At 37.7% G+C, this 72,089-nt stretch overlaps 1 protein-coding gene across 3 annotated transcripts; it reads right to left on the bottom strand.

Annotated features, from left to right (window-relative positions):
* Positions 1-31,712: 31,712 nt before the first annotated feature.
* On the bottom strand, positions 31,713-66,539 carry LOC102018114 (T-cell receptor-associated transmembrane adapter 1). 3 transcript variants are annotated; one of them, XM_013515031.1, is made up of 6 exons: positions 66,368-66,539; positions 53,608-53,718; positions 46,416-46,452; positions 40,550-40,611; positions 38,373-38,656; positions 31,713-32,487 (listed from the first exon to the last, which is right to left on the bottom strand). In XM_013515031.1, exons 1-6 carry the CDS (start codon positions 66,372-66,374, stop codon positions 32,230-32,232), a joined length of 759 nt encoding a protein of 252 aa, XP_013370485.1. In that variant the 5' UTR covers positions 66,375-66,539; the 3' UTR covers positions 31,713-32,229. The 3 variants fall into 3 exon arrangements, with proteins under 3 accessions (XP_013370485.1, XP_005386420.1, XP_013370486.1); XM_005386363.1 differs by having other exon boundaries at positions 38,373-38,461; XM_013515032.1 differs by lacking the exon at positions 46,416-46,452.
* Between the last annotated feature and the right edge of the window lie 5,550 nt (positions 66,540-72,089).

Below are 72,089 nucleotides of genomic sequence, written 5' to 3'. Positions count from 1 at the left end.
AAATAAAGCTCTTATTTTCTTCCAAACTAAGTCCCATTTCGGCAGGTAGGCATACCCTGGTTTAGAATAAATTCATGATTCAGCTTATATCAGCTTAGAAGTAGAGGTTACGAATTAACTCCCAGATAGCAGTCAACAGCAGAAACATATCACAAAATATTTTAAATAGGAAGGAAATCCATTCACTTACATGTCTTAAACATCCAGACACCAGGATACAGGGGCTCAAAGGACAATTTTATCAGCTCTCTGGGTCCCTCATCTCATCTTGCCTCTCTATAGCTTGATCCTCGTCAAGGATGTGTGTGAATCTAACCCAGTTGTCCTTCCCAAAGGAAGAGATTCCCTTTCCCTGCTCCATCACAGGACCCAAGTCTACCCCAGGACCCCAGTGTCAAATCTGAATAAAAACTGATTAAGTGGGCTGAGCTTGTATTATTCACTTTGGCATGGACATGGGAGGGTGTGGCCAGCCTTGCTCACACATCCACCTCTTTGATTTGCTGGATACTCTGGGATGCAGGAGGCCGTGGAAAGTGTCACCACCAGCAAGAATAGCTTAAGTCACTAATGTGTGGGCTCTCAGTTCACACCAGTCATAGTAGCCTGAACTATCTGTGCTTTAGAGAACCAAGGGGAATGACAAAGTAAGGCAAAGAGCCTTTTATTAAATGATGTAGAAACAAAGCCTACAGAACTTCTGCAAGTTTGAAACATTGACTGAAGCGTGAAAGTGGTCTACAATACTTTCCTTTTATGAAATCCTTTTAAGAAATCCTTTCCTAGTCATGGTCCCTCCAGGTTTATCAAGGTATAACTAACAAAAATTGTGCACACTGAGGAATGCAGTGTAACGATAAATATTGTGATATGCTAACACAACCAAGTGAATACATCCATCCATCACCTTACACAGTTATGAGCTCTATTCCCTTAGAAATTCTCAAGCATACAGCACAGTATTATTAACTATAGTTACCATACTATAAACAGATCTTCAGGACTTATTCATTCTGTAGCTGAAAGTTTGTACTCCGACCAACAACTCCTCATCCCTGCATCCCACTCTCACGCTGAAACTCCCTCCCTGCAAATGCATTCTGCTCTCTGTTTCTGTGAATCTGACTTTTCCATTTCATGTATAAACATGATCATGCAATATTTGTCATTTACTATCTGGCTTATTTTATTCAGCCTCACGTCCTAGGTTTTCCAGATAACCGCATATGGCAGGGTTTCCTTCATTTTCAAGGATGAAATTCCATTTTATACATCCATTTGTCGATTCATGGTCATTTCTCTAAATACTATTTCCTACAGATACAATCCCTGTAAGACTTGGGCACTCTCCCACTGCTGGCAGAAGAGTGTATTCCTAAAAGAATTTACTAGTAACCTGTCTACCAAACATTAGATGCCCCAATATCCATTCCCCACTTCAATGACCACAACCCTGGCTACATTTGGTCTCCTGCGAAGCTTTAAAAAAATCCCCATGCAAAAACTGAGGCATAGACCAAGAGAATCAAAAGCCTTGTGATTGAAACCCAGACATCAGCATTTATTTAAGTCTCTTCAGATGATTCATTGTGCAGGCAAATTTGGGAACCACTGATCGGGCTGATGCCAGTTGTACCCTGACTCTTCCTAAACAAGACTTGTTTCACCACTGAAGTGCTAACACACAGAGGAATGAGACTTAACTGGGACCCCAGGAAGAGCTGACAAGAAAGTAGGTCTGCCTATGTTTCATTAATTTTAGACAATGAATCTGAAAGAAGCAACTGATAGTCCAGACCTAATCACTTATGCAATCTGTGGCATATTTAAAAAATTTTTAAAGTCAGGTCAAACTCTGAATTTTTGTCTTTATGTTGAAATTTGAAAATTGAGAAAACGTTGGACAGCACCACCAGTCAGTTATCATTGAGTAGCAGCTGGGAATGTGTTTTCCACTTTGTCGCAATTTTTGCCACTCTCTCTGAAGACAGATATAAAGATGCACTAATGCAGATGTATGAGCAGGTACGGGCGCGCCATACCTTCCCCAAGACTTAGCACAACTGTTAAAGGACAAAAGGAGGTGCACACACGTCTCAGTGCTTCTTTTCTCCACCAATGCAAACTGAGAACATTGAAAGGGAATCAGTTCAATGTAATCCAACAAGTACAAACAGTAGCATTTGTAAAGGACATTTCAATTGACAAAGAATTTTTACATTCATCATGTGTGTGGTCCTAATTGAAGCTGGGTGAATAGCACTTTTTTCTGATTCCCACCATATAGATGAAATTAGAGCTTAGATAATCTTAAGAGATCTTGGTTCATTAAGTTCCCAAATCAAGCTTCGAATATACGCTTTTTATTCTAACTCTTACACGATGAATCATAACACACTGCACTTCTCTCCAAAGGAGCAGAATAGCTTGAGAAGAAAGTTGAAAAGTTGTAACAGTAACGAGTGAAAAACCTGAAGGACCTGGTGGGTACTGATCTTGTGTACAAGGCCATCTCAGGCCAGTCTTAGATATATTCAACATCAATCGCAATTTCCTGGCCTCCGTAAAGCAGATCTCAGACTCAGGATTAATTTGACTGAGTGCTAAGTGAGATATAATTTCACTAATATATACTGTACATATCCAGAACTTGTGAAAAAAAAATCCTTGTTAAATTGGAATTTGTTGTGAAATTTATATGATCCAAAATTATTTCCTAAGCATATAGTAAAATGGAATTTGCTGATGATTTACAGAGGAAATTGGCAAAATGTTGGATTATTTCATTCTTAATTTAACTTTAGAAATCAGTTCTAGCTCAAAGTACATAGCTATCTTAGTTGACTCTTCTAATGCCTATTTTTTTCTTACTGAAAATAAATAACTCAGCACTAGACTTGGATATGTACTGTACGTGAGTGGTTAACTTCTTTCAATGATTACAACCATCCTTCCAATGTTTATGCAACAGGCTTTTTATGGTTATATCACGGTCTCTTTACTTAGTGTATATTTTTCTGTTCTGCTGAATAAATGTTTTTCACATTGAACTAAATGAAACATATTTGTGAATTTTTAGGTACAGATTTTGACAGGACCACCTTTAGAGATTTTGAGAAATTCTGGAATGCTCAAAATATAAAATATTTCAAGTCAGGCATGGTGGTGCATGCCTGTAATCCCAGCATGCAGGAGGCTGAGGCAGGAGGATCGTTGTGAGTTTGAGGCAAGCCTGGGCTGCAAAGTGAGCTCAAGTGAGCCCAGCCTGAACTGCATAGGGAGACCCTGTCTCAGAAAAACAAACAAAAAAAGTTTCTAAGACAATGTACCAATATATTTTGGAAAGTAAACAAATTAATGTGTTAACTTCAAAAATATTTTCAATAATAAAGGACTATACAAAATATTTACTAATACAATTTCATAATCACTAACTTAGGTTAATATATAAGGTAGGTTTCCTCTCTAATTCAACCTGGTTCCTTTTAATTGACCCATGGCAATAATGTTTTGCTGCATAAAATCACTTTAATAATTATAGTTATCATAAGAACTAAGTTTAAAAGTATTAACTAAAGTTAAATTTGACAAAATAATTGTTGAAATTCCAGGACTTAACTTTGTTGTAGTTGAAAACATCATGAAATCAGAGGTTAAATATCAAGTGAAAAATTCCTAAAAATCAGAAAAAAGACAAGCAAACAAATGCAAAGAGGTACAAAGTTTGAAGCACAATAAAAATATATATGCAAAGAAGTTTAGCCTTTCTAGGGATCAGAAAAAAGTATAAAATACGGAGGTAATTATTTATTGCCATATTAGGCAAGACTCCAGGCTGGATGAGGAAACCCCCTGTTATCTTTCCACCCTCCCATAAACCTTGTTTCCACCCTGCTGGCCACAGGACGCTCCTGACCATCCAGGTATCACAACTGTGTTCCGAAGGGAAGGAGGAAGGACCGGATATACATGACAACTGAGTCGGTGGCATTTAAAGAGCCTCACATAAAGACCTCTGTTCCCACACCTTGGCCAGAATTGTGCCTTCTCTTTACCCCGTCACAAGGAAGCCTGGAAAATGTAGCATTTTGTTTGAGCAATAGCTACCCTAAATAAATCAAAAGGAAGGGAGGAAAGTGCAACAGATACTAGACATAAATAGCAATCTTTCCAACAATACTTAAATAAATGGAATATATAAGGATTATGCTAGATCCAACTGAATCGCACTAGCTAGATCTCCAAGATGTACTGGTGAATAAAAAAGCGGTAGCATGAAACCTATTGTGTGTCGCCGTTTTGACATTCACACACAGACACACAGACATAAAGAAATCAGTCAACCAGCACGTAGAGAAAGCCGGGAAGGACACGCACAATAACCTTAAGAATGACTAATTGTGAGCATAGGGAATTGGAGTTTCTAGTGTTATTTATAATTCAATAGGAGGTGATAGAAAGTTCTCTTAAAGAAGACTACTGTTCCAGTCACTGAGAAGGTCGTCGGCAGACAGCCTCCAATGCCACCCCTCTGCGATTGCTTCAGCTGCGGAGAGCTGCCCAGCCAAGGCCACACTCCTGCAGGTAGGAGGGGGTGGCCCACAGGCAAGAATAGATCAAGGGAAGAGTGGAGGGCCCAGCTAGTGTAGGCTGGTCATTGAGACCCTAATGCTCGAAAGGCCATTTTATCCCAGAGCTACCCAGTGGGGTCAGCAGAGGTTGTCCAACCTGCACTCTCACTGATTCTCCCTCTGCCTACTTTGTTTCCTTTCCTTCCACAGCTGTTGCTCACAGCCCTCTATAATAAACATTCCACACACTAAATTCTGTTTCAGAACCTGCTTCTCCCAGAACCCAGCCTGTAACAGTGCTGTGTTGTAAAGTGCTATGTTTACTCCTAAAAAGTGAAGTGTTTTGCAACATCACACACTAAAAACAACAGGGCTTACGGAAAGAAAAATAGGATTAGGGTAAACTATTCAAAAGCTGTGCAATAGTGTAAAAACTGCATCAATAAATCAAAAGACATCATAATGAAACTACTAGCCAAATAAATCTCCAGCTATAACCAGTAATCTTCAGAGCTTTAAGCTCTGACTCCTGTTTCCTTGATCAAGGTGCGCATGCTCCAGACATCTGCTTCCAGGGAAGACTAGCCTCCTCCTCACTGATAGGAAGGGATAAACTTCCTCATTATTCTCTTTTTTTAACCAGGGGAAAATTTCTTTCATGGCTTTTTTACTGGCACTCACAGAGTCATCAGATGGCTTAAAGGATGGAAACTGAGGCAGATCAGCCACTCTTAAGCTAAAAGAAAGCGCTCTTGTGGGATTTCCTTTTTTCTGCTACTGTCTTTATATATTTTGCAACGTTGTTTTTAATATGAGAAAGTGCACTCTGATCACTTCAAACTTCTAATAAGATGTAAAATTTCACGTAGGAACCAAGGCACCTTCAGCTCTGACATCAATCCCTGACTCACTACAAATACAAGATTGTTTTTTAAAGGAAATTCTATTTGCATACTAGCTCTACTAACATTTAAAAAATATATTTACATAGAAGAGGAATACTAGAGAAAGGGAAACCAAGTATAAGGGTTGTGGTGGACTGACAACTGATGTCAACTTGTAACACCCAGCTGAGCTGAACCACGGTGGAATTGGGTGTGGGAGGCCCACCTGAGGATTGTTGCCAGCAGCAAAAGAGGCAGAACTGGAGAGGAAGAAGTTTAGATGCTGTAGGGAGCTACTGGTTTTCCTGGAGGAGCTTGTCACACTGGCTTTCTTGATATGGACTTGGCTGTTCTCATCCTCAGAGGAGCTTGGGACCTCGTTGTTCCTGAGAATGGCTGTGGTACTTTTCGGGGGAGCTCTGGTTCTTACTTTGAGCATTTCTCCCTGGCTCCAGTGCAGATCCCTCAGACTGCTAGGGCAGATCCTTCATCCCTCTGGTATAGACTTTCTAGCTTCCACCACTGACCTCTGGGCCTTCCCAGCGCAGATCTGTGAAACAGGCCTGCATGAGACATTTTCTTGGGCTCTTGGCCTCCAGTTAGACTCACGGGAGGCATTGTTATGGGCTCTAGGTTTTCAGCTGGACTCATGCAGGACATTATTGTGGGATTCAGATCCTCAGCTGGATTCCTTGATCTTTAGTGTGTGGACAGATTTCCTGCACTCTTTTTGTTTATGACTCTTTGGGTGACTATTATAAAATGTATAAATTATGTGTCCTGTATGGTTTCCCTTGTAAGCCCAGGACTACAACAAGGATGATTTTTGATCCAAACTTGGGATAACAGTCAGTATAATTCCTTCAAGTTCCCAGGCCTCTTTGGACAGTAATGCCTCTTGCTGAAATTGCTCATCTCTTTCTATTTAATGTTACTTGTAGGTTTACTGATCAGCCATCACCTGAATTAGTCTTACCTATTGCAGTGGTTTAATGTATCTCACCTAAATTTCAGGTATTGCCAGTACCATAATTTTAAGAGGCGGGGGGGCCTTTAAGAAACGGTTAGGCCATGAAGGCTACTACCTCAACAATGAGATGAAACCCTTTATAAAACAAGATTTTCAGAAACTTCTACTAATTTTCTCTTATGCCTCTTATATGAGGATTAAGCAAAAATGCCTTCATCAGACCAAATGTCTTCATCAGACCTAATGCCTTCATCAGACCTAATGCCTGTGCAGTGAACTGAGACATCCCAGCCCCCAGAACTGTAAAATATTAAAGTCCTGTTCTTAATAAAGTCTATGGTTTTCTGTGATAGCTCAAAAACAGACCAAGACACACACTGTCCTGATATTTGCCATTCACTTGGAGAATAACTTTGTACCAGGCAGAGTGATGATTCTATTCTATTGGGCTTCTCCAAATTGTGTTCTGGCATCTCACATTGGAAAACATGATTACAGGTAATAGTGATGTCCAGATAGAATTAAATAATGATTGTAAGATCGGCAAGGTCAATGAATCCCACTTTCCGTGATGCCCTAATAACCACTAGCCTGCACTCCTGGACTACCAACCTCACCAAATAGCTTCCTATTTTAATTTATACAGGATGTTCTCATGCTTCCTGCACTAGTACTTTAAGTGAGGTTCCTTTTTTTTTTGGTTTTTCTCCGGTACCAGGAACCAAACTCACGACCTTGCGCTTGCCAGGCAGGCGCTTTGCCGCTGAGCTAAATCCCCAGCCCCTGCACTAGTACTTTAACTACAGGAAAAATTATTTAAAACAGAATGACATAAGGGACCAGCCAGATGTGGATAAAGAGACATGTGTGCCTACTTTGGGGATGTGTTGTAGTTGAAACGGTTCTGACAGCCAAGCGCAGAGGAAGGGGACAGCTTGCCACTTTTCTCTGACTTAAAGTGACTACAGTCAGTTTCTAAGAGGATCATGGTTAGGCTGTTCTACTCTGGTGAGCAGTTTATTAGGTTTGCAATGCCTGTGAGAATTGGGCTATGACTTTGGTGGAAACTTTGTGTAAGATGAAGAACATCCTTGTCTAGTGTTGACAGCTAGATGCCATTTACCGGGAGGATTCTTAAGCGGATTGGTCTTCATGTGTTCGTGGTTTCTTACTTCTACCTATTTAGACTTTAAATTATTTTGCTGTCAGATAATGTTACTTCTTCTATGGGGAATAAATTTCTGTTTTAGATGGTGAACAAAGTTCTCTTTAGCATTACCAGTCATATATTCACAGGTGTCTGCAAAAAGTCAGTTTACATGAGAAGCCACCACTGTGGGATGCTGAGAATTCTAGAAAGCAGATGTATAAACTCTCAGCTCACATAGTCTGGCAAGTAGGGAAGGAAACATTATTTTTCCATAACTGAAGTTAAATTCTATTTTGATGTATGATGGTTAATCTTTTCTAAATTTTATTTTAAAGAGAATTAAAAAACTAAGGAAAACAATAGAGAATTTCAAAACAAGATGATAGGAGATTAACAATGGTTATTGTATTGCATATTGTTGTCTTCAAAGTAGTTTTCAGATTACCAGACATAGGCATGCAAAATTGATCTAACAATTAAGCATTAACTATTCCTTTCAATGAACCAATAGAAATTAGTAGTACAATTACCTTAGCTGTCTTGTGCGTGTGTGTGTATTCCCCTTCTTTCTTTCTTTTCTTCTTGCCTCCATCCCAGTTGTTCTTTCTTTTTGAGCAGTTTCTTTCCCTTTCACAATAAATATTGTACCTTTGGATTTTATGTATTCTTTCAGTTTCTAAATCTTGGAAACAACCCAAATGCCCATCCACTGAGGAATGGATAAAAAAGATGTATTTTTATATAATGAAGTATTACTTGCCTATACAGAAAGATAAACTCGAGGCTTTTATAGGTAAATGGATGCAACTAGAGACCATACTCCTAAGTGAAGTAAATCAGACCCACATGTGTAAACATCGTATTGTCCCCCTAGTGTATGATGGTTAATCTTGATTGTCAGCTTGATCGGTTTGAGAGCCCTGTGAGATTAGGAAAGCACACTTCTGAGTACGTCTCTGTGGATCGTGGAGACGTTATTTTGAGGACTGTATCTGGTGCTGGCCTCTTCCACTCTGGCTCTTTGCATCTCTCTGCCTCTATAATTCCACACCTTACACCACACTGTTTTCACCTTGGAGCAGCTAACCAGAAGCAAAACCTCTGAAACCATGATCCAAAACAAACCTCTCTTTCTTTAGGGTGTTGAGTATTTTGTCCATGCAACAAAACGTTTACCAGTACCCGAGTTTACTGCTCTGCTGACCAGTGCAAATGTCATTCCATTCAGGGACTCTCCCATCTTCTGCTTCTCACTTTTCTAGGGCACTTATCAAGTACCAGAGTGTGGGCTGTCGAATCTGGTATTGGTTGCTATATATTCAGATGACTTCTGCTGTGATCAGGGGTAATTATCAAAATACACTTCTGAAATGTCTAAAAATAAAATGGCATAGGGAAGGACAATCAGAATGAACGTTTGTAATAACAAATCAGCTCAAGCAGACACCAGATACTGAAGTACGGTCCTCAACAGTTCATTCACCCAAACTTCAACTGCACCTTTTATTCCCCACTGAGAAACCTCTCCAAATTTTTATGCCACAGCCAAGTAATTCTCTGATGTTTTAATTACATTATGCTACTCATATCTCACCGGTGGCTATGGCATCTCTTCTATCCAGCTGCTCCTTAGAACATAGGTAATGTCACGGGCCTTACATCTTCCTTGATTGTACTCAGGAAGCTGGGGTTGGAATGCGTGTCCTAGTTAAAGGCTCTTCAGCTCCCCATTCTTGTCAAGATTTAAGTAGGGTTTACACCAGGTTAAAGGAAAGAGTTAGAAACCAAACCAATAGAGTACAGATCACTTTTCAGAATCATACCCCAGTTTACATTCAACCGTCTCCTCCTTCCCCAGTTTAAGGACTCATCTACTAGGAGATATTACAGGCTGACATTTCCTATATATTCTCACAGCTGTTGTTTAAGGGCAAAGTTTTTTTTTGTAGCCTGACTCCTTAGTCCTTTAGACCTTGGCTTTTCACAGCTGAGAAAAATTTTCTATTATTTTGTTGTTTCATACTTAGCAGAGCAACCATTGCGGCTACTAAAGAGAATATTCAAAGCGTAGTGGAGAATGCCACATTGTACTTCAGTATTTACTAAGCATATGTGTACAGGCACTTAACCCATCTTCAAACCCATGCGCAAGCATCTCAAGGCCAAGATGTATCTTCCACCTAGAAAGTCCTCCCAGTCTTGGAATCACTGTGTGAGGAACTTCTCGTTACAGTGGTCTGAACTCTTACCTTGTATAACTTTCACAGGTACAGACTCATTTCCCGAGAATATTAAACTGAAGTGAAAACACTCCGTATCCCTTCCCTCCAGGATCCCTCAGATACCTCTTTTGTTTCCCACCTAACCACCTGAAGACAGAACTCCACACCAGTACATAGAATGAAGAGTTGCCTCTTTGGAAACACAGCATTTTCTGTAGCTTTCCTCCTGTCTAAAATATGGCCAACTAACTGTTAATCAATGTCATGGTTTAGATCTGTAATATCCCTCAAAGTCTCATGTGTTCATGAGTATTTTGGAATTTGATTGGGTCATGGGGCACTGTAGTTATCAATGGATCAATCCCTGATTGATATATTATTAAGAGATGGAGACTGGTAGGAAGAGTGTGTCATTTGTTTTGTTGTTGTTGTTGTTGTTGTTGTTGTTGTTTTTTTTGGTTTTTCTCCGGTACCGGGAACCGAACTCACGACCTTGCGCTTGCCAGGCAGGCGCTTTTGCTGCTGAGCTAAATCCCCAGCCCCGAAGAGTGTGTCATTTGGAATATGCCTTTAGAGGGTACATCTCCCTCTGCTTTCTGGCTTTCATGAGATGAGCAACTGTCCCCCACCATGTCCTCCCATTAAGTTATTTTGTCTTGGATCCAACTGACCATGGACTGAGTCTCCTGAAACATGAGCTAAATTAAAATTTTCTCCTCTAAATTGTGGGTATTGGTTTCTTTTGTCCCAGTGAGAGTGAAGGTTATTATTATAGTCAGTAAGGCTCATCTTCCAGTGAAGGGATTTGGGCCCAATGGCATATGTGTGAGGGAGATAGTGTAGGGGTCAGCCCAATTCAGAACTCTGCGTAAGATCTTAGTACAAAGTTCTACAGGCTCCACGCAGCCTGGCTTCGCCCAGGTCTCCAGTCTCAGCTCACATTACACTTTCCTGCGCTTTCCCTGAATACACTGCCCATCTTAAATAGCTCTTTGTTATGCTTCCTCTTGACACAGGGCATTGGCTCTGCTGTATCCAGTCAAAAAAATGATTTTTCTTCTCTTTGTACAAAATTGCGTTCCTTCAAATTTTGCTTCAAATGGTATGTCCTTGGGGAATTTTCCCCAATTTCCTTCACAAGATCTCTTCCCTTCTTTCCAGATTCACTGATTTGCATTTCTTTGTGTGATCACTTATTTCTCCCATCCTATCCCTAGGACATACAGACAGCTAGCAATTGATGGACGATGAACATATAGATACCGCATGTATGATTGACAAGGTCATGCCTATATGTAAAGCAAGACCCAAGCTCTCTCACTCAGCATGCCCTTGTCCACTCTCTCCTACCTTTATTTCTGCGTGTTTCTCTTTGCTCCTTAATTACAATGCCTTCCTCCAGCAAGCACTAGAATCAAATAGCTGGATAAATGCATGTAGCTTCCTTTTTTCTTCCTTCGGGCCAATTACGGGCTGTGCTGGTGATTATTCTGTAGAGTCACCCAGAACTTGTTTAATGAGCAACATAAAGCTGTAGGGAAATAATGTTTTCCAGGATTGGGGCCAAAGATTACAAAGCTGGGCTTCAAAACAAAACAACTATAAAAAAAGTCACAAAACTCAGGTGATGATTTTTTTCCCAAATGTCATGTTTTCTGCTTTGTGGTATTTACATTATGTTTTGTCAATGTACTAGCATGCCAGTTAATGAAAAAATGGCAATTTTTTGTCCTATGAAATAATATAGTATTTAAGGTGACTAGATATTCTCAGAAGTTTATAATCATGGACTCCTCTCTTTATTATGTTCTCTCACTCATATGTAGTTTATCTTCATGTTAAATATCATTATAGATCCTTTGTCATACATCTTTCCTTCATATGTAGCTTCCTAGTTAACATAAAACATTACTGAAATGTATTTTTATTTTTCATGGAAATCAGATATTTAATTTAAACACCTTAGGCAGACTTAAACAGATTCTTGATTAAACCTTTATAAATGGTGATGTTTTCCCAGTGTAATTTCTTTTCAACAACATATTTGGAGGAGCTATTTTCAAGGAATAGTATTTGCTCTGGCCAGTTGTCTCTTCAGAAATATGTTGTCAGACTTTCTTTTGGCACAATTAATTTGATCACTACAAAACTAATGAAACAAAACAATCATAACATGCAAAACTGTAAAAGGATGGCAACTTGGAATGAGCAATTTACTGCCTAATCTGTCCCAACTTCATTTTCAGTGGCTACAATTTAAGCTGGCAAAACCAAGGGGTACAATACATCTACAGAAAGATGCTTAAAGCTAAAAAAATTGTAGTTTATTTAAAACTAAGCAAAAAACTCAAGACCTTTCTTTTATGATGTAGACATTTTTGTTTATAGCATAATCCACATGTAAGAACCCTTGTACGAGTATGGATATGAAAAACTCTCTTGTAAATAATTCTGTTACCTCAAAATGAATTGAAAAACATATAATCAACATCGAACTCATGAATCATTTTCATCTTTTTTCCAATACTGTTTATTTGGAGGGAAAATCTTTTTTGGTGGTTTCTATTTTGCTCAACAAAATGTATAAAACTTATGTGAAATGAAATGGCAGTTGGCCGGGCGTGGTGGCACACACCTGTAATCCCAGCACTCGGGAGGCTGAGGCAGGAGGATCTTTGCGAGTTCAAGGCCAGCCTGGGCTACAAAGTGAGCTCAAGTCCAGCCTGAACTGCATGGGAAGACCCTGTCTCACAACAAACAAAACAAAACAAAATGCAATGGCAGTTGGTTCAGTGATTTTGTTGAGTGATGATTTAAGAAGGATATTTTTGCAAACTAAACAGCTGGTCAATGTAGGATTTCAGATAGATTAAAGTAATCTCTAAAGGCCAACTGTGATCCAGTTATAAATTTTGAGAGTGTAAATCTTGAAATCTTTTTTATTGGCTCCTAATTTCATATGGGGTCGGTTAGGACGAGTGGTCTCGATTAAGACCAGAAATACAAGGGCATAGGGAGAGTGAAAAACAGCAGAGAATCTAGAGATAAGCAAAATGATTGCATAGAAACTAAACTGCTATTGTTTGCTCACAAAATCTTTTGCAAAAATATGAAATTTGCGTACTGCCATCAGATGTTCATCATGATTAACATACTGTAGATAGTTCAAGGACCTGTCTCTGAAATAATTAATATCTACACAAATAAAGATGAAGAGTCTTCTACAGCACCCTCCATTCTAATTAAAGTTGGGAAAAAATGTTTTTCCATAAGACAAAGTTGCCCATTAAATACATCATTTGATTCCAGTTTTGAAAGTTGTTCAACATTTTCAAATACGTTCTTTTAGGCAGAAATATATTGAACAAGCTAGTGTTGTCCTCATAGCGAGTATATCTTGTAAACTGAAGAGCGACTTAAAATACTAAGGTCATATCAGGTGAGAAACACAGGTCATATGACTTGTTGGGATCATAAAACATTAAAATACAGGTACTACATATAGATCAGCTATTTTCTTTATACTTGTCAGCCTGATCTTTTTTTGTCTGAAGAAGTCATAAGGAAGACCAAACTAATGCACTTGTTCCTCAAGGAAAAAGAAGTCTCCAGTCAGATCCAAATTATATAAATTTGCGTACCAAGTTATTTCCCACAATTCCATTCTTTCCAACTGAATTGATTCCAAGTAGGCTTCTTTCTCCCTTTGCTTTAACCTTTAGCCATTCTTAACATGAACAGATGGCAATAGAACCCCTGCTTTCCAATTGAACCCCCTACCCTTCAAAACTGAAATGGAGAGGGAAAGAGGGGACCACCATCCTATGCCCATAGAGCTCCCACTTACTGAATACCCTAGATTGAAAGATAAACCTATGAGGTTCTATCCTACTGCAACAGCGGAACTAATGAAGTGTGCGGGGACAGAAAGAATGATTCGTGAATTTAGTACTGAACTCATAAAGTGTCAATCACAGATGTCTATGCATCAGACTCTAAGACAGTAAAGAAACAAATAAGAGCAGAAGTAGAGCATGCCCTTTCGGAGTTTACAAGCCAGTAGGAGTTATTAGTCAGATAAACTATGAGCATAAAAGTGCAACTCTGGACCAGCGCTGTGAGAAAAAAGCAAGGCCAATCCGCTCCAGGTTGTGAGCAACTGTTTTTTGAGGGCTGATTCAGTAGGCGGTGAATAGCATTATCCCACTCCTCTCACGACACACAGAGACCGTGGAAAGCCTGTTTTTAGGCAGGTTTTGTGGTTAAACTGATGCAAAACCACAGGCAGGATAATTATGTGTAGATTTGGTACTATCTGGAAGAAAAATTTTGGAATGAAAAAATAATTTTATTTTCAATTACTAATGTTAACAACACAACCTCCTTTTTTTTTTCTTTTGGTCTTTCTTTTTCAGACAGGGTCTCACTCTACAATTCAGGGTGGCCTTGAGCTCACTTTGTAGCCATGGTTGGCCTCAAATTTACAACAATCCTCCTGCCTCAGCCTCCCAAGTGCTGGGATTACAGGCGTGCACCAGCACATCCAGCAACAACACAATTTCTAATGTTCATGCAACTCCTCAAAGTTTGAAATCGGACAGGATACCACAACTTTCCTTTTCCATGCTGTCTTTCATGTGGTACTTGTTTTTACTTAAGCTTTTTCTGAGCTACTTACCTAGCCACATATATTTGTATGAAAACTACAGAAATCCAGTGTCCAACTTTCCTCATAGTAACATCTATCAAAGCCCCCATTAAATATCATAATAGATGCTGTGTTGATATTGAGATCGGTATAGTCAAGCTCCAGAGTATTTCCAAAATTGCGTCTCACGCTTCTTAATCCCTGGTATGGACTAAACTGTCCTCCATTTCTATAATTTTAACATTTAAAGAATGTTATATAAATAGAATCCTGCCATATGTAAACTTTTGGAATTAGCCGATAAAACTAAGTATAATTCTCTACAGATTCCATTCAGATTATTAGACCTAGATAGCAAAGATTTTCTCCTGGTATTTTTCACATTATTTTATAGTTTTATATTTCTCATTTAACTTTATGGTGTAGTTTGAATTAATTATCATCAAAGTTATTAACAGGTCATTTTTTTAACCTTTGGATGTTTTATTGCTCCAGAATCTGTAGAAAGCCATGATTTTCTTAAATTACTTTTCCAACTTTGTCAAAAATCAATTGAGCATATTTTTATGAGTCTGTCTGGTACAGATGTTCATCTTTCTGCCAGTATACAATCTTGATTATTTTGCCTGTACAATAAGTATTAAAATTAAGTAAATTCACTTTTGCCTTTTCCCAAAATTGTTTTAGCTCTACTTAGTTACTTTGCCTTTCAATATAAAATGTAGAATATTCTTGCCTTTAAAATAAAATCTTGCAGGGATTTTGGTACTCCTCGTTGATATAGATGTAAGAACCTCATAAATATATCACAAATAGAATTCAGCAATATATTAAAAGAATTATACATCACTACCAAGTGTGGTTTATCCTGGGAATTCAAGTCTGGCCTAATATTTGCAAATCATTATAGTTTACCATATTAAAAGCCCTATAAAGAAAAATCACACAATCATATCAATCCATGCAAAGAAAATAACTGATGAAATTCAATAAATATCAAAGATATGAATGTCTTTGAGTTTATCCTATTCGTGGTGTGAGCAGCTTCTTAAATATACAAGTTTGTGCCCTTTGCCAAATTTGAAGAGTTTCTAACTATTGTTTCTTTAAATACTTTTCAGCTCTATTCTCTTCCTCATCCTGTCTCCCTTGAAAACACCAGCCATGTGTTAGTGCCTCTGTTAGAATCCCACAGATCCCCAACTCTGCTCTTTTTCTTTCCAATTTTCTTTCTTTTTACACACTGGATAAACTTTGTGCTGTTGAATCTTCTGGGTCACTCATCTTCTTGTCTTCTGCATACTGCGTTGGGCCGCTCCGCTGAGATTTAGGTTGCTGTACTTTTTAGCTCTAATTTTACTGTTTTTAGCTCTAAAATTTCCCCTTGATTCTTCTTTACATGTTTTACTTGTTTGCTGAAGCTTTCTATTTTTTCATGTGTTTTAAGCGTATTCATAATTATTCATCTAAGTACTTTTATCATGTCATTAATGGGTCTCTATTAGTTAGTGCAGACATTTACTGATTGTCCTTTCTTCATTCACTTGAAATCATCCTGGTTCTTGTTATGATGATGAGTTTTCATTCAGACCTGGACATTTTTATATTACGAGACTCTGCAGTTAGTTTACTTTCTATTTTAACTGGCTTCCCCTCTCTAAGCTCTGAAAAAGGTAAGGAGCACTTGTCACTGCTAAGGTGGAGGTAGAAGTCTAGGTTCTCTGTTCACCTTCAAGGACTCTATGAATGGTGGGAAGTCCTCGTTACTGTTCGGTTGCATGGGAGTTTCTGCCCCATAAGGAGCCTCCACCAATACTAGCATGAGGATGATCTCATTATTACGGGATGGTGCTGAGCATCCTAGGCCGCCTCTGATCCCTCACCAGAAGGTGTGGGGAAGGAGTGACGCATGCGATGGGTGGAAGTTCAGGTTCACCCTGTGATCTCCCCTGGCTGCCCTGGGGTGGCTGGTGGGAGCTTGTGACTTGCTGAAACAGTGGTGAGATGAAAGTCTCGCCTCACTTCTTGGCCTTGGTGGATAACCTTGGTGGGGATTTGGGGAGGCCTCATGATAGCTTAGTGAGTGTGGACATTTAGGGTCTCTCATTGACCTTGTTTACACAGGTGAAGGTACAACAATGGTTTTCTCTATATTATTTGAATAGATTATTTTGAATAGATTATTATTTGAATAAATCTTCTGTCTTGCTAGTCTTTCCCTTTCCTAGTCCTTTGGTTGAAGTAGTAGGGGGTTTTTGTATTGTTTTGTTTTTATCTGTACATATTAGCATTTTCAGATTGCCAATTTCTTCAGTTCCAAATATGGGACATTTAACAAAAACTGCAGAAGCATGGAACTCACTTCTTTTTGGGTCTAGAATCTCTAGTTCCCTCGCTGATCTTCCACCCACCTTTCAAGTCTTCTTCTGTACCATACCCAGGATTTTAAATGTATGTAGCAAAAAGAATAAAGGGGATAATTTTACTCAATGTCTTTGGCAGCAGAAGTCAATCAACAAGTTTTTTGATTAATGCATTTTTATTCAATGTATGCCATTTTCTTTAGTTCAGTAAATAAATGACTAAATATTTCAGAAACACGGACATACTCAAGACATACATCTAGACTCAAACACTTTTTATTTTTGTCACTGCTGCTTGGGATGAAACCATCACCCACCTCTTTTCTGAATTCATGTGATAATCTTTGGGTTGCTCCCTTCCGTGGAACTCCGTCTATGTTGAAAACCCTTCCAGGATGGCTATGAACTTCCGAATAAAAATGAAAAAGCCTGTACAGTGGCTTCCAAGGTCCTATGCATTCTCCACATACCAATCTCTCCAACCTCATTTTCTGCTATTGTCCTCCTCACTCCTGCTGACATAGCTGTCCTGTTTCTCTCACATCAGGGGCATCCCTGCTGCAGGACCTTTGCATGTGCTCTCTCCTTTCTCTAGGTATCCACCTGGATAACTCCTTTACATCCTGCAGGTACTTGCTCAAATGTCACCTCCTCAGGCCTTCCTAATGCCCACATTTAACACTAAACCATCTGTTACTCCCTATGCGCTCCACAGAACTTCCCCTTCTGGTATATCACATAATTTAATGATTTATTTTGCTTATTTTCCACCTTTCTCCATTAAAATATAAACTCATGCTTTATTTGGGCATAGTATGTTCTCTGCTATTTTATTGCCATTTGACAATCTCAAGAACAGTAAGTATTTACTGGACTTACAGTAAGGGCATCAACGTGTGTCCACTGAATGAATAAATGACCTAAACACCCAGGGTTCATTGAAGTAGAATGATGATGCCCTTACTGTAAGTCCAGTAAATACTTACTGTTCATTGAAGTAGACATATGGCATGACGCAGTAATACTTCTAGTAATGCCAAGTCTGGTGGCATAAGGTGAACTGTACTACGTGTTCCTTCCGGAGCATTTATACATGGATTTCTGTTTTCAAGTTACACCAGTACATTTGTCAAAAGGTCTCCTCCTGTTTCTTTCTGCTTTTCCATTCTGCACTCACTAACAACTATATGATTTTTGCAATCATCTTCAGACTTCTAAAAAGTGGAATCTATTGAGTCCAGTGAATGATCATCAGGCCTCGTCTTTACAAAATTCCCATAATGGCACAACTCGCTTGGAGGCTAAGGTAGGAGAATTACAAGCTCAAGCCCAGCCTGGGTAACTTAGTATCTTCAGAAAAGAAAATAGTTTGTAGGGTTTGGGGATATAGCTCAGTGGCATAGGCGCTTGCCTGGCAAGCCTGAGGTTGTGAGTTCGATTCTTGCTACTAAAAAATAAAATAAAGAAAATAATTTTTAAAATGTCTTGGGATATAGTTCAGTGCAAAGGCCCTGAATTTCATCCCCAGTACTACTAGAAAAACTCCTTGACACGTGACCTTGTAGGTGGGCAGTCATGGACCCTTGTGCGTGGTTTAAGTGTGACATGGTCATCTCTGCTGGACAAAATTTCCTAGGATGGTTTTCTCTACAGCAGCAAGCAGACAAGGTAGCTTGTCAAAGGGGGATAGACTATGCTGTAATATGCTAAACAACTCTGGAGATCTGGAAAAAGTTCTATGGATTTAAAAATTGTGATGGTTGATGGACTGTGTCAATTTCAGTAAGAAATGCCCGACTAGATTGGCTCAGCATCGTTCGGGGTGTGGAAGACCCCCCCTCTGGAGGAGTGTCTCCAGAATGCTACGAGGGGAAATGAAGAAGGAAGGCTGGCTTCCGTTTCCTTGGGAGGAGCTCCAGCCTTCGCCTTCATCTTGGACGCTGTCTCCCGGCTTCGCGCACAGACTTCTGCTTCCAGGGCCACCTTTCAGTCTTCTGACACAGATGCCTCAGGCCCCTTATATGAACTTGCACAGGGCACTGCACGGAGCTCCAGGCCTTCGACTGGATCCCTCGGGTCCCCAGCGCTCAGGCAGACCTTTTGCACTCTTCCCCTCCATACCGTACTCTGTGGGCAGCCCTTGTAAGCCAACCTGTAAGTTCTTGAATGTTTGTACAACTCGTATCTCTTTCTCTAGTAAACACTGACCGACTGATACAAAAACAAAATCTTGAAATCCTTCCTTTAACTGCTCCAGCTGTATATAAGTTATTTATTTAACACACAACTTAGCAAACAGAATCATGTCTCAACACTTATCAACAGGACCCATGACCTCACAGACATTTTGGCCTGGAAGAGACTTTGCTCCCTAAGAAGTTAAGAATCTACACAATAGGTATCTAATAGTTTGATTTCACTCAGCTTCTACTTTTAAAATCAGACTGAATTTCATTATAGAAAAAGCAGAAGAACTTTCCTCTAGGGTTTAATATGTTGTCAGAAAAGTGACAAAGCCCTTTGCTCTGAACCATATCCTGCAGGGAGCCTATGAGACCCCCTTGAGAGTTCCTTGGAGTGGGGGATTCTGTGTCTCAGATATTGTGGCTTCACTACAGTGCTTTTCTGAGATCCCGTGGAAGTTTACAAAAACAAAGGGAAAAATGTCAGACCAACTACTGCCCAGCTTGACAGGTAAGGGACATAGTTCACAACTGGTGTGGATTGGAGATTTTTGGTAAAAATTCTGTTTTGGCCCTATTCATAGAAAAATGTTCCTAATATGCCATTTATAGTCATGCTCATTATTTAATCTCTCACCTTTCATGTAACATGACAAATACATCCTAAACTTCAGTGACAAGAAACTTTCAAAGCACAACAAAAATGCTGCGAGAAATACCATTAAGCATATTTTCCTCCCTAGAAAATTTCTGCTGCTTCCAACAGCTGTTTGTAATTATGTTATACCGTGGGCTTCCCCCCAGACCTACAGATGAATGAAAAGATCCATCATAAGTAAACCATGATAAAATGACTAAAGCCCAAAGAAACAGGGAATGATTTAATTTGGGTATTTTTAATTTTGAACAAGTGGGATCGATTTCAAATATCACCAGAACATTTTGCTTTCTGCAGATTTGTTTTCCTTTCCTTATGGACATGAAATGATTTTTCAGGAGGCCTCTGCTCACTTTTCATTGCACACCTCCCAAAGTGGAGCGAAAGTGCTTGCCTTCGGTTGGTGCTATTAAGCAAAAGGCACATGCAAATAGTTAAATTTTCACTGTTCTTCTACTTCACGGAACATTCCTTTCTAATTGACTAAGCTTTTAATTCCCATGATTAGAGTACAACATTACCTAAATTGAAAGGAAGTAGATTAAACAGTGGCATATCTGAACTAGATGAATTATCTGCTGATGAGACTAGAATGACAAGCAATTACCATGCTTTTTTATCTTTATTTGCCCAATTATCTTTACTTGTTTAATTATCTTAGATAGAAAATGAGGCCAATAAAATTTTCAAGACAGAAATTTGCATCAGTTTAGAGCAGCTAATGATCAACATCAGCCAAGTAAAATAACCAAGAAGCAATGTCTACACCTAAAAAGTCAGTTTTATAATATCATTTGGCTGATATGAATTGTACTGACTGTCAGAGGCATAGAAACCATGGTGGATCTGGGGCAATCATCAATCAAAAGGCTTGAAGGGGCTCATGCCCTGTACTTGTACTTTCCGCATTCACTCCGACTATAACAACACCTTGGGGCTATAAATTTCTGAGAAATGAAACACCACATCACCCAGCCGGCAACACTGTGGAAGAATCCAGTTCTGTCAACTGCTCTGATGAAGGACCCAAGATGCTCTGGACACAGTGCGGCAGTGCCCCGCAGGTAAGCCTGGAGGGAATCCAGACCCTCTTGGAGTCAATGCTGCAACTCTTTTTTCCACTGTAAACCTAGTGTCTAGAACTGTGCCTTTCACACTGCAGGCAGACAAGTTTTGGTGAAAGTGAATACCTGCAGAAATTAACTTTTTTTCATTGCACATTGTTTATTTTATTTTTATTTTTTTGGTACCGGGAATCGAACTCAAGACCTTGCATTTTCCAGGCAGGCACTTGTGCCACTGAGCTATGTCCCCTGCCCTCAATGTACATTGTAACACTCAGTTTTCCCTTCTGCCATCTTCCATAAAAGAAACGTTTGTTTTACATAAATGCTCCAGTATAAAACTGGAGTTTGGAAAGTCAGGCAGTGTTAAGCACATGCTATGATTTATCTCTGTAAGGGAGAGCCTGTTCACATCGGCAGGTGCTCCAAAGTAGACTGGATGGTTTAAATGCTGGTCTTTGCATGTAGCAGGTACCAGCTACGTGATTTTTGTGCTCAATACTAGCCTCTTTCACTTATGAACTGTTTATAATACTCCAGAACAAACAAGTTCACACTGCTTCATTTGTGCCAGTCAGATTAATTCTGGCATCGTGTCCTAAATTTGCATGAGATTCGATTAGGAGTGTGTTTTAGGAGGCCCTTCCAACTCCTTGGAGGTAGTCGTTTATGTTGACCAGGAGGTGAGTCCTGTCACCGTATCTGCCATCTTTTGCTGATGATCTGGGCCTCACTGGAGTCCTCTCCCAGGTTCTGCGGCAGAGGTCTTGGACGATGCTCCCAAGATACCTGTGCTAAAGGCCTTGATGGAAATTTCATAGCCAACATGCAAGGGGAGCTACCGAGTATGCTGGGGGGCACCTATCTCCTCTGTTAGACACCCACTGACACCCACTATCTGCCCAAGGTTGAAAATTCAGGTGTCTTTCCCATCCCAGCCTTTCACTTTTCTTTCAAGATTTACTTCTTCAGCTCTCAGCACTAATTTCCTTTTTCTTTGCCATGTACATCCAACTCCCCAGACAAACAATTGAAGACAAGGAAGTGCTCTGAGATAGAGTTAGGGGGGACTTGAAATATTTATTTTCAACTTTGAGCCCCTAATGCTATAAGCAAGCCCTGGAGAAGAAGGAACGCAGGCTCAGGAGAGAAGCGTTTGGCTGCATTTTGGGATAAGGGAGTAGAAATACCTCCAGTCCTACTACAGTAGCAACAGCCAAACACTTGTATTTTAATAAATCATACAGGCATATAAATTTTTGCTGCTGTTGAGACCTCAGCTGGAAAGCATTCCGGTTTAGGGTTTCAGCAGTGGAGTCCCACTGGCCGTAGAGAAGATTCTCATGGCAGCGTGGCCATTCTGGTGAATTCTCCATAACTCAAAGCGTAACCCTTCTCTCAGAGCCACAGCCTGGACATGACTCATACTACTGATAAATTCTAATTTAGAAGGCAAAGTGTTCACCAATTAATTTTAAATCAGAAATAAAAGTGCCACCTGGGCCTTATTTAGGTAGACCGCTAAATTCACTCCCTGTAGACAGTTTTCATAAGAGATCAGAAGAGGACATCACTCGATGACCATGAAGTTAGATCAAAGTGAGTCCAGTGGATTTCTTAGCCTTACACATTTAGAAACAGGGAGGGGCAACCTAGAACGTGGACCTATGTCAGGAAATTACTTGCCCCTCCCATGAACCTTCTCCCTTAGTCTTTAGAGCCGATCTAACTCCTTTTTGTCTTTTACAGTTATAGTCTTCATCCATCTGGAATTGATTTTCCTGTACCATGGGAGGGAGGCATTGACTTTGTTTTGTTCTTTTCCTTGTGGCTAAGCAATTATGCCAATACCACTTACTTAACTATCTATAATGTCTCTATTGACCTGCAGCTCTGCCCCATTAATCATGCTGCCCCCGGTCTCTCCTGGGCTGCCTCTACACTCCGCCAGTACAGTGGTATCCTCAGACATCTAAGGTGCGAAGGGTCCATCTCCCCAACTTTGTCCTTTTCCTTCAAGCCATTTTGGCTGCTCTCGGCTCTCTGTGCTTCCACATAAGCTTAAGAATCCATCTCTCAGCATCCATGAAAGAGTCTTTTGGGATTGAGATTGGAACTATTTTGGGCCTGTAAATGAATGTGGGACGAAATAATGCCATCAGAATACTGGGTTTTGGTATCCACAAGCCTGACATTTCTCACCTCTTATTTAAGTCAACTCGACTGTCTTTTATGGGGTTTGCACATCTTTGCTCAACTATCATGGCACCATTTATTTATGTCATTAGTGGTACCTATTTTAAATTGTACTGTGACTTGCAAAAGTGCAATTTCCTTTACACATGCATTTTCACATTTGGTATCCTTATAGAGTCTTTAATCTTAATACTTCTGTAATTTCTTTGGGATTTCTGAGTAGACTATAATATTTTCTGAGTAGTTCTACCTTTCTTTCCCCAAATTTTTAATAGGTCTGACTGAAGACATACAGAATCATGTTGCATAGAAGCAGTGGTCATACACATCTTCCTCTTGCTGTTGATTTCCTGTTCATGTCTGTAACATTTCACCTTCATGTATAATGTGTGCAGTAGGTTTGCTTTTGTTTGTTGTGATTTTGTAGTTTGGGGGAGTAATTTTTTGCTTTTTAGAAAGCTTTTTTTGAGATTCAGTTTCCTTAAATGTTTTTGTTTTATTTGTTTTTGATGAATAAATGTTGACTTTTCTTAATTGCATTTTTCATCTCTTCAGATCTTTAGTGTGGTCAAGCGTTGGATATCTCTGAAATGCAAATTTTAGACTAATCTTGCTCACATCTTTTTTTTGACATTTTGAAAGTCTGTATTGTTGAGTGGATTGGCTGTATGCTCCATGCTTTCTTATGTCATCATGTATAGTTGTCTTTGTTATCAAGGTTATCATATCTTCATAAAATGAGTAGGGAGAGCTTTTCTTCTCAGGTTGAAGAACTTACTGGACTCTCTATACCCATCTGTCCCTCTGACTTTTGCATGTACTGATTTTTCTTTTTTTTTTTTTTTTTCTCCAGTACCGGGAATAGAACTCATGACCTTGCGCTTGCCAGGCAGGCGCTGTGCCACTGAGCTAAATCCCCAGCCCTGATTTTTCTTTACACAAATACAAACTAATCATATTATATTATTATTTCCCCACCCTTCCCAATCTTGCATAACACCAGCCTTTTACTATACCATATTTTGCACTGTTTTTAAATTTTTTTTTATTTTAAAGAGAAAAGAACAAAAACAAAATAACAAAGACTAAAGCAAAACAACACAAAAACTATAAAAACAATACAGAATTTCTAAACAAGATGACAGGAAATCAGCAATGGTTGTTGTATTACTTCTTGTTATCTTGAAAGTAGTTGCTCAGATTATCAGATACAGGTATGTTAACACACGTCCTAGAAACCTTTTCTTATCAGTCTGTAGTATGATCTCATTCTTCTTTGTAGTTGTATAATATTCCACACAATAGCTATTAACCAGATTCCAGCTGTTTTCACACTTCTACTGTTACAAATAAAGCTGCAGTATACACTGTCAAAGCATTTTGTAAGTGCACTAATGCATATATAGAATGAATTCTTAGAAGCGAGAGCACTATATCAAAGAGCAAACGAATTTGTTAGTTTTGTAAATATGCCAAGTGGCTTTCCATGTGTGTCCTCTCATACCCTTTTTACCAGCAAGGCCTGTCTCTGTGGGCAAGATTTTTATACTATGGAGTCTGTCTCTTCCATGGTTTTCAGTTTGCTGTTTCTTCTTGATTTACTTTTGGCAATTTTCTAGGACAAGATATTTTTCCAGGAGTTTATCCATTTCATCTAAATATTCATCTGTTTTTGCATGAAGCTGTTAATAATTTTCTTTCTTAATCTTTGGTGTATTTGCAGGCCTGGCTTTGAGTCTCATTTTTGATGTTATTTGTGGATAGTGTCTCTTCCTGATTCATCTGCCTAAATGAGATTTCTCAACCTCGACATCTCGGGTCATGTGATTATTTGTTGTGGTGGGTTTCTGTGCTCTGTAGAATGGTTAGCAGCATTCCTTCCCTCTACACACCAGAAGACACTGGTGCTCCTACCACAGATTGTGTCTCTAGCCACAAGAACCTCCAGATGTTGCCATGTATCCCTTGGGGAAGCGAGATGAAGGATGTGTGCACAATGGAGGTGATGGGAGACTGCCCCAGTTTCCAACTGCTGAACTGGAAGTTTGGCAGTAGGATCAGTCTTCTTGAAAAATTAACTTTACATTGTTAATTTTGTTTTTCTGTTTAATTAGTTATTAATTTTCTATTTTTTTTGGGGGGGGGTTTCTGGTACCAGGAATCGAACTCACAGTGTCACACTTGCCAGGCAGGTGCTGTGTCGCTGAGCTAAATCCCCAGCCCCAACTTTTCTATTTTTATATGTTGGATTTTTGGTGCTTATTTCCTAATCATTAGTGATTGGCATTCATTGCATCTGTTCAAGTCTACCCATTTTCCAAGTATCATTTAACCATCATAGAGAAGTAAATGGCATTATAACTTGGCTTTAACTTTCATTTTTAATTTTAACTATTTCTTATTTATTCATGGGCTAGTTAGAAATGTAGTTTCATGGCTCCAAAATTAATGGGTTTTTATTCACTTTTTTTTTTGTCTTTTTGAGACAGGGTCTCACTATGCAGTTCAGGATGGGCTTGAGCTAGCTTTATAGCCCAGGCTGGTCTTGAACTTGCAAAGATCCTCCTGCCTCAGCCTTGCGAGTGCTGGGATTATAGGCATGTGCTACCACACCTGGATTTACTCACCTTTTTTTTTTTATATTTTTAAATTTTTTTTGTTTTTCTCCGGTACCGGGAACCGAACTCACGACCTTGTGCTTGCCAGGCAGGCGCTTTGCCACTGAGCTAAATCCCCAGCCCTTACTCACTGTTTAAAAATTGACCTCTAACTTATTTGTTAGGACTGTGTCCACATGGTTCTGACTGCTTTGAATATTGAATCTAATTTATGATTTAGATCATGGTTAATGATATTCAGAAATGTTCCATGTATTCTTGAAAATAGTATCCACTTATTTAATAGTTTATTATCCGTTCTTTTCAAATGTCTTTGTATCGTGCCATACGAGGCTCTTTGTGGTTACACGATCTGGTCTGTGAGCCTGAGGATCCCCAGCCCACTTTTATCTATTCCTCTGCTGAAGGGAATTAAAATCTGAACTGACCTCTAACCCTTTAACAATATAATATTTTGCCAGAGTATGGCAGGTTATAAGCTTTGTATTGAATCAAACTGAGTCATTAATCATACTTTCTGAACATTCCAAATGCTTATTAATGCCCGTTAACCTATTAATGATGGGTCTTGGACCCTTCATTCAGCAAGAGGAAAGTGCACAAGATGAAGAAGATGGACAAATAATTTCCCCAAATATTTTCCGTTTGATTGCTGTCTTACACAGTCTTAGCACTGGTTTCATTGCTAAACTAGTAAAAGAAGAATTGAACGGTTCTGGGTGAACGGTTCAGAGGTAAAAATGCTCAGCAGAGGGAGAGAAGCTGTTTCTTCCTGTGGCTCTGATTATAATATTCCTAAACTGATTCCTTGATCGCTTTCCCTCATCTTGAGAAGAGTCAACTCTCCATAACGCATGTGGCTGGATGAGGTCAGGAAGTAGAATCATAAAAAAATCAGGGTGCTCTTCCCCATAGAAAGCAAGAAGGGCCTTCGACTGGCGTGATTATGACACTGGAAGAGTAAGGACTGCAGAGGGAGGGGCACAGATATGTCTGCGGCAACCATGTCTTAGAGGGTCATTTTGAAAAAATCAGCCCCTCACACTTTACGTAATGCTTACTTTCACATTTTATTGCCTTCTCTGTTTCTTATAATAGAGCTATAAGGTAAATTAAAATGATATTATTCTTGATGAATTAACTACCAATTATAGACCCTTGATCTCTTTGTTAAACCAAAACACAAAAAAGTTGTAGCTTTAACTTTTTTTTTCCGTGCCAATGAGAGAAAAGTGCCAAGGAATCTTTTCTGGAATGACCTACCAATTTAAGTATTTATATTCTTTAAAAACACTGAGGTGTCGATTACAGTAATAGTACCAGGTAAAGCAATATAACCAGCCAGAATTGCAGATTTCCCTAGGTTATTTTTGCAAAGCATAGCAGCAATGTTTATAGTCTTCAAAGTCTTAGGAAAATCTTTTTTTCCAATGATGCTTCTAGGCACGAATTTATATTCACAGGGAACAGAGCAAGCTGGTAACAGTTATGAATATTCATACAGCTCCCCTTGTCACACAGGATAGAAGACTGATATTCTTGTGAATGTTCTCAGCCTAATACCTTTTCAAATCAGACTGTTTGAATTTGTTTCATGATGCAGAAAGCTCTATCTTATAACTTCGGAAGAGAGGACCGCTCTGTGTCTTTTTTAGACTCCTTTTCCTAATTGTGAGATGTTTCATTTTCTTTAAGGCCATGCTTGGAAGCTCCTTTGCTTAGCATAAAAAGTGAAAAGCAGGCCCAATACTTCATTTTTATTTGCAGAAATGGCATAGGGCATGAACAAGACTTTACTCATTAATACTGAAAGAAGGAGCATAGAGCATTAATCACCCACATTCTGATTTTGCAAATGAGGGGTGTGTTATTGTCACACAAGGGACAAGATGGACACAAACATGTAAAAAAAAAAAAAAAGGCATCAACAAGCACAGGAAAAGTATTTCTCTTGAGGGGATTCAAAGTTTAGATGCTGGGGTATGGGAACCCATAGAGCTCCTGGCAAAGCAGCAATATTCCCTGCTTTCCTAAGGCCCTACAAGATGCTGTGGCTTTTCCCCCCGTCTCCGCAGCTGACCTATACACAGAATTGCCCTCTGCAGCCCATACAGTTATGCATCTTTGCTGGAATCTTATCTTCCAGGGTCTGCTAACATTGGGTGAATTAGGTAGAAATGATTTTGAGTTGATAGTTAAATATCCAGCAAGTGATATTGTCTTCCACAATTTGATGGTAAAATTTAGGGAGTGAATGAAGTCTAAGGAACCAAGAGATTAATCCTTGAACTTTTAGAAACAGATTAATATTTACTTAAAATTTCTGCAAATGTCTTACTGATATTTTCTTCTAAAAGATCTTTAAAAAGTATAATTTTTTATTCTTTGGATTTCTTCTGAACATGTGAATATATTGTTAATTGCTTACAAATTTGATTTTCACTGTTATGTGTAATACTGGAAGGAAGATAATTTTATACATTTGTGATAATTTTAATATTTATTTTACAGAAAGTAGTTTTTGTCTCTAAGAAAATTCTAAATGTTATGGAGCAGTTTCAGTGCATGTAAAAAAATACCAACCGATCTCACTTCTGCCAGCCTCTAGTTTTTGTGTGGCATCAGATTAGTTAGTTATTAACATTGTTCGTTTCTTCATCAACAGGATTAGGATTATAGGATCCATCTTTTAAGGTGACATGTGATTAAGTGAGATATGCAAATAAGCACTTACTGCTGTGTCTATGCTTAGCTAGCTCTTAATAAATATTCATTGTCATTAATATCTGGTTATTTTAATTAATTATGTATTCTTAAACCCCATTCTCTCCCTTCTTGTGCTTTTTCTTAGGTTCTGTTCTGTGTAATTGTGGCTTGCTTTCCAAGAATTCTATCTTATGGAATCCTCTGGTACCCTCTTGATTTTTTCCTCAATGATCACTGCCCAGTCGATTGCATATAGATGGGCTCCAAAAATCAGTTTATAACCTTGATTCAGGTACCTACCCCTGATCTAGGCATCCCTGACTTTCTAGGTAGTGGAAGCTTTGTGTAGGTGGGGTGGTGTCCTCAGAAGAGGTTAAAACAGTGACAAACAGTGTGCTTCTGTTTAATTTATATTTTCTCCCTTATTTAAATTTTTATTTCCTCTTTTTTCTATCCTAATATAAATATTCTGATCTGTTAATCAAAGAAAGGCAAAATTTACTTTATCAGCAATAAGCCACTTAATAAATGATAGGGTATATGATTCATTTTTCCCATTCTTGAGATCGAAGTTGAACTGTTAGAGACTTTAAGACCTTCTCAGGCAAGCTCAAGATTTTGAAATTCACCTGTTTTCTAGGCGTAACTTTTCTCTTTAATTTTCTGTCTACATTTTTTGTCAATTGAAATGGGAAGGTTATAGTGATGCTTTTGCTGGAGCATAAGCCCTGAGAACTGCCACAGGAAAAGTACACCTATCTCTTTAATCACTACAGCAAGGTCAGTAATTCATAGCTTATTAGCATTCCAAAGTTCTAGATTATTGATTTACAGTAAGTTGAAGTAAAATATACTGCAGAGTTACACTAAGATGCTGTAAGTGTCTTGGACATCTGATTAAGGTGAAATGATGTTTTGGACCTAACTATCCCTTTGGATATACACTCCTATCTGAAACAACTAAAACTCACATGAAATGTGTGCAACAGTGGAGCTCAAGACACTGAATATCAAGGGACAAAGGACAGTGGTCCCTAAAAGGTGAGAAATAGATAAGATGAACACTACTCCTGCCGTATTGCATGTCTGGAGAATATTTCCTGGCCTTGTACAGGTAGAGGTAGCCCAGGTATTATCTACTGGTCTCCTGACCTGAGGAAATGGAGTCACAGGTCAAGAGAGGCAAAGAAGAAAGAATAGTAAACAAGAGAATGCTTGCATGATAGAGGAAACTATGGAGGTACACAGAGGGCAGCCCTTAGGTATTCGGTTGAACGCCAGTCAGTGCATGCAACAAAACTACCCAAACTTGGGGAACGATCCTGCTGGAAAAGGCAGAGAAATAGTGCTGCAGCTCACACAATGGTGAGAGAATAGTGTCCATTTTCAACAGCCAGAATGGAAAATCTTGTAATTCACTGTTGGGGTTAAGTACTAAAAAGGGTCTTGCCTCAATAGTAGGCTAAAAAAATCAAATTCTGTTCAAATAACTGCACATTGTTAAAAGTCATAAGTTTTATAGGACTACACAAATACCAACCACCTAAAAAGCAAAATTCACAATATCTTTGCCCAGTCAAAAATTAGTAGAATTAAAGCAGCAGAAAAATAAAACCCACAATGGGGAAATCAATCAATTCAAAATCAGAATGACAGAAATGATACAATTCATTATAAAAGCATTCACACTCTTGCTATAACTATATGTTCAAGAAGTTAAAAGGAAAGATTAAGCATATTTTATACAGACAGGAAAAAGAGTGTAAAAGACTCAAATTGAATTTATAGGCAGAAAAAATAGATTTTCTGACATTTAAAATAATCTCATCTGAGGCTATGGTAGATTAGTCATTTTAGGAAAGAAAACTTGGTAAATTTGAAGACACAGCCCTGTCTAGTCAAAATGAAATACAGAAAAAAGACTGAAATAACATACATTAGAGAACTGTGGGATAATTTGTAAGTCACTGAATAAAAAAGAGATAGGGTACAGAAATCATATTGTTAACTTTTTCTAGGTTAGATGAAACTGTAAGCACAAATCAAAAACAATCATGAAATTCATAATTTAAGGCATGTGAAACACACACACACACGCACGCACGCACACACACACACACACGCACACACACACAAAGAACATTACAATAAAATTTAAACCGGTAGTAAGGAAAATTATAAAACAATCACAGAAAAATAATACATAACACACAGAGGGGCACAGATTAGTTTGACAATGTATGTTTCATCAGAAACCATAGAAGCAGAGCACTATCTGTATATTATTCAAAGGAACATTATTGCTGCAAGTGAAACGTTATTGGCTCAACCCTAAACTATTTTTACCAATGAAAATATCTTTCACAAATGAAAACAATTTTTTTCAAATGCACAGAAGCTGAGGAAATTCATCACCACTTGGCATGAGTTACAATAAATATGTTAAAGAAGTTTTTAACCACAAAGATAATGATACTAGACAGAAACTTCCATCTAAATAAAGGACTGTAGAATCAAAAAACTTCTACCTACATGGATGAATATGAGGACACATTTTAGTATTATTTTAATCTAGATATTTGATCACTTAGAGGAAACAATAAGCATACATAAAATATAAAATCCATAGCACTTGACCAGGAAAGAAGAAATACAAGCACAGTATTTAAAGGTTCTCATACCAAAGTGACATGTCATTTGAATAGACATTGTGATCACATTAAAGATGTATCTTATAAACCCTGATCAATTCTTCTTCCTCAATGGAAAAAAATAATAGACTTATTAAAAAATAACTTTTTGGAAGATAATTTTGAAGCATCTTTTTAGGCTTTAAATTGCATGCATATTTTGGTCTAATTCTTGATCTTTCAGAAGTTTATCGAATAGAGACAGCTATGAGCACCTTTTAATACAGCATGTCATTTTTTTAGTCATTCAGCCTAAAGAGAAATGAGAAAAATAGATAAGACACATGGAGAACATTCCCATTACAGTATATTTATAAGAAAGAAAAATAAAACAAGTTGTAAATAAGCTTAATATTTTTCAAAATTATTTAAATAAATTCTGATTTAGTCATTGATGGGTTGCCATCCAGATGCTAAAGTTATGACATATAAGTGTATCTTGATATAGTTTGATAAGTGGAAATAATTCCACAGCATATTATACAATGAAAAGAATTTAAATTACATGTAAAAAATAATCTTTTCTCTCTTAAAAAAGAAACAGTGTGACATAAGTCAGTCCAGTAAAATGACTACAAGTATTTATAGATAGTTGCTTGTAGTGATTATACCTGGCTGGTGGAATTTCTAAGTTCTTTTTGGTTGCAAGGAGAATGGCTTAATTTTAGAGTGATTTTTAAATTACTTAAGTAGTTTGCATTTGAATGAAATATTTAAGAAGATTATGCCTCTTCTCTTAGTAATGTATTTTAATATGTCTAGGAGATCACTTTGCAGCCCAGATGGGTCTCTAACTCACAACAGATCTCCTGCCTCAGCCTCCCAAGTGCTGGGATTTCAGGTGTGCACCACCATGTCTGGCTTCTTCTACATCTTTCAATCAGAAATTTCTTATGATAATGATGAATCTCAGATTGATAAGTGAGGAAAATTTTTTTTAAAAATCATTTGTTGTTTTTCTTTCAATGTATTATAGAATATATTTAAGCATTAAAGTATTTTTAAATTTATCTTTCTACTAGGTATTATTGTCACTTTTTACTGTGTTAAAAAGCTTAACTTGCAAATTGGATTTTATTTTGGATTTACTACTTTGGTAATTTTCAGATAAATTCATTAAACTGATTTTCATGACATTACATTTAGTGTGTATGGATACTGCCTCTGAAGAAGAGGTCAGACACCATCCCATCAACATATGGTCAGATCATCTTCCTGCCAGGTCATTCTATGTCATGTGGAGACGTTGCCTTTTTAACAATCATCTCAAATAACAGCATTACTGCAGAGCTAGATCATAGTCTTGCTAGTTCAGAGGTTCTCTCTTAGCACGAATTAACCCAAAGAGTCTGATGGGATCATCATGGATGTTTTCCTCTATTGCCTGGCTTTCTGGTGAGAAACTCTCTACCAAATTGGTTTTAGCTGTGTTTGTATCCATCACATGCAACAGTTCATCTCTATCCTTGTCTGATGAGTGAGTATTCTGCTTCCTTGGTTTTCTGCGCTTCCCCTTGAAGCTATGATCAAGTGAGGCATAGCACATCTGCGCTTCAGCTGCAACCTGAAAAGAGAAGTTTGTTTACTTTTCATTGTTACCTTGTTCTGTAACTTTTGTGATTTTGAGAAATTTCCATAACTTATGAAAAATAAATAAATTGTTTTCTGGTTTCAGCTACCTTATTTTGCCAAATTTGTCAGTAGAATGATGAAGTGAAAATCAATAATCAATTTAAGCCCCTGGCACCTTACTACCCCAGGACTCAACTCACAGTGCTCAGCATCAGAGGCTGCTGCAGCTTTCATCTAAGGACCCCCAAGGACTGCTCAGGCTGGGAGAGACATTGGCATAATTCATGCAGTGCTGGTTTCTCAGGCATGCAGAATGAAAGAGTTATGGGGTCATGGATGCTTCTCCTCAGATTTCAGAAGACAGTGTGCTCCTGAGACAGCAATCCAAGAAGCTGTAACTGGTGATGCTGAAAGTGTAGTGAAGCCTCTAGAAAGTTGGAGAAACCAGGAATGTGGAATATCTGCTGAGGAATGTCACAGGCAATGAGCACAGTGACCCCAACACTGAGGTCATGAGGTGAGCAATCAGCAACACCATAGAGGTGGGGTTGCCCATGCCCTTGGAATACATATCACAGATTGCCCTTGGTATTAGACATGGAGCTACAGGATTCAGAGTGTTCCCTGCTAGGTTTTAGTCTTGCTCTCGCTTCATTACCTTCTATCCCCCTTTGTTCTTTTTTGAATGGGGAATGTTTACCTGTGCCATTGCATGTTGTCAGCATCTAACTTTCTATTTGATTTTTATAGGAGCTCACAGCTAAGAATATGCTTGAGTCTCAGAGGAGACCTTGGACTTGGACTTTCAGCAATGCTGGAACTGTTAAGACTTTGGCAACTCTTAGACTAAAAAACATTTTTGCATGAAGAGATAAATATGAGTCCTGAGGAGATCAGGGTTGGAAGATTATAGTTTAGATGTAAAAAATGTCCACCAAAAGCCTCATTTGTTCAGAAATAGGGATTTTGGAAGGGGATTGCATAATGGGGATGTTATACTCACCAGTGGATTAAGCCACTGATAAATCCAGAGCAGAGTGAACTGTCACAAAGTGGGGCCAAGTTGGAAGAAACAGGCTATTGGGAGTGTGACCTGGAGGAATATATCTCCTGCCTGACTCCTCCCTTCCCACTCCAGCTCCTGGACACAATAAGAGAAGCAGCTTTCCACCTGCCCTTCCTCAATGCCCTTCCTGCCTGGGAGCCAGCCCGCTATGGACTAAGATCTCTAACATCTATGAGCCAAAAGAAACTTCTCCATTAAATTGTGGGTATTGCGTATTGTGTCTCAGTGATGAAAAAATGACAAGGATAATTGGACATACCTTTAATCCCAGCACTCTGTGAGGCTAAGGCAAAAAGATCATAAATCTGAGTCCAACTTGGGCAACTTACCAACCTAGTGAAACCTAGTCTCAAAATTAAAAAATAAAAAAGACCTTAGGGTGTAGCTCAGTCAGAAGGCCCTGGGTTCAGTCTCTTTTACTGCACAATAAATTGATAGATAAATGATAGATAGACAGATAAATAGATAGATAATAGGCAGACAGATAGATAGGTCAATAGATCAGTAGTAGCTAGATAGATAATATTTTAGACTGACTCCAACCTCCCCCATCTCTAACTTTATTTTAGGTGGTTTTCTGTCATACATTGCTCTAACCAAGTAAAATGCTTCAATATGTTTAAGTGGGAACAAGCACAATAGGAAGGAGTTTAACAAGTCACAAGATCTACTTTGCACATTCTTATTAGTTGATCATTTACTGGTGCTCACAAAAGTTCTCCTTTTCCTCCATACGTTTTTATGCATAAAGTATAAAGATAACTGGATTCACTTATCTGACTGGCATCTGGCAAATAATTACTTTTTATCTTTCTTTCTTGCATATCTGTGCCTATGTCTTTTTTTTTTTTTTTTTAGAGATAGGATATTGCTATTTAGTCTCTGGCTGGTTTTGAACTCTCTGTATCACCCAAGCTGCCTCAGACTCTGATACTCCTGCCTCAGACTCCTGAGTGTAGGGATTAGAGGTGTGTAATGCAAGGATCCTGTTAGAGCTCATTTTAGATTGACCTTGGAAGTATCCATCTATCTCCAAGAGGGTCTGATGGTCCCCTCTAGCCTACAGATGGGTCAGTACTAGGATAGGAGATTAATATAACTTGGGGAGAGAAATAGGCTAAAGCCAAGACCTTAAATTGGGTCTTCCAAAGCCTAGGGTTGAATTCCAGCACTATCATATACTGCTCAACGGACATTAGGCAACTTTTAAAAATAATGTTGAGCTTCAGTTTTCTTACTATCAAAATTAAAATAGTAAAATCTATTTCACAGTACTGTTGCAATTAGTAAATAGAAGTAATGTATATGGAATCTGTTAACTACCATCTAAAACTAACATGGTAATGTGGTTATTAAAATTTGCAGGCTAAAAGTTAAATACAGCCACTTAACAAACCAAATAGTTCTGTGTTCAGGATTTACCTTTTTTTATTTTAAAGAGGAAAAAAACAGTGATACAAAACTAGGCCAAAGTTATAACGACTTCTGGGGTTCAAGGCTGAGGAAATAACATTTGTATTAACAAAACCCTTAGGTACCTTCCTGCTGGCACTCATTTTCATGATAACAGTAGAATGTCATATTTTCTGTCAGACAGAAGAGATGGTTTCTTAGTCTGATTTATTCTTAAAATAACCACATGTTAAACTTGTAATCACTGCTGAAATGACATCCCTTTTCTTGTTTCTTCCCTGTCATTTATTCCACATAGTGTCCTCAAATTACCTGTGTAAGACACAACTTTACATTTCACCATCTTGTCCTTGGTTCTTCAACTAAAGTCTAAATTTCATAACTTGACTTTCAAGGTTTTCCATTTTTATTACCAGGACTTTTCCACATAAACTCTACTTTCCAGGCAAATGGGAAAATCCAATGTCCTCTGCATGTCCTGTGCTGTCTGTCATCTGTTTTGCCTCTTGCCAGGCAGATAAAAAAAAAAATGTTGACATAGTTGAAAGTCACTGAGTAACACAAAAGATCTTTTACTTTGTGTAGGATTTGTACTTTCATTCTTCCTTCGATAAATTCTCCCCTTTGGTGAAGTCTTCCCTGTCTGCTTTTGGAGAGGCCGGCAAGTACTAGTGCTCCACCTCACACTCAGCAAAAAACTAAGCACATGACATAGGCTGGTCCAGTCATCAGCTGCCCCCTAACGCTCTGGAGACAGAAAGTGGCTCAAGCTTGGGAGCGCAACGTCACCAGAGCCAGTTAGATGACTGTATTAAGATACATAATAAATATCATGCATATTTTTTTCAAGGACATAATAGGTATCTTTTTGCTAGAGTTGAGAAGAAAAATAATCAGGGGCTTCCTAAGTCAATTGCTTGTCTCACTGACAGAGCCTGGAGGCAGTCAGTACTGAGAGAATAAACCAACGCGCATCCGCAGGTCTCTCACTCAGAGGAGGCGATATTCTCTCTTTCTCCAAAGTAGCTCAAGTTTGATTTCTGTACGTATTAGAAAACATTCCAAATAATACATGTGTGGTCAATACTTGACCAGGTTTATGGAATACTGCAGAGCTGAAAGAGGAAGGCCCTGAGGAAGGACCACAGGTTAAGCCCTGAGCAGTCCCTGGAGGCTCCTGCCCTGCTGCTGGGGTGGGTGCACGGTGGGGCGTGCAGAGCCCGCAGAGCAGCTGGAAGTAGGGAGAACAAAGAGTCGGTTTAGAAATGTTGAGATTTGTGCATATAGCTAGGCAAAGAGTAATGATTCACTTAACACAAAAGAGAAAATAAAAAGAAGTAATTGAAGATTTAAGATCCGAAAAAGTAAGGAGAAATGATTAAAAGTGTAAGCAAGTGCTTGACTCTGGAAAGGAGAGAGGCTGTCTCTGGGAAAGGAGGTGAGAGAGAGATTGGTTAGAGATTTGGATATAAAGTTAGAAGCAGTGGGACACAGCAGCGCCCTTGGATTTTGTGCTATGTAAGCTCTCTTGGGGACCCATTTTACCTCTAGGTTTCCTTGTTAACTTTTCCTTATTGAGAGTAGACTGAAATACTGAAATGACAACTTCTGGTCCATACACATCATTTTCAAAGGGCAAAGAGATTACTTACAATTTTTTTTAACACTTTCACCTTTAAGCTCTGTGTATAATATTGTAGATTCTTTATGCTTTGGTGATGGACCAGGGTTACAAAGGATGATAGTAGCAAACTGAGTAGGTCATGATCATTCTAATAAAATTGAACTGAGCATATTTAAAGAGATTATTTCTAATACATAAAATTACATTTATAAGAAGAATGTAATAGAATAAGACTAATTTTCTAAGTAGTACCATATCTTTAAATGTATAATTTATAAAACAGCAGGCTTAGAGACATTATAAAGCTTTGCATAATTTCCACTTGAGTAAAAACCAAAGACAGCCCAAACAGAGTTGGCCTGTAAAATTCCTGCGTACTCAGTAGAAACTTCCATTCAGAATTTTCATTATTTTTGCAATTAAGTGCTGTGAATCTCTGTATTTTACATGGCATGGTTATATGTTGGCCATTTTTTAGTTTTCCTTTATTATCATGAGTTTAGCAGATCATGCAGTTTTCAAATTTTTCATCTAAAACATATTTTAAAATTAATTGAATATCAGATGTCATATTTGGTGAATTTATATTTTTCCCAAACTTCTTCATAGCTTGGTTTCTTAAAAATTTCAAGAGATCTGATTTCTTAGGGGATTCATATAAAGAAAAAGAAAACAAATTACCTTAATGGGAAGTTTCCAAGATGTGACCCATTTCAGGTGAGAGAATGCTATTAGACCTAAGTTTGGATTCTTTCTCCTTACTTAGTATTTGAGTGGTATAGATACGATTTTTATCCTTCATCCTATATCTAAAATGGGAATAATAGTGCTGCCTCCCTCATAGAAATCTGAGATAATTCACATAAAGCACACAATAGGAGTCCTGACACATAACGATTGCTTAATAAATGCTGTTCCTATTACTATTTCTTGGTAGCAATGAGGATGTAATTAAGAGACAAAGCTTGGGAGAGCAAAAGGCTATTCCAGCATTAATTTATGGCATTTCAGCGTCACATGGGCCAAGAACTTTGAATGGTATTTAATGAAATAGCATTGTGGCTGATTAGGTTGAACTGACTATGGCAGGAAAGCGAGAAAGCTTTCATTTTTGGGTTTCTATATTTCTGCTTACGGATTTGTCCTGCCTGTCCCCACAAAAGGTGTGTGTATATGTCACAATTTTATGTCACACAAGCACAGTCACAGAACTTATAATAAAATGTGCATACATTTGCCTTTTAGAATAGAGCTATGATGTTTTATATCCAGCTAAGTTATAACTGAAGTCTCTCTCTCTCTTTTTTGATACCTGGGGTTGTGAGCATTGTATGTGTCACATTTTAAGAAAAAGCTTAATTGATTATTTAGGAATAATTGAGCTTTTATTGTCAGATTTCTTGCCTTTTATTTATTTATTTATTTATTTATTTTTTGTTTTGTTTTGTTTTGTTTTTCTCCGGTACCGGGAACCGAACTCACGACCTTGCGCTTGCCAGGCAGGTGCTTTGCCGCTGAGCTAAATCCCCAGCCCCATTTCTTGCCTTTTAAATTATACATAACTTTGACTCTGAGCATGATCTGAGGTCTGTTTACTGCCCTCTGAATTTTCCTGAAGAGGTCATGTCCTAGAACTCCACATGGGGTCCAGGCTACACTCTTTCTAACAGTCTACTTCAAATGTGTACCCGAATGTGATCCTGCACTCTGGAAATGTGCCCACGTCCTTTGACACAGGCTGAATTTGAGCTTTGGTACAGAAATCAGAACTCACCTGTGCAGCGGGGGTGACTTCTAGCATGTCATTTACAGATCTTTCCGGCCGTGCTTTCATCTGTTCATAGCAGTCTTCATCTATTGGATCTTGAGATTTGAAGAGATTGTGATTTGCAATGGAAAAATGAAAACCATCGGCATGGATAAAAGTACAAGAGCCAAATAACCCGTAGATGTAACAAGAATCCCCTATGACCACGTGCCTAGTCTTTTTGGGAGAGATGTTGATGAGGTTACAGACGAATGAACTGTCCCCTTTGCGTCTGACACTGAAGCCTTGTTCTACAGGATGAAGAAGACAAAAAGAAGTCCTTAGGATAAAGACTCGCGCATTAAGTTTTTACGCTGTTACAGGGTAGAACAGTCTCCTTTTAAACTTCCATGTGGATCCCTGAGTTACGTGATTTCTGTGTTCTTTGCAGTTAGGTGGGATAGCCAACAGTACACGGTGGCACGAAGCACAATGCTACTGTAACAGTGGTAACTGTTTTGTCATTTCTATGACTATCGAGTTTTACTTGGAGGCATTTAAAACTAAACATTCTAAGTTTCAAAATTAAGGTTTAAATTATGACTTTTATCATCAGTCAGTGACAGAACAGACCACCTAGGCTATCTCAAGGGTCTGAGGCTATAAAATGCTGGTCCTGGCATTTGGAGCTTTTGTACATTAAGTCTGCACTCTTCTCCCATGGGGGATATGTTTATTGAATCGTACATACTCCGCCCTACCCCTCGTATGTCCCTAGATAGGCTTGGTTAGGAGGGTGAGTAACCTGGCAGAAATGTGGATTGCAACAATTTGACCTCAGAGAGAAAAAATATATTATTATAGCAAAAGATGCCTAAACTATCTTTTAATCATTTCTGAAAAACAATTTTTTCTTTCTGAAAAGAGAAATTGTCTACAGAGTGGTATTTCTCAAATCATGGTCTGAAGAAAGTCTGCATCAGAATCACCTGATGTAAGATTTATAAGTAGCTGATTCTTAAACTTAATCTAGGACTGGTCACTCAATATAATTTCATAGTTTATTAAGTAGCAAATTCTTAACCTCCATCTAGGACATACTGACACAAAATCACCTGGTTCTTTCTTTAATAGAAGATTCCTAAACCTTAGTATTTGGAGAGGTAGCGCCTAGGTGCACTTAACATGAAAGTTACAGATATGGTACACTTTAAGCTGCCAGACTACGTAATGTAAGACCCGAATGTTACAGGGGAGCACCACAATTCTGCAAAGTGAGAAAGGAGGGCAAATACTTTTAACAGTATAATCCTGAAAAATAGATGCAGAGGTTAGAGGCAAGTTTAAAATGGAAGTAAAGACAAAATTAAATAAATTATTGTAACCTATATAATTACCATATATCTAACTTTAGGAGGATTGCATACTATTTGATGCACAGATATTCAGATAAATTTAGTGCATTACAGGAAATCTCTGTGTCTGAGATGTAGCACACAGACATGGTGCCTCCTGACTCTCCATTCGTGAATTATGTGAAGGCTTGGAGGGGAAGTGTAGTAACTTCTCCCGTTAGCTCTGGGGTCAGACTAAGGTTTTCCTATTTTGAAGAATTTGGGCTGCCTTGTTATTTGCATGGTTGGGATGATTCAAGGAATGTGGGATGGCAGGAACTGAAGCGTGCTTGTTATATAAGAACAAAAAAAGTGTATAACCCACTCAGTGGTGATTTATCTCTCCCTCTCGTACTTGCCCTCGATTCAGCCCCAGGTTCTCTGCTTAAAAAGATCCAATTACAAACAAGAAACGAGAAAGTGCTCATTGTTTCTCGTTATTCACTGTGGACTTGCCTTTGTATACAGAGCACAAAGCACTGTCTCATGCCTCATTTTCTGTCCTAGAAATAGCTTTATTTCACAGGCTTCTTTGTGTGTTGGAATTCATGGTCACAGACTCTTCCTGTAGTCTCATTTCTACTAGCGGGAAATGAAGACAACAAGAAAAGCAGGCTGTTGGCTTACACCGAACATCATAATACACTTTACAATACACACCCTTGGAAGCAAGTCTTCAATAACACACTAAATATACCTGAATTTATTTTTACTACATTATTTAACTATGATTGTGTTTTAAAAATAACTACCTCAAGTGGAGTTATTTAACTTATTGATAAATTTAACTTATGGAAAAATAAAACTTACCTGGGATTATATTTTCTAAATTACCATAAATTGGAGTGTCTTCAATATCATATTCATCAACTCTATAACCAAAAAAAATCATTCACCCAATTAGAGTTCACTTTATGCATAGTTTATAAACGAATATTTAGCTAAATTCAGTATTGAATTGCACGTTCTTATTCAGTCACAACCAACCAGGGTAAATATGTCCATGTGTAAATAGGTTAGTAAATGCACACATATGTGTGTGGATGCATGTGTGTGAATTTAAATAGTTGGGTTTGGGATCTTCTTTTAGAAAAATATAACAGTAGATGATTATTCAGCGTTGATCATGATCAGATTTTACTTGTGTGTTTTGCAAGGTTTTTTTTTTCATTTAATTGTGAGAAAAATCCCAGTGGGGTGACACTATATCATCCCCATGTTATAAGTAAATAATATAAGGCTCACACAAGTGACATAATTCACAGAACTTGATACCAGTTATGATTAAAATAGATTGTCTGTGCTCTTAACACTGTACCTGTACCTCCTTTTTATTTACCCAAAATGTCATTCTAAACAGGCCCTTAAAATCATGTTTACTAAGCACGTATTGCTGACTCAGGTTGACAGATGCATTAAAATAATTGATTGCCCATTCCATTCAGATGCTGCATTAGGTGTTTTACAGATACTATACTGAAGCCCAAGAAAAATTCTACAAAAAGAGTTTTCTTATATTTATAATGTTTACATGGACGAAGCCTGAGATTCAGATAGATCACTTTACTTTCCTCAGTCTTAGGTGTAACATCAGCAATAACTACCAGTTATGAAAATTTCCTCTGCTCCACTGCTCATTTCAGCCCCCTTATGAGATGCAAATATTTATCCCTATTATATATAAGGAATTTGTAACTCATAGAGGTAAGTTAAATTATGCAAAGATACATAGCCAGGAACCAGCTTTTCTGGGATTGAAAGGCAAGTGTGACCATAAAATCCCTTGCTCTGCCTACACCATGCAGAAGTTATGCAGAAGGTGATACAATTTAAAGGGCTAGGGAACAGTTCCCTCCAACATTTATACAAAGACTTATACAAAGACCAACATTTTATGCCTCTCTCATCAATATAACTGACAAGAATAAATGACTATTTTATCTCACTGTTTGATTAAATTTCCTTCTTGCCTTGCTTGAGTAATGCTATTATTAGAGTAGATATCCAACTACTGTCATCAGAATATCTTCCTAGCAACTGACAGGGGTCCCAGTAACCAGATTTGACAACAGCAGTCTGGGAGCAGAGCATATAGGTGTTGAGAGTGGCATTTCATACAATAGTGTCAACTACTTTTACTTTGAGATTATGTCACCATGAGCTGAGGGAACTGTATTAGAAGATAAAAGAACTATTATCTCAAAGCATGATCCTGAGCTTACTTCTCATTCTTCTGAAAGAAGGTAGAACATATGTAAACAACAGGTGTATGTCCTTGAAAAACTAACAGTTCAAATGAAGCTTGCATGGAATGGTTTGGAGGGTCCAGATGCTGGCAGCTAGCATGTATTTTGCTTATCTGATAATCATGGGGCTCATCTGTAACCTTTGCTTCCATCTAGTAATTTAATACAGCTTAATATTGGGCTAAGTAGTGGTGTTTGTTCATGGCTTTTCTCTGGCTATGCAGAGAATATTAAACCAAAGGTGAAGAATTTTTAATAAGACAATCCATCCATTTTCCTAGCCCACATAGCAGATAAAACTGGCAAATGATAAATCATGTCTAAAAAATGAATATCATTTCATTCTCTGTGAATGAAAATAAGATGTGATTTATAATACAGTGCCCTGTGTCTACAGGCAGGTCTCAAATGATTAATCTCTCAAATAAACTATTATTCAGGAGCAGTTGCCTAAAGAGCAAATTAAAAAATGTATTTTTACTCAGCAATGCCAAATAGCTCTAGTTTATTACAGACTTGTAATAAACTTTAACAACAAACATTTGGCAGCATTTTATGTGAAAGATTACTGTAATTATTTTTTAAAATAAATTTATAAATAATCCCATAGCTGAGAGTCTACAACGTCTGCAGTTTTGGGCTGACCAGATTCTCCATCACAAGGAGCATAGCTAAAGAGGTTCTCTCATGAATAAGAACATTTATTCACACATCCAGCTTTAAAAATATGTTAACTGCATCGTTTTCTACAATATAAAGCATATGCTTTACTTAGACTCTCTAGTTCTTCTTTTTAAATTTTTAATTATATTTTTTGTTGTAAAATCTTTTCTTCAAAGTTTTCATGATCTGTGTGGATTTAAGTAACTTAACTCACTTCAATTTAAAAATAATTGTTTTTTTCTTGGAGGTCTTTGGACTTCAGTTTTCTAAGTTTTGATGATTTTATTCATAAACCAAGAATAAGAATATTAACCTTGATCTCTATTATTCTTTCAGTTCCAAACTTATCTGGTATAAATATTAGCTTCTAACATTCAAATAAAAATGACATTTCTAGAAAATTAAGTAAAGTTGGCTTAAGGAGGGAGAAAGGTGTCAGCTTGTGGAAGGAGCAAGCCTAGAAGTCTATCAGAGACTGGCTTTGGCAAATGTTAACTTGATTTGTTCAACAGACATCTCTTTAAATAGGGAAAAATACATTCGGGCTCCATCAATACAGAAATGTTATTTACAGCTCTGAAAGACTGTGGAATTATCAGTGGGATAAGTATAAGTGGAGAAAAATTTCACTAGAAGAGCTCTGGGCATTCCAGTGTTGAAGGTTGAGGAACCAGCAGAGGAGAAGAAAAGAGAAAGGAAAAGGGATGCTATTGGTGCTTAGAGCATAGAGGAAGCGTGTCTCAAGTACCTGACATTAGTGTGTTGAACGCTACAGACGCCCCATGGGGCGGAACTTAGATTTGACCTCGTGGCAATCACTGGTGACTTTCACAGGAGCTGAGTCCGCGCAGCAGAGAGGACTAAAGAAGACTGGATGGGTTCAAGACAGAACAGCAGAGGAAATGGAGCCTTTCCTGGTACGGTTATTTGTGTTTTAAAGCAAACAGGAAGCTGCAAAGCTCAGAGGTACTTTGGGATCCTGTGAAGCGGCATTGTAAGAAGGACCTCATCTGCACGCACAGGAGTTTTTATCAGTGGAGGATGCCCAGGACTTCTACTGACTTAAAGATTCTCACTCCTGAGAACAGTGGGTGGAAAAGACAGTTGGGGTTAGTTATATACAGGGCACTATTTATTGTTCATCAGATCTGTCTCCTCGCAGATCTAGACATGCAAGGAATCACTGTATGCAGAACCGGAGCTGAGAGGGGATAAGCTTGTGCGAGAATAGTGCCTGTAGTGCGCCCCAGGAGCGGACCATGAGCAGCTGGTGTGTGGGGGGGGGTGCCAAGATTTCTGTGAGAGACTGAAATCTGGGGAGCCAAGATCACTTCAGGTAACTGTACGTCAGAACTGCCTTCCTCAATGGGGGTGGACAAGCTGTTTGCGGGCAGGACTTTTCTTACATCTGAACTTTCATCCAGTTTAGACACTGATTTGTTCATCAACCGACATCTGTAAATAAAATATATTATCACTGGTATTTTTAGATGTTAAAATTTTGCTCATGCTCAATCTTCCCCTACACATCTATACCATCACAAGAATTTCATTAAAATTCTATAGTGTCTGGATCTCAACTCCCTGGCGTGGTCACTACATTAACTTCCTTACACAAATAACAAGACAGGAATTTTGTAGAATTGTACTTTAAGTGAAAAATAAATTAGACCAAGCATAAATACGGTAAAATTTGTTAGATTTAGATGCTATGCTAGCCCTAGATTGATTGTAGTTCTGATCGACTGGTACAGAAAGAGCAGGGATTTGGAGAAGCAAGCAGATAAAGATCACAGGAAAATTCCTCTCCCCTCTAGCACAGCTTCCCACCTAAGCAGATGGTGTGCAGAGTACAGGGGGGAACTCAGTGTGAAGGAAAGGCCTTCCTTCTCCCTCACTGAGCCACTTTAGATATGAAGAGTCTCCTGTAAATCTAGCCCCACCTGGAAAAGCTAGATTTATTTCCACTTGCTTTGTTTTACAGCTAAAAATTTAATGACTGGTAATAGTTTCATGTTTGTTCCTGGAGATTGAGTGTCCCTCTGCAAAAGCGATTTTGAACGTCAAATCACATAATCAAGAGAAACAGACAGGTTAAGAAGTATATACAAAATTTGTAATTATGACTTTTTATAGATAACATCTGTATCTTACATTCAGATGTTTCCTAAATGGCGATCTACTACAATAGACAATACATGAGATCTTCTTCACGCAGTGGGAGTCCGCTGGCAGCCTGTTCGCTTATTTTACAATTGTCTAGTACAGTGGGTTTGGTGTTATTGTTGTTGTTTAGAAGTGAATATTCATTGAATAAATGTTATAAAAGAATCAGCTTCTTTTACACACTTTCCCTACAGCTGTATTTTGCTTACATTGAGATGGATATTTTACCAGTTTTCAAGTTTTCCCATCCTAACCTCCAAGCCATCAACTTTGTCTTTAACTAAATGATCGAATCACAAGACTTTCTATCACACTGCATCCTAACTGTCTTAGAGATGACAAGTAGCAAATCAATCATCAAAGAAATTAGTGTCTACTTTGTGTTTATAAGCACTTATTTGTCTCATTTATTGTAACAAACTAATAGTAATGAGCAAATCATTCTCGAATGAATGGATGACCTGAAAATTATGTCATTCTAAGGTATCCTTTGCTAATAGTGGTCCTAAAAATAAAAATTTTGGTGTGACAACCTGCAGTCCAGATCTGCAGCCTGCCAGAGACTTTTTTTTAACATGGAGAACATTTTTTTAAAAAGACATTTTACAGTAGGGCATGGTGGCACATACCTGTAATCTCAGCACTCAGGAGGCTGAGGCAGGAGGATCACCGTGAGTTTGAGGCCAGCCTGGGCTACCTAGTGCTTTCAAGGCCAGCCTGAACTATATAGCAAGACCCTACCTCAAAACAACAAAATAAAACAAAAAAGTAAAAAGACCTTTAGAGGTCAAAAAGGCATAATCTTTTCACAGCCAGTTTAAAAAGCTCTGTATTTTGCAAAGATTATTCTGTTTACCATTTCAGAAGATCTTAAAGGATACTCTAGAAAATTCTCTTTATTTGAATTGTCTTTATGCCTGAAATAGAATCTCCAATATAACGACACATTTGGGTTAGAATATACTATCTAAAAAATGAAATTTCTTTGCTATGATTTAATCCATAAACATTCTTTTTAAATGTATCATACTTCAACTATGCAAGTACATTAATATATTAAATAGAACCAGCACTGAAGAAAACCTATAATTGAATATTATTTTAGAGTATAGACTTGTTGCATCTCCCTATTTATTGGCATTACCCATACAAACAACTCAGCACTAGCATATTTGTATGTATGTGTATTGACGCCAGTGTGTGCGTCTGTGTATACATATTTTAAATTATATAAGTATTGACAGATTTCCTCCTACTCTAGATTTTGAAATGCAGCATAATTCTAGAGAAAACTGAGCTATACTCTTAAAATTTTCCCTGAATCACAATCTAGGATATCTGTTTATGAAATCCTGTAGATGCCAAGATTAGAGTCTCATTTTGTTCTTCTCCCTTCGACTGACTGAGGAAGTGTTAATTCCCAGGGCAGATAATAACCTTATACATTCTAAACTTCAAATAAGTATAACATGAATCAAAACTACTCTGATTTGATTGTAACTCAAGTACGACACCCCTGAGCTACATTTATAGACAATACAGCATTTATTACTTTCTCTTATTAGTTAGGAGGCATGATACATGCCTCGACTTCAACATACCTGGGAATGTAGTCATCAGAGTATCTGTACAGTTTATCTGAAAGATATTCAAAACATACAAGTTTTTAAAAACCAACATGCTTTTGTTAAATTTCCTACAGTGTTCTGAGGGGTAAGTAAACATGGTTCATTACACTCCTCAGACTACCACTGATCAGACTACAGATGCTGTGGTTTGGAAAGGGTTTAAGTGTACCCCAAGAGTCCGTGAGTTAAAGGATTGATCCCCAGGATGACAGTATTGGGAGGTGCTATGGAACCGTTAAGAGGGGTGCTTAATGGGAAATTCTTGGGTCATCGAGGATGCTACCCTCGGAGAGATTAGGTCTTTTCTCATAGCACCCCTTGGAAGTTCCCTCTGTGTCTCTGCCTGGCGGCTGGCGATGTAACTGTCTACTGCAACCTGTGCTTCTGCCCTTGCCATCCACCATGAGGTGATGTAGCCATGGGGAGGCTCTCTCTACAAAAACTGCTCTGTCCTGTTTAGACTTTGAGCTTCCAGAACTGTAAGCTAAACAAACTTCTTCCCTTTAAAAAGTGAGCTGCCTTAAGTATTTTGTTGCAGTAATACAAAGCTGACCAGTACAAGGGATAAAGACTTTCTCCTGTATGGGCCAACCAGATTCTCTCTTGGTAATCTGAGATGGAAACAAACAGCTTCAAAAGTATATAGAACCCAGATGCACAGCAATTTTATGCACAAGAAACACAAGGCAGTGAAAGCTGGGATCCCTATTCCTGCCTCCTTCATGCTTCCAATCCATTGTGGAGTTTAGAGGTGATTTCTGCCTTTGAGCTCCAGGAGTCTTTCAACAATCTTCTGTTTGTTTCCCTGTTTGCCCATGATGGTTTGAATAGTATTTTCCTTACAAAAATCTCTAGAAGAGAGCCCTCTATCTATCTATCTATCTATCTATCTATCTATCTATCTATCTACCTGTCTATCATCTATCATCTTTCTCTCCTCAAAGTGTCAACATTTCCTAGCCTCTAAGCAACAGCGTGAAGTGATGTTAGGAAAGTAGCTCAGGTCATAACTCCATTTATTGACATGATGCAAACAGTGGTAAGTAGAGGTGATAATCTTAGGGGGAAGAGACACAAAAAATGGTGGGACTCAGTCTCTAAAATTAGTCAAAACGGTAGCATGGCTTTAAAGAGAAACACTTCTCTTTGGTCTGCAAAGAAAAGACTGACCAGGAATGTAATATATAATAAGAAAACTATAAAAATTATATCCAAACTTCGTTATGGGAACCCACCATTGAACCTTGTTGGTAGCTCAAAGCTAAACTACTTCTAGTTAAATATGTATAGGAAAGATTTTTTAAAAATACAGCTTTAAGAATTTTCTGTGGTAAAGGTAACAAACTCATAATGAATTATTGAGATAAATCAAGAAATATTCAAGATATTGTTTTGATAATTAAGATTAATATTATGCAGAAATCTATATTATCTATTCATAAATAAATTTTCTTTATCATTGAATGGATACATATAACATAATATTCTATTTCAATTGCTTATTATTCAATTGGCATTAAATAAAGTTAAAGCCTTGTAGAAGATATTCCTTAGAAATAAAGACCAGTATTAGCAAAACCTCTGACAGTGACCCAGAGATAATACTAACTGATCTTGGGCTGGGGATATAGCTCAGTGGCACAAACCCCTACTTAGCAAGCACAAGGTCCTGAGTTCGATTCTTGTTACCAAAAAAAATACTAACTGATTTTCAACTTTAACATTAGGTCATCAAACAACTATAAAGCTTATTTTTAGTTAAATTTATATGTGACAATGTTGAACTATTCTACAGAAAGTTTCCTAGCTGCTAAGGGTGTATTCATGGGAGCTTTATGAAAACAATCCAATTGAAGGATGAAAGGGTTGTGTCACATGTCCATGTTTGGAAGAATTCTGTGAAGGACCAAATGAGGGAAGAGTTTGCAGAACATATATACTAAGTTGTGGAACCCAAAGTGATGAATATAATCCTGTCAGAAATGCACTTGCTCCAGCCCACAGGCATACTTTATGTCATTCCTCGTAGTTTGATTTCTTTCTTTTTAGGAGAAGGGAATGTTTATAGTCAGGCCATCATTACTCAGATTTGTTTGGAATTAAAATGCATGCATAAGAGGTTAGTGAAATGGTAGCCTGTTGTAGCATGCAACAAATTCAGGTTAGGCATCAGAAAATATTGGATTTGTTTCTAGCTTTGCAAAGCATGTGCTATGTGATGACATGGAAATTATTTAAAACTGTGATTATCAGGTGTTTACAAAGTAAGAAAAATAATACCCTATCATGTAGCACATATGGAAAATAAATAATTTTGGCAAAAACAATTATAAAATGACAAAGTTATTTATTGATTGTATATATTCAGAGTCTGTATCATGTAACAAGCTATAATTTAGTTGTGCTCATTTTAGCTGGGAAGTTTCCTCAATAAATAAGTTAACTGAAAATAAGCTGATATTACTAAGAAGGCATTTAAAAGTTAAAATATTTATAAGTAAAGTTTCAGTTAGAATAGAATTACTAAAATTTTACCTTTGGTAAGAGAACTGTCATCAGATGCATGTTGGCTTGAAGTAAAAAAGAATTTGAAAACAAAAAATGTAAATGTAGCTGTTTAATAAAAAAAGATAAATGTGGACTAAAAATATGTCCCCAAACCAACTAATATTTTTGTAATATAATATGAACTTTTCAAATGGAAGTGCTTGAAGTATAAATGTTGGTACCTGGAAAGTATACTCATGTATGTATAAAAGAATAAACTATAAAGAAGAGAGATAGATATAGTATCAGCAAAAACGAAGAGAAATGAAAGGAAAATCCAAAAGCTTTGTAGGAATAGGAGTACGGAAGCAATGGTGTACAGGCTACAATATGATAATGTGTGTTGCTTAGATGGGAAAAAGGGGACAAAGAGTGTGAGACGGGAGAAATTAAGTAATAAGCAAGGGACACTAAATACCAAGACCACCTGTGTTGAGAAAACACCCTGAAAGAGAACTGATGAAGTTCAGGGCACCATATTTCTTGCTCTCTCGAGAATGTACACGTCTAATCTGGAGCTGGGCCGCCAGTGGTTGGGTGAGGTGAGGTTGAGAGTTCCTCCTCAGAAGGTTAGCGGCGTAGGATCACTATAAACGAAGAGCAGTAATTAAAAGCTCTTCAGTGAGGGTTAAGAATAAAGATCACATGCTCCTACTCCTGAAAAGAGCTCAGTCTGCCATGACTGTTCCTCATTTTATTTAAAAAGAAATGACAGGGGCTGCGGATATAGCTCAGCGGCATAGGCGCTTGTCTGGCAAGCCTGAGGTCATGAGTTCGATTCCGAGTACCAAAAAAATAAAATAAAATAAAATAAAAAGAAATGACATAATTTAAGTGGCTCCTAGTGACTTCAAGGATATTTAGCAAAATTAAAAAGTGTGTGCTTTGCTATAAAGCAGCTTAGTGTGCATGACTGCGTAAGAGGAGAGCTGGGTGAGTTTTCATAATCCCCTCCCGTGAGTTGGATGCAAAACTTGTGGTCAGGTACACAGTTCAGAGGGTGTGATATAAACGTGTTTGCTTTTATGCTTTCCCCTTTTGAGTGTTCCCTTCTCTGAGCACAATACGCTATAAGAAGAAAAAAACCCAGCACGTTGCTTAAACTCTGTAATGGAATCTTTCTGATTTATTTTCAGTGTGAAGTATGAAAAATATGCCACAATTTTCTACTGAACAGGAGATACACTGATAGGACTTTGATGTATGCACAAATCATACTTTTGTTTACCCTTCTCAAGGCGGAGAGGATGAGTTAGATAAATAACACTCTTTGGATTTAAAGAAACAGAAAAGCTAATGCATTCCTCTGAGAAAAGGAACCCTAATCCTCCTAAAGAACAGATTTGGACAAAAATCACATAAAAATGAAAGATTTATTCTGAGAAGAAGACAGAGCTTCATTTTAAATCTTCTACTTGGCCGCTACAGAAAACATCAAGAAAAAGGCTTATCTTGTCCATCTGATTGAATGTGTAGATACCGCTGCTGGGCTGCAGATTTTCTTTTGTAAGCTGTTTAATACACCAGCACATCTTGCTCAAGACTGCTGGCCAGGATGGAGTGAGCCCTTGCACCGTTCTTAGCCACAAAGAGCAAGCACAAAGACACAAACACAAAGTTACGTGAGGCCCCATGCAGGAGCACTGCGTCCACAGGCCGCGCAGAAGAGAAGCTGCCGCGTGTGACAGAATCCTCTCTAGTCTCTCTCCAGGAGGAGCAAGGCAGAGGGGAGTCTTGAGGGGAGCGGGGCTGCTTGCGAAGGAAGTCCCACATCTATCTGGAATCTCTGGATGAGAAAGAAAGCGCTATGCACCTCTCATCCTTGGGAAGAGCTGTCCGGACGAGATGGGCAGGTGGGAACTTGTTGCAGAGGGAAGGGTGGGACGAGAACACGGCACTGAGGAACGCCGCACCGAGGCTAAGCTTGGGTTGAAACACCAATAAAGCACAAGGGCCAGGGCTGTGCGTGCCAACTGAGGGTGAAATGATTTGTGGTTGGCGAATAGTAAGAACCACCTTCACAGAAGCTTACGGAAAGCTCACTGAAATGGACCTGAATATGACTAACATAAACACAACAGCTACTGCTAAAGCACGGGGTACTGTAAGATTTGTTAAATACCAGGATGAGGGCAAGAAGTGGAGTGGAAACGGAAATGGGACATAGGCGTGGTGAGAGCAGAGCAGCAGAGAGGACACAAGAACTAACTTCACTGAAAAAACCAACGTCAAAGCACGGTGGGAAGATATGCAGCATGGCAGACCCTTAAGATTTGTGGAAAGAAGGGAGCGGGCACCAGGGCCACTGGTTATGGGATGTGAGACATGAGATATATATATATCTTACCATTATGACCAGACTACTCCACAAAGGAGTTTATAGGACAACCAAATGATATGGATATAAATAAATGAATATATACATCACAATTTGCAAAACTACCCAAAATGAGAACTGTAGAATCTGTTCACATTGAGCTGTAAAAGACTAGTATAACCAAACCTTCTGGGGCAGAAGGAATAGGGCAGTACAATTCAACTGTCTGGATCTTGATCATACTAATAAAAAGTGGTTCTTAACATTCATATTCACCATTATTCAGTGCAAACATAGGGTTAAAAAATGACCAACTTGGGCCAGGCGTGGTGGCGCATGCCTGTAATTCCAGCACTTGGGAGGCTGAGGCAGGAGGATCTTTGTGAGTTTGAGACCAGCCTGGGCTACAAAGTGAGCTCAAGGCCAGCCTGAACTCCATAGTGAGACTCTGTCTCAAAAAGTAAAAAAAAAAAGAAAAAAAAAAAAAAGACCAACAAGTAAGTCAAATTTTCTAGAGGGAATTTACTTTGGACAACGGGGCTCCAATCAAACACATCAATCCACTTGTTATCTGACTCCACAGAAAAAAAGATTACTCCTGAATTCAAAGGAGAATAGCAGTACTAGCTCAAATAATTCTTCTTATCTTGCTTTTCCCTTAAATTATTTCATTCCTCCAGCTCTCAAGTCACCCCTTTTCGTTGGGTAATAATATCATCTGTATTTATAAAATCTCTCGTGAGGAAATAAAAATATAGCCAGTTTAAACTATCCCATAAGGTAAAGTGCTACTCTTAGCTCACGTTTTCTATAAAAGGAGGAAATATTGTAAAAGGCATCTGATGATGGATCATTTATAAAATTTGTTTGCAAATATGCTGTACTTGATTTTAAAATAATTACCGAAAGCAAGGCTTGCCTGGACTTTCACCTCAGCTGCATCACTGATACAACAGAAATTCTAAACGAATGTTGGTTTTCTGGTTGAGAACATTCATCAGCTTTGTAAAAGTGCGTGCACTGGTAGAAACCATTCTGGTCAGAGAACAGGAAACGTGGGCCCTTTACCCCTGACTTTGCTGCTGTCAACGGGTACGTAACCTCAGCTGTGTCACTTCATCGTGCCTCTCACTCTGCTATTTATACATTTGCATGACAAAAATTTCTTTCTCACCATATTTTACATAGGCATCGTAAACACTTATGTAGCTTCTGTTATGAGGATCAAGGGCAGTCGCTGCAATCTGACCATTTTTCTAAATTGACTTCATGCAATTTTTCTTGGACACATACATAGCTTATTTTATTTTATTTTTTTAGCTTAGTTGTATTTTATCTTTCAAAAGAAAACACCTTTAACCTTTTCTTTTCTATTACTCTATAACTGCTTACATATCCTGCTCCAAAGAGTTTTTTTGACTCTAGAATATTAAGACGCTGCCCAGAAGTAATTACAGTTAGCTGGGCACGGGTCGCACAGGTCTCTAATCCCAGCTACTTGGGAGGCTGAAGCAAGAGGATCTCAAATTTGAGAACAGCCTGGACAACTCAGCAAAAGCTTATCTCAACATATAATTTTAAAAAGGGCTATGGTAGAGTGCTTGTCTAGCATATGTGAGGTCCTGGATTCAACCGCCAGTACAGCAAAAGAGAAAGCAATACTTGATTCTGCATCTTTATGTTCACCTATCTATGTACTCAACGTGTGTGTATTGAACACCCCCGTACACAAGAGCGGTGCCAGTTGCGGAGTTTTAAGCTATTTTCAGCATGTCACATGCAGGTGAGAACCGCCTGGCTAACACTGCCGTGCAGCCTATGGCAAACGAAGAGCTGGGAGGGCGGGTCCTGGTGGCCTGGCCTCCTAGACTCTGGGGTGTGGAGAACAGACCCATGGTTCAGGCTGTTGCTTTGCAAGTCCTATTCTGAGCCCACCCCAGGCTGGGGCGCTGCGCAGGGCCTGACCGGACTTGAGAAGCCTGAGCAGGCTCGAAGACTTGCAAAACGAGTTTTCACTTTTCTCAGCATGCGTCAGAAAGGACCTTAGCAGCTGACTATCATTTGTGGACTGGCCTATCAGAGGAGGAGCGCATTTACCGGGATAATCCCCTCTAACCCGTTCTTTCACATGTCTAATGTGATCATGTGCTTAAATTAAGAGAACCCTTAGGGTGAAGACAAATCAGATAGATTTTCTGCAGATAAAATATCTTACAACATGATATTCATAACATTGTTCACTTCTGTCTGTTTTCCAGTAACTTCATTCAGTCAGGTTCCATATTTGTCAAAATGTCTTACCTTGTCGCTGCTTTTCTACGCAGTGGGAAATATTGAAGATCAGCGATATAATGAGAGCCAAACCCAGCAAGGCTAGAAGTCCCCAGAGGAAAAAGGGGCATTCGGTGCTGCCTGGAAAAAAAATGAACATACCGGTGACACAGTAGCTGACTATGCGTTTGTTTTGGTCAGGTTAGTCCCACGATTGAAACCATCGCATTTATTTATCATGAGAAACAAGTCCTCTGCCAGGACATTAATCCATATTGACAACCAAAGACACCTTACAGATTTCAGCATTGGGGCTGGTGATTAAGTCTTCAAATTCAGCATGGGCAAAATAGAGCAAGTTTTTTGCATTCTGGGTGCAGATGAATGGAAGATATTCTTAGTTCATTAAAAGGTGAGAAGTGATGACTGATCAGAAAAACTGTGGTTCAAAATCAAGAATATCCTAACTAGGAAGAAATGAAATTGGCTATACTTCTTCCTTTTATCTTCATACTAAAAATTATGTGTTTTCATTATTCACAGTAAAGCACTTGCTTCTTTCCAAAATCCCAGAGGTATAAGATGCCATGTGTCGGGATAATAAGTCTGGAATCATAGTAACCGGTTTTGTTAGCCCCAAGAGTGAACAGTAGAGTTCATTATGCGTCTTTCCCCCCAGGAAGACCTCACTTGTCATTTCATTCCTGAGCCATAAAGAGAGCTTTGTGGGATGTGGCTTATCAGCTGCTCTTGATAATTTATAGTTATCTTTCCTCATACAAAGTCCACCAAAAAATATATACACGCTTCAGGAAAAGAAGAATGGTACAATGTTTTCTCAACAGAAGGTGTTCCTCTCATATGGGGGACACTAGAGGATATCCCAGAAGTAATTAAAAATGCCCATGCAACAATCTCCAAGACCAAGGTTACCCAAGCAGTAGTTTGCTATACTCATAAACGTCTAGAAGCGACAGCCACCACTTTGAGCACCTCTTGTAATTCTAGAGGCTGAAGATGACTTGCATTAATCTCATAATGTTTCAATAAGTTCAGTACTAAAGCACTTCTACACGTTTTTCTTTTCCTGAGGTGTGTACACATTTTTTTGGGAAGACTCTGACTGACAACTAAGACAATTTGCCTGATTTGATACATCCTAGGAATCATATCCCTGTCCAATCCACATGATAAGCTGACCTCATGAAAGTAATTTGTAATTCTAATTCATATTTATTTATTCAACCAATGCACATTATTCCTGAATCAGGAAGTAGGGAGTCAAAGATAAAGACAGAACAAAATAAAACAAAGCACAGTCCTCACCTTCAAGAAACTGTATTTACATGGGGACATAAAAGATAAATATATAATTAGAAATGCAATGTGAAGATAGCCACAGCAGAGATCATCTTCCTGTATAGTCCCAACTCTCTGGGTATAAGACTGTTTAAATCAAAAACCATTGTAGGTCTTTGCAATGGCATTATAATACCAGTACATTAAACACAGTAAACAAAGCACGCAATCTCTTAACGGGATGGGAAGATTATCTTTACTGCTCTAGTCTGTTTTTAAAGTATCAGATGAAGACTCTAAACCAAAGTATCTGTCATGCTGCTCTGCGTTATCTATTTTCTGTATCTCACATTTAGCATTTGAATTGTTTTCTTCACCTTCTTGTTGACACTTCAGTGTATTATGATTCTTACATAGTTGTGTATACATCAGTGCATACAATATGCATATTGCTTATTACATACATACACTGCTTTAATTTGAACTAGTTTGAATCTCTTTTGATGCCAAAAACTGTCTACTGCTTATTATTTCCTCTTTAATTTAGAACCATGTTATTTCTACATATTCCAAATACCTTAAAGTCTACTTAGAATAGTGTTGTTTGTGCATTTGATCCTGCAATCCCATAGAATGTATGCTTAATAAGTTTTTTCAAGAATTAATTAATAAGTAGAAAATGTTAACCTATAATGGTAGTGAAATGGGAGATTTTATTTATTTTAGGGGAATTTGAGAAGGCTTAAATAGTCCTTTGCCCTCTGAAAATTAGCTTGATTAAAAGCATTATTTTTACAGGGTAAAGGGTCTGGTTTATTCCTCATGAACATAACCTCACTAAATATTATGGGAACGGGACTACATAATAACTATTAACTATATTAAATATACAAGAAATTCTGTGTATCACATGATATTGTGTGTATTCCTAGAATTATTGGTTTTTAGATATTTAACAGTTTCTTAAACACAGTTAAAGTGCTAATAAATGATAATAAATTTTTAAAATAACAAATGCCAAAATATAGAATAACATGTAACATAACGTGTTACATTTCTCTATTGAAATGTAAATGGGGCATATTATACTAATTAGCTCTTTTAAACTTACTGTGTTTGGGAAATTTTTATCATGTCACTGTGTTCCTTTTAGTAGCTGTCTAGAGTTCTACAGTGCTGTTGAGATGTAATTCGTCTAGCTGTTTTGCTAGGATGGACATGAAAATTTTTTTAAACATTTTTTCTCACTCAAGAATAATGCAGAAAATACCACTGTGCATTTTGTGTATATGTGGACTTTATCTGTACTGGAGTTTGCTGGAGGTAGAATTGCTGGGCCAAAGGGTACATTGAGAGATTTTTACTGTTTCAGAGATGGCTCCCCATTCCCCTGTCCTCCTCCTTACCCCCACCATCAATAATAATCCTTTTTATATAGCAGAAGTGACTATATCACACAAAACGAGGCCAGCAAACTGTCTCCCTCTCTAAACGAGTCTGAGTTCCTCTCTTTGCTACTGAAGTACAGGGGTACAAGGGTGATTTCTATTTGTAAAGACCTTTGCTCTTTTCTCCTTCTCATCTATGTTATTTAAATACCCATAATCCAGGAGATACAGTTCTAGATTTTTTTTTTTTTAGATTTGTGCCAATTTAAAAACTCATAGATGAACCACATAGCCCAGAACTACTGAAAAATTAAGAAAAAAGATATGACACAATAAAACATATGTAGGTAATACTCTATTTGATAAGTTACTACCATACAATACACACAAATCTACTAGAGAGAGTTGAAACTTATCAAAGCTTATGCATGCAAACACTTATAGGTCACCTAGGCAGCCATTCATGGTCAAGAAAATGTAAACATAGTCAAGATGCAATTTGAAGTCATAACTGTGTGAAATCACCCATAGTAATGCTCAGCTGCCACTGCTCGTTGCTGCTGCGGTGAGTTCAACAGTTGGAAGTGAAATCTAAAATGCGTCGTGTTGTGCACCGCCCCCTTATGAGTTCACTTCTCCAGTTTTAAAAAAAATGTGGTCTTGTGGTTCTTGCCTATTTTTCACTGTATATAATCCACAGGACATACAAAATATGTATTAACCAACTCTGTTATCATTAAAGGCTTCTGATCAACAGCAGTTAGGCAGAAACTATCTTATTTACCTTTTTCTTCATGCCTCAGTTTTCTTGTTTGTGAAAAGATAGTAAAAATAAATTCTGATTCCTATGCGGATTGAGTTAAGACATGTAATGAAATTTTTAGAAGAGTGGTGTTCACTACTAAAAGATCCAATAGATGTTAGATATGTTGCTATCTTTATTATTAATATCTCACTGCTGTGAGAGCCCTACTTATTTCTACAATGTATGCAGCACAAAGTAGCTGCTTACTAAACATGTGTCAGCACTCTAACCAAAGAGTAGAATGAAAAATGGTAATGTAATGCCTAAGGGCCACCAGGTTTTGGCGAGGGTCAGAAATTATGTGCAAATTTGTGACTTTGGTCAGTACCCCTATCTCCAAGATGCCCAAGGACCCGCTGTACTTCCAAACTTATTTTCCTCTATTTAGACATTGTTATGGACAGGGACATAGGGTTTAATTATGCCAACTAGACTGTTATTTGCTTTTCCTATGAACCAAATATGCTTCTATTTCTTTTGGTTGCCCAATATTCCATTGTTTGGACTTGTCATAACTCTTTAAAGCAATAACGTATTACTAGCTAGTAAAGGTGTTTCTAAGTTTTAGTTACTATAATCAGTATGGTGATGAATGTCTTTGTAGTTAAAACTGTATGCACAGACTTGGTTTAAGGTGAAGTGTTTGAGGATGGACTGCTGGACAAAAGGATGTATGTAATTTAATGGACTTCAATATCTTGATAATCCAAGGTTTTAAAATGAAGTAGTACATACTCACTTCTCTTCCCTCAGAGTCTGTCCCTGTTTCTATTTTTTTTTTTTTTTTTTTTTTTTGGTTTTTCTCCGGTACCGGGAACCGAACTCACGACCTTGTGCTTTTGAGGCAGGCGCTTTTGCCGCTGAGCTAAATCCCCAGCCCCTGTCCCTGTTTCTAATCATTCAGTTGGCACTGCTTTTATGTTTACTGCTGTTTCCATGAATCCACGCTACATTCATCACTACTTCTTACCCACCTGGTGCCATCCTGTGCGCTGCCCCTCCCCCGGTCTCTGGAGAAAGTTGTTCCTTTTTAATTCTGCCTTTAGCCTGTAATACAGGTTTTTTAGGACAAAGTGTCTAATCCTATATCTGCCCTGAACACAGAAGTCATCACCCTTTTCTTTCATTATCATAAGCTATAACCCCAAAATGTTATTTCAGTTTCCTGCCTTGGGAAACCTTTCATAAGTCTTGGGACTTATCTGCCATAACCTCCCAATCATGTATCATTCTCCAATCATTCCAAAGAAAATATTTAGCACATCTTGTTCCTACGTGTCCGTATAGCTGCCCCTTTGGCTGAAATGCCTTCTCCCTCAGCCATCTAAAAATATCTAGGTATCCTTCATGACCACTTTATCTTTGAAGATTTCCCTCAATACTGTCTGTGCTCTACCAGCTAACAACCTATGCTTTCCTTTACGTTTTAAAAAATATTGCAATAATCATTTATGTATAAACCTCTCCAATTAAACTCTGAACTTCCCAAAGGCAAAAACTATCTTATTTATCTTTTTCTTCATGCCTCAGTTTCCTTGTTTGTGAAAAGATAGTAATAATAAATTCCGATTCCTATGTGGATTGAGTTAAGACATATAATGAAATTTTTAGAAGAGTGTTGTTCACTACTAAAAGATCCAATAAATGTTAGCTATGTTGCTATCTTTATTATTAATATGTTACTGCTGTGAGATACCTACGTATTTCTACAATGTATGCAGCACAAAGTAGCTGCTTGCTAAACATGTGTCAGCACTCTAACCACAGAGTAGAATGAAAAATGGTAATGTAATGCCTAAGGGCCAACAAAGAGGTTTTGAGCAAGGATAGAGTATAGACACATTCACAACCCCAAAAGTCTAGAAAGGTCCACAACCTAAAAGAAAGAAAAATTGCAGATTCTGCACCACTTGTCTCCAGCATTGTTGAGGAAAAAGTGCCTACCTTCCAATAGCTGGAGAATAAATTCCTGGGAAAAGGGAGTGACTGATTAGGCCACAATGACTTTGGCAAAAACGTTCATCAACAGTGCTCCCATTCTGCTTGCTTTACTTGTAATCTATGTTTACCAAGAACCTGTATTTATTAATTTGTTGCTCAGGAAACTTGAACCAAGGAATGTGGTGCTAATAACTAGCCATTTACTTAGACTTCTGAAAGTATTCGCTATTATAAATGTAAAAATTTATTTACTTTGGGGAATTTGATTAGTGTGAGTAAAATTTCTGGATAAATTAATTTAGAAACCACTACTGGTTGAGCTAAGCTCTAAAAGCCCAACTGTAAATATATGTTTCCAAAAACCCAGAATGTTTAGCTTATAAGAACCAGTGTAAGCAGAAATAATTTTTTGACATAATAATTCTGGGATGCATAAAGTGGAGATATTTTTTCATTTTTTCTCTTTTCAGCTTTTACTTTAAGTATCTAAAACACTTCTTTTTATTTATTTATTTTTTATTATTATTATTTTTTTTTTTTGGTTTTTCTCCGGTACCGGGAACTGAACTCACGACCTTGCGCTTGCCAGGCAGGCGCTTTGCCGTTGAGCTAAATCCCCAGCCCCTCTTTTTATTAATTAAATGAAAAATAATGGCTACAGAGTAACAATACTTAAATTATTTTTTACAGATGGCTATCATTTTAAAAACTTAAAGCCTGTCAATTAAATAGGATAACAATTATTTAGTACACTGTCTTGTAGTATAACTTTCCTACTAAGATACGTTGCTACTCAGTTATTATAAAGTTTACAAAAACACTTCATTGCTTAAAATTAAGTATTTAATTGATACATTAGTAATTTATCTTTGACTAAATTGGACTAAATTAGACTCATAACTAATTCTGCTTTAAAATAGTCTGGTCTAGAATTATTGTAACAAATCTCTATGCCATCCATATAGAATATTAATTATTCACTATTTAGAATATTAGAATATTAATTAGAATATTAATTATTCACTAATCATGTACTGAAAGGTTGTAAAACTGATTTTGGAAAGTAATTTTAACCTTGCTTGAGTGAAGGTTAAGGATATACCTCTGAATGGAAGTAGAAGAGGCTTTGATAGCTTTCTGTCCTACATATCCCAGTTATGTTTCCAAATTTTTTTAAGAAAATGTTAACAGTCTATCCATCCAGCTGATCATTAAAGCACTTTATCTGTCCTGGAATGGCAAACAATAGTTAAACTTCAGAGTGTCATAAAGTGAAACCTAAACTTCTCTTGTTATTCTCTTCTGTTTTACATGTTTTCTTATTTTATTATTGAGAAAAATAAAACACACTTTAAGCAAAAGTACTGGGCAGAAGGTATTCAAAATTAAATGTATCACTTATAAGGTTACTGTGTGAGTCCCTTCCCATTACTAGGACACAGTACTCAAAGGAGGAGAGGCTCATTTTGGATTCAGTCAAAGGTCACTAGGTTCCAAGGCAGAGACTGCAGGATGGAAGGGTCTGGGAGAGGAAAGCTTCTGAAGTTATGGCATGAGGAAGCAGAGAGGTGCAGGGGAAAGAAGGAGCTGACAACAAGAACACAACCTTATACGTCAAGGCCCCTGGGACAGCCTCTGACCACGCCAGAGGACTGGCCATTGGACCAGGTGCTTAACCCGCTGGTGAGCAGCGCCCCCATGATCAATTGCCTTTCCAAAGCTCCCCCTCTGAACACTAGACTTGAGGACATTTTAGATGATCTAAACCATAGCATACCATAGACTAGAGTACACTATTGAATATATTTGGTGGCTCAAGTACCAGCACCTGTGATTTTCCTCAAGAACCGGTACATTTTTACTTTTACATCCCATGTGAATATTATAATTGATCATTTGTCTTTGTCACACAATTTCCCTTAAGCAAATCTCTAGGGTTATACGATACTCATTTTTCTGGCCCATGTCTCTTCATCCTTATTTTCCCCTCTACCCTAATTTATTTGGTTACCTTTTTTTCTATTGTGTGTATTTCTAATACCTTTCTATCTGGGGGAGGAGCAAATAAATATAAGATTATAATGACAAACCTCTAACATTTACCATCCCCAGGAGAACTAGTAAAATCAATCTTTCTATTTAGTGCTTTTTTTTCTTTCCATTTCCCACAGTATTTACTATTTTGTACACACTCAATTGTGATTTGGGTAAATAAAATGTAGCTCAATATGAAAAATCATACTTCAAGAAGTAAGTAGGAAGCTCTAATCCTGTTTTAAAAATTACTCTAAATTTAGCTATACATCATTGTATTATTTGACAAAATTATCTTTCAAATAGAAATTTTGCTTTCTCCTTTCCAGTTAAGGGAATAATTGAAATAGTTATAATACTCTATTAATTGCTACAAGAAGACAATTTTGCTCCCAGCTATGAAGAAACAACCAAATCAATACCAAAGACCTGCATTTTACACTGAAAGCTCTAAGGAAAATCCTTCTAATGTTCATGAAATGTGTCAACATTATTAAAGCAAGAACTTAGACTACATTGTACATTCCTTTCGTGTTGTGTTTTGTCATTTACTAAGACAGTAAATTTATTTTGTATAAATAATTGGACACCTTTTAAAACACAAGCTGAATTCCAGTATGTGGGAGGTGGTTTAGACATGTGGAGCGCTAGTTCAGTATGGTCTTGAGTTTTTCTTGATTTCAGAAGTCTGTAATTCCTAACATTTCTGTTTTCCAAGACCTTTTTCCCTTTAGTAGTGTGAACTAAGTTCTAAGTAGGATTTTCATTTAGAAGCCTTGTGTTTTATGACATTCCTGATATCTTTCACATTCTTTTGATTGCCAACAACAAATACTTCCACTTTAAAAAGCAAAGCACATGAGAAGAGTAAACATTGGTGTGAATTTTCAACATATCTGTATAAATGTTCACATGCACACAGACACACATGCACACAGAAATTTAACACATCACTTCACCCCTAGTAATTCCTTGAACAAACTGCAAAGGTCTCTTTATTTCTGTCGGTATCTACTTAGTACATATAGTAGCTCTTATAATATTAGATGCAGAAAGTACTTAAAAATTCTTGCCCAACAAGAGCAATCTTCAGTATCATTATTCATTAATTATAATTACTTTCATTTATATAGTTTTATCAATTCAAAATGAACTCCCACACAATTTTAATTTAGCTATTTACACTACTAAGAAGCCAAAGGTCTCGAGAAATTATTAGTAGGGAAATAACAGCTAGAAAAATCATAATTTAAGTTTCTATCTAGTTTCCAACTGCCAAGGGCTAATCAGAGTATGTTTAATTATAAGACCTCTATTCCCTTAAAGCCAGAAGTAATTGGCAGGCACTATATTTGGAATTCATAATTGTATGTGCTCTGGCATGAAACCTAGCTAAACAAATACAATGTTGCTGGGCATGGTGGCGCATACCTGTAATGCCAGCACTCAGGAGGCTGAGGCAGGGGGATCATTGCAAGTTTGAGGCCAGCCTGGGCTACAAAGTGAGCTCAAGTCCAGCCTAAACTGCACAGTGAGACCCTGTCTCAAAAAAAAAAAATGTCTTTCTGTTGGCAGTTTAGATTTATACAAGACTTTACTTAATTAATAAAAAAGCATAAATATAATCCTTTATTGTCCATTTCAGACTGTTTTTAACTACGTGTAGGAGTTTATAGTATATAGTGTATATAGTACGTAGTTTCTCTTGATTCTGCTGGTTTATAAGCCCTATCAGAGCAGTGAACATCTCTTTGTATTCCATAACTATATTCATTTTAGGCACCCAGAAATTTTAGGGAAAATTATTGATATTATGGTTTCCATGGTTCTACTAATAAAATGAGCTTTTTTTTTTTTAACACGGTAGTGGTTTGATGCTGAAAAATGTATATTCTAATGATTTGGGGCATATGGGGGACAAAAAGTCACAATGCCCTCTTCTGATTAGTTCTATCCATCTGCATTATCTCCATCAATAAAAGTCATTAGAGTTACAGACATTAGCAAAGAGAGGGCTTTCAAATCAATTCCAGGCTTTCAAGTAAGTGCCATACTACTCTAATGTAAAATTTGCAATCCACCAACCTTAGATGAATATACACTACAGACAGAGGGCTGTGGTGCAGCTCTCAAAGTAGGCTGTGGTGGGGAAAAGGAAAACACCAACACCAGCTTTGGAATGCCTGTTTTTGAAACATGAGCAAGAGACTGTGAGTGGTCACTTACTGGCTGTGTGCAAATCACTGAGCTTCAGTAAGCCACTGTAAACCAGAGTTCCTATCATCCCCTGTATGACATCAAGCCACCTCTTTCTAACACATCAGGACGCAGCTCAATCAATACTTACTAAATTTAACTTTTACAAAACCCGAATATGGGAGTGAGGGGGAGGCTATAGTTTAAGACAGAACGTTACGATTTCTCCAGGGTAGGCTCCTTGCGAACTTCAGAAATCCTATGCACTGAAGTGTTGCCCAAATCCCTGCTGTAGACAAACCTCTCTTTCTCTGGATTTAGTCACTTCATTTTAAGCATGTACGTGCTTAACTTTCATATTACAGAAACACCTTGGAAAGACTCAAAAGGGTGTGGTTGTGTGAGAACTTTCATCCCACAAAATACTATATATTCCTTAATGTTTCAAGGGGTTTAATTTTTTCTCTTCACTTTTTAACTGTGGAATGTTGAGACAATTAAATAAAATTTTACAATGTCTGAAAATTGTCCAATAATGAGATCTACTATCTACTAACAATTTTGTGGGCATACATTCCTGAGAGCTATGACCTTCAAGTGACAATAGTTCCTGGATTAACTTTTCTTAAAATCACTGCTGAATGTTACTTAAGTCCTATGATGTAATACTGCCTGTGACCCACCTTTAAGAATATCTTAATTTAAAAGATGATTTGAAATTAATTCTACCTAGTGGCTAATAGAAAGTATTTCATTCAACTCAGAAGGATGACTTCCCATTGGAAGGCAAAACTGAGCAAAGAAAATGAGAAAACTTGTTTTAAAGAACAATGAGTTATGAATCATGAATTGAAATGATGAATATTTGTTTAAAATTAAATCAACAAGAGCCCAAAGGAATTGTTTCCATCATTTGATTTAGCTAGTGTTTTTTATGAATGCAGAAACTGAATAAGAATTATGATACCAGCATTTTACTGATGATTTGATAACTACATGGTTCTAGGTCGAAACAAAGATTTGAACCTTTCACTTTATTTGAACCTTTTTTCTTAATTAGAGTAATTGTGCTTTTGTGTATGTTTTCAAATTTATTGTCTTTTTTCACACCTCTACATATGAAAAGTATTACCTTCTGGTTCTTTTCTTCTATAATGTTTTGGCTTTCTGTTTGTTTTGGGATTTAAGATCTAAGTTTTAAGGATAAGCACTGTATTTATATCTTTTCTGTGGAATTACAAACTTTCTGAAGTGACAGTGGAGGCCCTCCTATACTACACCTGACAAGGAACTCTGAGCTACGAATGTTGGAGACATTTATCATATCCCTTCTAAATTCAGGATTAATTAGCTGTGGAAATAGTCGAATGCCATAGTTCACTGCCATTAACCTTCTCACATTTCCCGGGGGTCCCACCCTCTCCTGCTGAAGGCAATTGCACATGGTAACAGTGTGTCCAATTCTTGCAGCATACTAGCCAAACTGGAACAATGCTTTCGATTCTTTGCTCACCTATGAGCTAGGAAAGCAAAGGAGAAGCATGAAAGCATACGGTAGCATATGTTCTGTGTGTGATTCATCCTATTGATTTTAAGACCAATCAAACAAAATACTGGGCAAGAAATCCACAAAAAAGTATTAAATATGGTATCTTTACTCTGTAATCATCCCCATATGAATTGATATTAAAAGTACTATGAGCAGAATAATAGCAAAAAATATAACAAGACAGTTCACAAATGATAAAATTATAAACACTTTAAAAACACATGCAAAATACACCGTGTTCAACCTCATTATCATTAAAGTAATGCATATTAAACCAGGGGCTAGAGTGTTGTACTTAGAAAAAATTTTAAATGAAACTTGTTGGTTAAGAAGAAGTATTGTTAAAATGAGAGTAAATTGGCATCACCCTTGGAAAAGCAATTTGGCAATAATGAGGCTTAAAATGTTCATAATCTTTTACTCCATAATTCTAATTCTAAATATCTTTCCTAATTGCCCACAGAAGGAGCTATGGAACTGTTCATTTTTCTTTTGTTAAGATATTTAAAAACAGCATACAATGTAAATGTCTAACTATAAACAAATGATTAAGTGAACAATAATTAATGCAACAGGAGTAATTTTTTGCATTAATTTAAAATGACTAGAAGTTACAATAAAAGGAAAATATTTTAATTTATGAGTGAGAAAAGATACATGATTGATACACAAATTAATATTTCATTTATGAAAATAAAACTATGTAGAATGTACAGAACTGACAATTGGAAGGAAATAAAACAATATTTTGTACTTTGTTTTTTTTTCTTTTTCTTTTTTCCGGTACCAGGAATTGAACTCAGGACGTTGCGCTTGCCAGGCAGGCGCTGTGACGCTGAGCTAACTCCCCAGCCCCAATATTTTGTACTTTTTAAGGTGATAGGATTTTTTCCTTTTATGTGTATTTCACAGTTCTACTTTACTTAGCGTGCATTTTTTTTCTTACAACCAAAAGATGGTTTGTTAATTAAAAGCAAAGTACATGAACAATGCAAGAGGATTAAACTATCAACGTGGACTCATAACAGCAAATCGATGCAGATCTAACCTCAAGATCCACTGCACAAGCTATTGAATTTTCACTGAACTTTTCAAAACTGTCATCTCTCTGAATGTTACAGTTGGATCGATGGCTTAGAAAGCGCTCTCACTCTTAATTTTTAGCGTTAGAACACATTTACTCCTATACTGCTTCATATCTAAAGTAAACTAAAAAGGGCTAGGCATGGTCAACAAAAGCTTCCTTAAAAATAACGCATACTTTGATAGCTACCAATGAACCCTTATTGAACAGCTAAACCAGCTTTACGTTACAAAACTCGGTCCGAATTTTTTCACTTTGAAGGGAAAATAGTCAATTTTCTATTCAAAGGGAAATGTTTGAAATTCATGAATGATGCACCCATTAATGAATTTCAAAATACTAATTATGCTGAAGGGTACATTGCACATTTTAAAAATAATTGTGCTAGTTAATTTACTCTTCAAATATTAACTGTCTTTTAGGTATAACTTGGGCATTGTTAGGTGAACTTTTAGCATATAGAGTAAAACAAAAGAATTAAAAATACCACTTACCTGACATGCTTTTTTTTTTTTCCAGGAAACTTCTTATGTAGCCATAAAGCAAATGGATGGATTAAAAATGCTCCCACAAATTCCCCCCCACTATGTTGCTCTTTCAGAGTAAGAGCAGCATGGCTCTAAAATTGCTCGTTATCAGTGCCTCATGTCTCTTTTCTGTTTCTTAAAATCTTTTGTGTGTACTTTGTTCAGTTACAAACAGGAAATGTGGTGATGGGGGTTTCTCAAGTTGAGATCTGAAACCCGTAGACTTACACTGTTGTGTAGCGTGGGAAGAAAAATCTCCCGTGCTTCCCTCCTCTGGCATTTGAATTTTTATCAATAACTGAGTCTAATTTAAAAATAAATAATTACACTAGGAGAGATCTTTTCTACCTCTGGAGGGAATTTGGATATCTTGGCAAGTTAATTCACATGAAAAATAAAATAAGGAATAAAAAGTAAGCAACTCCTCATTGTGCTTGGCTGTTGTGTTTTCTTTAAGACACGATAGCAAAACAAAAATATTTTTGATCATTTACTATGGACCAGATGCTTCTTGGACATTTTGCCACCAAGAGACTAGGTGCCTGCCTTATTTCCTGCCAGCCCTCGCCCCAGCCAGCTAGAGTTTAAACCAGAGCCACCTGGAAAAGAAGTTCCACCACCATCCCAGAGTCTCAATGCTAAAATTTCTCAAATGCTGCCGTGAGTAAGTATGCTATGTGGCAGTAGTTTAAAATACATTAGTTTAAAATCCTGGCCCTACTGAATTAGAATATTTAAGGTGGGATCCCTGGAATATGCATTTTAACAAGTTCCCCCTCTTTCTAAATAAATGTTAAATTGATGTAATATTTGCACACATTTATGGGATATTGTGTAACTCAGTAGATTTATACAGTATGTAATGATCAGGTCAGAGTAACTAGCATTTCCATCTCCTCTAACATTTAGCATTTCTATGTGTCGGGAGACTTTGGACTCCTTTAGTTATTTTGAAATGTATCATAAGTGGGTGGAGACTGTAGTTACCCTGCGGTGCTATAGGACACTAGAATCCATTCCTCCTATCTAAATGTATGTTGGTACCTGTTTTCTATTCTCTTATTACCCTTCCTCCCTGTTATCTTTCCTATTCCCTAGTTACCACCATTTTTTTTATCTTAAAAATAAAAGGAGAAAAACATTAACAGACAGACAACCGTTTACAAAATAGCAAAAGAACAGTACAGACAATAGAGTTACAAACAAAGTGGTAGGAAATTAACATTGCCTGTTGTATTACATATTGATGTCTTCAAAGTGGTTTCTCATGAAAACAAATAAAGACATGCTATTCTTATTCTATTTCTTTCTTTCTTTCTTTCTTTCTTTCTTTCTTTCTTTCTTTCTTTCTTTCTTTCTTTCTTTTTGGGGGGTTCCAGGAATCAAACTCACAACCTCGCATTTGCTGGGCAGGCTCAGTGCTGCTGAGCTAAATCCCCAGCTGGGGATGAAGGTTTGGCAGTGGTAGCGCACGTACCAACCCGGTCTTATCCCACATCTATAAAATCAGCCATCTTGACTTCTACAAATGAGAGGGCACGTTTTCCTGTATCTGGTTTATTTCATTTCACGTGAAGTCATTCAGCGACATCTGTGGTGCAGCAGATGACAGGATTGCATTTTTCAATGGCTGAAAAACATTACCTTGTGTATATATGCTGTACATTCTTTATCTGTTCATCTATTCATGGACACTTTGCTTCCATACCCTTGATTATTTTAATATATGTGCTCAGATTGAGCACGTATACACTTGTTTCTTGGAGAAACTCACACACTGAGAATTGATCTTACTCATCGTTAGAACTCCACAGCCCAGAGCTGTACCGAGGACACTGTAGGTATCAGTAAACATTCTCACGCTGAAAAATAAGATAATGGCAGAATCGTCACTCTATTGTAGAAAACAATTCTCTACTAATCAAATGCAGTGTTTCTTTATTCTTTGGGAGGAGTTAACTATGTACTAACACACTGTCCTTCTTCATTCACTTTCCCCAGAATATTTCCTGTATTCTGAATATGAAAAATAGAATAAGGAATAGAATTGAGGAATTCAACTCAAATATTATTGAATCAGTCTATAAATATGACTCAGACCATCAGGTTTCCTAGTGTAATCTTCTCTGAAAATCACTTTCGAATGTATTCCATAGGATGAAATTCTTTAAGAAACATAGAAAATAAATGTTTCTAAGATAAGTATATTTGGAAAACTCATATATCATTTTCACCCATGTAGATGCATGTTTGTGTATTAAAGGCTAGTTAAGTAGTACAAAAAGAAAAACCAAACAATCTTTCTATCAGACCCTTTTCTAAATTTGTTTTTCCAGAGGACTCTTTGTCCATAGCATGCTGACTTCATTCCATGAAGCTAGCCCAGACTCCCACAGACCAAGCCTTTTGGGAAGCAACAGTCCTGGTTTCACGAAGGGACCAAAGGACAATAAAGAATCAGATGATTCCCTTGTACAATCTGAAGACATATGAAGAGATGAACCCCAGACATCCAGGCAGGTTTGGGTAGTGGAGACATCAGTCCAATGGGGGGAGGCCATGAGGAGTTCCGCTTTGGTCCTGAAAGAAGGTGACTTGCGGGAGGGCAAAAGCACCAGGCCCAAGAGACATCTGCACAAGCTCCATCTGAATTTGCAGCATTGACTGAGCACATGCCAATTTATTGGCTGTGACATACGGGGAACATTGGAGAGAATATAAGCCTCAGGGTTGGGAATTTAGCTACAAGCACTGCCTTGTTGAAGAGTAAAACATTGGGCCGGGGATATAGCCCAGCCAGACAGCACCTGCCTGGAAAGCACAAGACTGTGAGTTCAATTCCTGGTACCTGCCCCCCAAGAAAGAATAAAACATTGTAGAGAATGGAGAAAGAAGAAAGATGCTCCCATCCTGGCTGATCCATAAAGTGGGAGGTCAGAGACAAGAATAATGTTAAGCAGGTGCCTTTGAATGCAGGGAAGGCTAAACTCAGCCGGAATGATGCAGGCAAAAATGTAGGGATTCTGTAGCCTGCCCAGGCTGTGCAACTAGCAGGACAGCACAGCCAGAAGACAGGCTAAAGTGCCTGCCTAAGGGATTCCTTGCCTCAAATTTGTGAATTTTCATACACAACTCTGTAGGGAACTCGAAGGGCAAGATCAGAGGAGACAGACCAGGACTCAGGAAGATTGTGTCCTGCTTCCTAATGTCCTAAAAGAGTATATCCTAAATGCATGATTGAAGTCTCCAAAAGAGTAAAAATTTAGGCCAAGAAATGTAGACCACTTCACAATTTCTAATTATTATATTGCTGTTGAGTGATCTGTATCACAACGTTCCCTGTTCCGTCAGTTTATATATTCAGGAAACATAGTCAGACTGTCCAAGGTCACACAGTCTGTGCCTGTGCATTAGATAGCTCCACAGATATTTGAAATTTGTCAGAAAAAAAGATAGCATTTCATTAAAAGATAGATGGCTGAACACATGGAGACATTATCAGAATACTAAAGAGCCATGGGAAATGTCTGCTATGAAATGTATTAGTGAGTGCATTCAGAGATTTGAGTCATGGCTTTATGAGCCATCTTCAAAAAATAAATAAACATGAGGCCTCTAGTACTTTTTAATGAGATGGGTTATCAAATGAGGTGTAGAAGATAGCTAGGCTAAGCAGGAATGTCCTGTCAGGCTTGAAGCAGTTGGAAATGGAGCACATTGAGGGGTGTGGTCATAATGTGTAGCGAGCAAGAAACGAGAATTGGAAAGCCCTCAAAGTTTACTTTCTATTGTCAAAATAAAATGAGAAACATACCAACATGACAGCTGTCATTCAGTGCTCAAGACTTAGAAAAGTGGGTCACAGAATATAACCAGTTTTTCCAGTCTCTTTTTCAACAGTTGTCTATCATGATATCGTCAATCTTTATCCATGTAGTATATTTATGTATATTTTATAAACATATACATATATTTGAAGTTCAAGGAATTACACACTGTTATGAGTGTGTATTATATTTATTGTTATATTTTTCTATTGCTTAAAGTACTTATAATAATGTATAATAATGTTTATAATCTTTTACCATCAGACTAAAAGATGTTCAGTACTAGAATACCTTGGTTTTATGGAAACAATGCATCTCTGTGTAATTTTTCTTTATTCTGGTAAATCATTCTTTAATCACAATGAAGGTGAGGAAACCAGTAAGGAAAACCAAAATAAGGAAAACCACGAAGTAAGGAAACCAGTCCGACAACGGAAGGGAGGGACTCTTGTCCTCCTAATTATGCTGTTTTAAAATGTGAAGTTATACAAAAGCAGTTATAGAGATACAATTGCTTCTGATTAGACTGTGTTGAACATTCATATTTTCACTCAGTTTAAACTAAGATCCTCCAGAAAATATAGTTATTCAGATAAGTGCAGTAGAATGTGGTACGGATTTGGGATAAGATTTTTAGAAGCACACTTACCGTGCCTTTCAGAACTAGAATTCTTTAAAAAAATCAAACACTAAAGTAAAAGGAGATAACAGAACTTCAAAATCACTAGGGAGAAATATCTCACAGCAGACATAATCTATTTTCCTACGTGTAAGAGGTATCCAAGTTTTTTGGAAGGCAGCAGTCAACAATATAACTCATCACACTGATTTCTATGATACTCCAGAGGGAGTATTATAAGCAGAGCTAAAGCATCTGAGATTTTTGTTCTTATCCAAAGTGTAACTGGTTCAAACATGTAAGACCAGTTTATTTGTTGTAGCTTTAGTTTACTTACATGCAATCTCTGCTCAAAAGAAGCATACGTGATGCAGTATTTCAAAAAAATATTACATTATGTGAGTCTACTGTTCTGATATACGTATTTTAGGAAACACTAGATCAAGTAATGTTTTAGTATGCTTAAATCTTACTTTCTTATCTCTCTTTCATTCAGTGCCTGGCCTGTTAGTGGGACAGGATGGCAATGCTACCTTTAAAACCTGAATATGAAGCTTTATCATTACCAATGGTTCTGCAGAGATTAAAGAAGAATGAGCTCAGTATTCAAATGTTCTATGACAGGAAACACAATTAGCACCTGAGAGTAGTTTACGCAATGATTTTAATTCTAGTTGATCCTCCACAAAGTAGATTAAATTTTGATCAAAATCAGAGAGAACAAAAGTCAGTCTATTTGCACAAAATGCCAAATTCTAGTTGGGGAACCCAGGGACTAGAAACATGGCCAACTGGTAAGCAGTCGGGGTCCTGGCTGGACACAACGCTGACAGTCAGATGGGTATTGGGACGAGTTAAATAAAGGGACTGTTTACAAAGGTGTAGGCAGAATTAAAGACAGCAGAAGGAAAGGTGAAACTCCTCTGGGTTAGTAATAGAGGAGTTGGTAACCACTCCCAGGTTTAAAAGTGTCAGAGGAGTATCAGTGACTTGAATTCAGTCAAGTATGTAGCTATAGAAGGTGGCTGCCTAACAGAAGTACATATTACAATAACAAACAAACAGACAAACAAAAAGCCCTACGTCCATCGCCATGTTACGACCAGGCAAAGGAGTGCTGGAAAAAAGCAATTTGATTTTGTTCTCCTTTTATCTTCAAATTTATCCTTATTGTCTGCATTGGCTAAACACAGTGGTGAGAGGAACGGTAGCCATGATGATTTAATCCAGGGAAGCGAGCCTC

Source organism: Chinchilla lanigera, unplaced genomic scaffold (genome assembly GCF_000276665.1).
Source record: "Chinchilla lanigera isolate Chin_1 unplaced genomic scaffold, ChiLan1.0 scaffold00026, whole genome shotgun sequence".
Lineage (NCBI taxonomy): Eukaryota > Metazoa > Chordata > Mammalia > Rodentia > Chinchillidae > Chinchilla > Chinchilla lanigera.
This window is presented reverse-complemented; position numbering and strand designations above follow the sequence as displayed.

What these genes read in the sequence shown, in the direction of transcription:
- LOC102018114 (XM_013515031.1), bottom strand. An exon ending in TTTAGAAAATATAATCCCAG is followed by an intron (nt 38,657 to 40,549) that starts GTAAGTTTTATT and finishes TTCATCCTGTAG; the next exon opens with AACAAGGCTTCAGTGTCAGA. An exon ending in AAGTCACCCCCGCTGCACAG is followed by an intron (nt 32,488 to 38,372) that starts GTGAGTTCTGAT and finishes TTCTCTTTTCAG; the next exon opens with GTTGCAGCTGAAGCGCAGAT.